A 70986-nucleotide genomic window follows, 5' to 3' on the forward strand; every position below is an offset into this window, starting at 1 on the left:
GTGAGTGGTGTAGCCCTGTGGTACTCGTCCCCAAGAAAAATGATGCAAGACAGAGATTTTGTGTTGACTTCTCAAAACTTAATGCTGTCTCTGCTTTTGATGCATATCCTATGCCAAGAGTGGATGAATTGATTGAGCGCTTGGGTAATGCCAAGTACCTCACAACACTCGACCTTTGTAAAGGTTATTGGCAAGTCCCCCTAACAGAGTCCTCAAGGGATTTAACTACATTCAGGGTTCCCAGCGGACTTTATCGTTTCAGAACTATGCCTTTCGGACTACATGGAGCTCCAGCCACGTTCCAGAGGCTGGTGGACTTGGTTCTGAAAGGAGCATGCCGCTGCTATGCAGCAGCGTATATTGACGACATTGTGGTGTTCAGCGAGACATGGGAGGACCATGTGAAACATCTGGCTGATGTCCTGCAACGCATCAGAACAGCTGGACTAGTCATCAACCCTGGGAAATGCCACATTGCACAGACCGAGGTGGAGTACCTGGGATACGTCATTGGGGGTGGGGTCATCCGCCCTCAGGTGAGTAAGGTCGAGAACCTTGCCTCTTGTCCTCCTCCGACTACAAAGAAAAAGTTGAGATCCTTCCTGGGTTTAGCTGGCTGGTATCGTCGTTTCATCCCTAATTTCTCTACCAGATCAGCTATTCTTAGTGATTTAACTCGTAAATCATGCCCCAACAAAATTAAATGGACTCCAGAGTGTGAGGCTGCATTCATGGATTTGAAAAACTGTTTGTGTAATGAGCCTGTGTTGCAGTGTCCAGACTTTACGTGCCCGTTTATTGTACAGACTGATGCTTCAGGAGTTGGGCTGGGAGCTGTGTTGCTGCAAGGTGATGGAGAGGACCAAAGACCTGTGCAGTACATAAGCCGTAAGCTCTTCCCCAGAGAAATGAAGTATTCCACAATTGAAAAAGAAGCTTTGGCAATAAAATGGGCTTTGGACACTCTGAGATACTATCTACTGGGAGGTGAATTTGTGCTTGAAACCGATCATCGAGCTTTACAGTGGATGAACAGAATGAGAGACACCAACGCAAGGATCACGAGGTGGTATCTTTCATTGCAGCCATATTGTTTTAAGATTCGATATAGGGCAGGGAAAAAGAATGTTGTGGCAGACTTTCTTTCCCGTTCCTATGAAGAGTAACGGACTTAAGGGGGGGGGGGAATGTGACAAAGTGGCTAATCACATCATTAGCACCCGTTTGAAATTTAAGATATGTAATAGCCTTGACTAAAACATGAGGGAGGTGCGTCATACCTGTGACAAAGTGTATTCATTTGCCATTTGTCACTTGCGTATATTGTTATTCTGTGTTCTGTTATTTTACAGTCAGCCATAATGCTTTAATTTAGACAGTGCTGGTGTAACTTCTCTTAACACACAATATCCCGGGTTTTGTTTGTGGTAGCAGTAGTTACATTCTTTACATCCATGCATGTGTTTTAAAGCAAACACTACTAACCATCAGATCATCTGAATTTTCTTCTGTTTACAGGCACATGTCTAGTAAATTATGTTTCTTTATGTTGCTTTGGTTATACTTACCATGGTGTCCATGTTGTGCATTCAGGTCCTGTATGTGAGACGGGTGTATGGGAAGGGCCGCCCACTACTTCCTGTTTATATAGGGTCATGAGGTCAATGATTGGATCACTGGGTGTAACCAAATGGAGGGTTTTCATTTTGTATAGTATTGTTTGTTTTCTTTAAAGTAGCCTTTTGAGTTATATTGTATGCAGTGTTTTACTTTACAAACCATTTAGTTGAGTAAATGAGTTTGTCAGTTTCATGCATGACTTTATTCCTGTTCTTTGTTTAGAATTGTATTATTTGGTTTGACCTATTTTGTTCAATGGTAGGGACTAACGAGGTCAGGTGTGGGCAAAGTCTTGTATAAAGCCAGTGGGATTTTTGCATGCCTGATTGATTGTTTTATGGTAAAAGGGAGATGCTAGCAATAAAGTATGCTTAAAAAGAACTTCAATTGTCTGCTAATGCTATTTACTTATCACCTTCCTTGCTGCTTAAGTTATGCTACATCACAATACCCTTCATCAGTCACGTCTTCTCTTCTGTTTCCTGGTCTACATGAATCAGCTCACTGTCCCGTCCATATATTTTAAACCAAGACTATGCCACCATAAGAAGAAATACCCATAAAACCCTCCCTCTGTGAACGCTTGGGTCAAATGTGTGTAACGCCTAATGTTGCTCAATCATCAGTAATGCTATTACTGTAATCCTGCAATTTCATCTTGTGGCCACAGTGGTTGCTGTTCACCATAAGTTAAACCGACTTTTCTTGCAAAACAGCTCTTCCATACTTCTTTCTTTTTTCCCCTTCCAACTCTAACCTAGACACTCAGATCATTTTGACACATTTCCTGCCACCTCAGAACAGAGATTTGAGTGAAAAGTTATCGGCCATTTTAAAAATAAATGCATATTTGAAAAAAAGCTCAGCAGTCTCCAAGAAGCCATACCACCAGCATAAATTTAGAAAGATAAATCTGATATTTAAAAATACAGATAACTCACAGTGGAAAGCGTTCCGGACTTGAATAGACCTGTTAATATTGCAACTTTATAGTTCTGAGGAAAGGATTGTAATCTAATTTTATCTTTATTATGATAAGTAACAGTAACTACAATGCCCCCCAAATTGCCAAAATCAACAGTGTTTACATTTTTATGTGGCTCTATCTATTATTTACTATGTGACAAATTTGTAGTCATGTGCACAACACTGCATGAAAATTCAATGTGTGGATTTTGCATATTATCCTTGTGACTGCATAGGCTCTCTGTCTGGGTACTTTGACTTCCTCCCACAGTTTAAGGGCTTGCACGTTAGGTTAAGTGGTGATTCTAAATTCACTGTAAGTGTGAAGCCGAGTGTGAGCAGTTGTCTGACTCTCTGTGTCAATCGTCCTGTAGACTGGCAAGCTCTTCATGGTTTACCAGCTTCCTGTCACTCTGAACTGGACAAACCGTCAAAAAAAACATAGATGGCATTGAAATTTGAAATCAACAGTTGTATGTTTTGCAAGTAAAATGTGCAAAAGCCATTCCATTTCCTTCTCATATATTGGATGGAGTAAAAATGCAAAGTACCAGTGGAAGTACTTATATGGATAACAATATCCCAAAATTGTACTTGACTAAATACTGCTCTCCTGCCTTATTGTTAATGAGTGAAGGCTTAAATTACTGATATCACTAGACGGTACTTCCACTGTTTTTAGTCGCACAAAAAGAAATTCGTAAAGATTTAGTTTGAGATGTTACATCTGAATGAGTTTTGATTTTGGGGCGTCTCAGCTGTGAATTTTTTTTTTTTTTAAGTGCCAACATGAGGGTAAAATCACCCCTGGGTGCTGTCAGAGTGTTTGAGGAGATGTTTCATTATTCATTAGGCAGCTCGAGGATTTTCCTTTGATAGACAGTGTGTCTCTCTGCTGTTGAGCTTTGGGACAGATTAAATATGAACTCTGCAGTGTAATTTTGAATTTCACAGATTTATTGATGTGTGTTTGGTTCCTGCAGCGTTTTACTGCCACAAAAGTGGATAAAAAATCCTTATTGAGGCGAAATATCAGTGCGTAGATGACTAGACAAGTAATGTTTCTTTGTTGACAGTCCAGCGGCTTACTTGCTGCTTTTCTGTCTCATGTCTCACATACATTTTCATCAAGTCTCACTCTTTTTTTTATCAGCTTGTGCCAGTTGTCACAACAGCAGCAGCAGCAGCTTTTTGAGTGTGTGTGTGTGTGTGTGTGTGAGTGAGAGAGAGAGAGAGAGAGAGAGAGAGGGTGCGTCAGAGGAAAAAGGAAGTTGCGGGAAAAAAGTTAAAAGCCTTCAACACAGTGCAGCTCTGCAGAACACCCACCACGGAAGAACGACAGAACAAGAGCGCCGAAGTCTGAAAATGAGATAATGAAAGGAAGACAGGGAGGTTAACATCAGAAAGAACACATAGAAGTGCCGGGAGGAACCAGTGAAGGTAAGGACCGATGGTTAAATGGTCCTGCGTTGATTTGGACTCGTACGATCAGGTTTACTGAGACAGCGGCAACTTTTTTTTTTGTTGCATTGAGTTTCAACAAAGGTGTTTCACTGAATGACAGCGTGATAGGCATTGCTGAGTGTCTGCTGTGCGCCTTTCTGATTGAACATTCATTTTGCTCTCCATTTGATTGAACGCCGCATGTCTAAGTTCTGTCTGTGTGTTTGCCCTTTTTTCTATTTTTCATTCAGAAAACCAAGATGGAGCTGTGGCGGCAGTGCGCGATGTGGTTGATCGACTGCCGAGTTCTTCCAGAGAACCACAGGGTCACTCTGGAGGGTGCACAGGTAAATAAGCAGCGACACATTCATATTCACCTGTGTGTGAATACACAAACTTGTTTCAGTTCCTCAAATTAATTCTGTGTGTGCGCTATGACAGGTGTGCGACCTGGCTCAGGCTCTGAGAGATGGCGTGCTGCTCTGCCAGTTGCTCAACAACCTGCTGCCTCAGGCTGTCAACCTGAGAGAGATCAACCTACGCCCACAGATGTCGCAGGTAAGACACAATGCCAGAGACACACACATACGCACACACCCAGACTTTTTCCTGATGCATTTCCATAGGACATTGCTATTGTTACCACCATGGCTTACTGAGGCCCTGATGCTGCATGATAGGAAAATGCTTCAGTCATTATCGGTACATCCGGGAGCATGTAGTGATCAGGATAATGATAATGAAGGAGAACAAAAGGAGACAACTAGAAGACAAAGAGAAATAATAAATAAATGTTTAAAAAAAACTCTAAAATTTTTGTTATTTAATTATCTCTTTATACACAGGGGTTTTGTCAACATTTTCCAATTTAAAAATTTATTCTTCACTTTTATAGGATTTGATGATACCAAATTGCTGCATTGTAATCCAGAATAGTCACAGCTCAGGAAAATTCAGGATTTGTGCTCGAAGCAAGACTCTTTGTGATATGTCAACTATTTTCTTATTTGACAATTAGAAACTTTTGGACTCATATGAACGACTTCGAAGCACCGTAATCGCACTGGCAGCTGGAAAGTGCTTTAATTTGATCATATTTCTACAGAGTATACTCCACAAGGGATATGATAAAAATACTTTCACCTCTTATCGTTTCTCCTCACTTTGAATATGCCTAATATTTTGTGTATACCTTTGTTATAGACAGTCAAATGAGAAAACTGATACCATTCTATGGTTAGCTTAGCTTAGCATAAAGATAAGAAACAGGCTGTTTGTGTGAAATGGGAGCAGAAACAGCTGACTTCAGTTTTTGCAGAGATTTCACAAACTACAAGCAATGTTTTTGAGGTATGGCATGTGGTTAGGTGAACCTTTTTTTTCTGGATTGTAGCAGGCAGAATACTTTCCTATCTTCTTACATTTTCTGCTACACTACGTTAGCCAGGTGTTAGCTCCAGTACATTTACAACACAGACATAAGGGCGTGATTTCTTATATATTGCTAATATATTCATTTTTAATACATACTTAAGCTATGCATTTTTTAAATATAACTCTCAAAAAGTCCTGTTGATTCCTGCCTACATTTCCTCGTCTTTTCAACTTTGTCCAAAAAATTGTTTTTGACAGTGCATGCAAGCTAAAAAACACATTAGCTAAAAAAACAAAACAAAAAACAAAAGGGTTGAACGGCATGAGATAATTAAAAGGGTGGCAAATATGAGTTAAAAACATTTGAAAGACAGGATGGTAGAATATCATAACCTAAAGTAGAGCATGTTGGGCCTTTTTAAGCTGAAATCTTAAGAAGGCCCTCCTTACTGGAGATCTGCAAACAGTGCAGGAGTTAATGGCCTTTGACATATGCATGGGAAACTCTGGGAAATCCTATGAGGTCAAAAGTGGTTAAGAAACATCCGCTGATTAACAGAAGGCCGGACGTGTACACTGTGACGTAGACTCACAGGCGTATACAAATGTGCATACACACACACACACACACACACACACACACACACACACACACACACACACACACACACACACACCTGTTGACACAATTACACAATTAGACAATCTTGTCTGTGCTCTTGCAATAAGGATTATTTTAGTAGTGTAAAAACAAATACTTGATTGCATGTTAATGTGATCTCCTGGCAGGGCGACATGATGTGTGCAGCAGTATCAGTCAGAACTAAACGTTTCCCCTTTTCTCAAATTAGAGTTCCGCATTTCCCACTGCTGAAGAGACACAGAGAGAGAGACACACACACACACACACAGAGAGAGAGAGCAGGAAGTTATGTAAAGCGGCATATGTCTGACCACCATGTCAGTTGCACTGCACACTCTGCTCCGTGTGGTTTCTTCTGCAGTCATATTTTAGATGTCCTTCGAACTGCTTCTTTTTAGTGGCACACATTTTAGCTCATTGTGCTTGATGGTTACGTGGTCCGTGCTGCTGATGAGTATTTACAGTCTGGTCAGGGCTGTAACAAAGCGTATGTGGAATCTAAGTGTTGAAAGAAAGACAGCAGCTTGTTCCTTCTCAAACAGGCTCGTTGGCTTTGAAGATATTTATTATTAATTTGTAATCTTTCAATTTTCTAAACTTGTCAAGTTTTTATTGATTTGTTACAATTGTAGCTAAAAAAGACGTGTTTTCTTTTCGACTGCTTTTGATTTGCTTCTAAATTATTTTTAACTATTGAGAGAAATCTTTTTTTTTTTTAACTTGTTAAAATCGTGGCTCAAGAGTTGGGAGTTTGCCTTGTAATCGGAAGGTTGCCGGTTCGAGCCCCGGCTTGGACAGTCTCGGTCGTTGTGTCCTTGGGCAAGACACTTCACCCGTTGCCTACTGGTGGTGGTCAGAGGGCCCGGTGGCGCCAGTGTCCGGCAGCCTCGCCTCTGTCAGTGCTCCCCAGGGTGGCTGTGGCTACAATGTAGCTTGCCATCACCAGTGTGTGAATGTGTGTGTGAATGTGTGGATGACTGGATATGTAAAGCGCTTTGGGGTCCTTAGGGACTAGTAAAGCGCTATATAAATACAGGCCATTTACCAATATAGTTCCTGTTTTCATGGATCTGTTCATTAACATTTCTGTTAATATTTTGAACTACTAAATATTACACTAAATATATACTAAGTATTTGAGCACAGTCATAAAGGCTGATCACACGTTCCCAGAGCCCATTGTGGCATCATCAGTTGCTCGTTTCATTTGATTGTCACTTCTAAAAAACACGAGACATTTCGTAACTTAAACCATCTGTGTTTAACAAAGATTGGAGGTTTTGATGGCCTTCCAGTGAAAAATCACTATAACAGTGTTTTTGGGGGAAGTTTGGTCAAACATAAAACAGGAAAATATAGATTTCTGATAAGTAAGATAAGAAATACAGTCAACACCGCTGAAGACCAGGAAAAACCCAGTAGACCTGTTTCATGGCTGCCATTCGGACACAAAGTATGGAGCTTTTCAGATCTTACTAATAATATTAATCAAGAGTTCTTCTCAGATTAAGTACAGAGCCTTAATTAATGTGATTACCAACACCTGTGTTTACCTACATATTTAAATCAGTGAGAAATAAGTCTGTTGAATTATACACATTTATTTAACTTGACTGATTGAAAAACAGATTACTCAGGATCCAGAGTAAGGCTAGAATACACTGTATGGACAAATGTACTGGACCACAGGAGCTGCTCGGCCATTTAAACCCATTACATGAAGCTCCCAGCGTACAGTTTTTGTGTTGATGTTAATGCCAGAGGTGGTTTGGAGCGCTGCAGTTATTGAGTCAGCAGAGTGTTGGAAATTTTAGTGCACCATGTATCCGTGTGTCTCTCAGCACTCTGTGACCTCGCTTATGTGCACCGAATCTTTGTAGCCGAGTTGCAGCATGTAGGAGGGAAGAAAACTCACAAATTATTACGATACCAACACATTCAGCGAGCTCTTTAGAACAACCCATGCTTTCATAAATGTTCAAGTCAAAGTCAACTTTATTGTCAGTTGTGCAATATGTGCGGGACATCCACGCGATCGAAATGCAGCTTCATTCTGATCCACACTGCACAAGCAGAATGCATCTAAAACAAAAACAACTAAGTATGAGTTTAAATATTGCACTACTACATATTAAAGCCTAGATACAAGAGGTATGGCCCAATGCCCATATTTGTTATCATGTAAAAATTGCACATGTATATTTATGGTTATTTGGTTTATAGATCAGCTGAACTGAATTGAATAATATAACTTATAAAAAAAGTGATGATTGTGTTTCTGGTTTTTTTTAGTTCCTGTGTTTAAAGAATATCCGGACATTCCTGGGAGTTTGTCAAGACAAGTTTCATCTGAAGAAGAATGAACTATTTGAAGCCTTTGATCTGTTTGATGTTCGGGACTTTGGAAAGGTATGACCATGCAAAAATCTATCTTTCGGACATATTCCCTGAGTTAATTTTAATTACTGATTAACTTTAAACAAAGTTGGGTTTGAATCTGCCCCGAACCATCCAGCACGTGTCTTCTCTCTCCTCACCCTTCCTTTCTTCTCTCCACTGCGCTATCACGATGAACGCTAAAAGCTCCAAAGCTTTTAGCTTTACACTAAATGTAGTAAACAGGAAAAACTACATTCATGTTGTGACCACATTTTACGTTTGCTTTTGAAACAAATTCTCCAGGCACTCTTGCACTTTGGAGAATCGCACTACAGTTCTCCTGTAGATTTAGCTTGCCTCAGTGTCCCATCATGCTGCCTCAGGCTGACTCTGTTTGACTGAGTTTGAGATCAGGTCCAGGCCATCATTTGTGGCACTCCTTGCTTCTCTTGTCCCAGAGGATAAGTGTTTATTACTTTGTGTCATCGTCTTTTTACGGTCGTTTATTTGCTGTATCTTGCACGGATGAAATCTCTTCCTGATGGTTACACGATGAATAAAAATTTAAAGATCTGAAGAACCCAAAATTGTACCTGAAAGGGGAACTCATGATGCACTCGTAGCTCAGTCATTACGGCAGACGTCTAAAGTGAAGCATGAAGTCCTAACGCCTTACTGCAGCTTGCAGACACCCACAAAGCCCTAACAGGAAGTAGCTTGGTGATTTTCTAATGTGAAGTGTCAGAGCAAAGGCATGAATGCAGTACTCAACAGTTCTCTTTCACTTTCTATGCAGTGCAGCGATTTAAAGCAACCAAGAGTGGATTTGAAATGAGCACTTTTTTTTTGTCTGTGCAAGCTAAGATGAAGCCATGTCCTCAAAATGAGTCATCAGGACATTTTATTTTTGGAGGGGGGGGGGGGGTCATTTCATCAACTATACAGTGTGTTACTGTCACTAAGCTTCTCGTTTCACTTTGCAGCTTCCACTCAGTCACCCATAACAATTTAATGTAGAAAACATGGGTGTGGTAGATCCTGTACACAAGTAAATAAAGTCCATCGGCACAAAACCTGCTCCGAGAGATATCTTATTATAATCTATTGCTTTATTAAACTGCTAACGCTTACCCGTCGGTGTGTGAGCTCTACTTTGCTGTTATAGCAGAGCTTGCATCACAAATTGCTTTTGATACAGCTTAGTTCAGTGGTTTCTAGCCATCATCTCAAGATTTAACATAGACATTTCTCTTAAGTGGAACTTCTGATAACCTATGGTGGATATAAGGATGAAAGAAGGGGTTGATGCATTTAAACAGAAAGCAAGCAGACAGCAGACGATGGGCTTAGCTAAGCATAAAACATTTTAGTATGGGAAACATCTGTTCTCTCACACAGCTGTTTGGATCTTTTTTAACCACCACTTCATCAGAAAGCTAATTAGTGTTTTCTATTGAATTCTCTGCTACTAAGATAGCAGTTTGAATTAGTTCACTGATTTCTTTTCCACAGGACTTCTCAGAACCACAGATTTTCACTTCTTGTTGCATCTTTACTCTTTTTTTCTGTCTTGAATGAAAGCAGAAATTAGACCGAAAAATGCTGACTGAGAAATGTATTCCTTAGTCCTTTTTTTTTTTACTTAACCAGAAGTGTTGGAAGACAAGTTTCAGCTGAAACAAGTCAAGTGGCATCACACAGAAAGAAAACATGATGAAAAGTGAAAAAGCGTGTCAAAGAAGCTCAAAATGTGTGACAAAAACAAACTGCCCCTTACTTACTTGGTTAGTAAGTTATAAACCAACATTTAAACTCGCTAATACATGCTTTCCTTTAAACAAAGAGCGTTCACTTTCATTTTAACCACTGTTTTTGTATGTTTCTGATCACATTTCACATGAAATTTCAACACCCACCGTGATTATGCTCTTTTTAATTGAACTGTCAAACAGAGCGAGAGTGAAACTAGGCCATTATTTAGTGTTCACATTTAAAGTGTTAAACAGTTTTACAGTTTCTCTGCCAGTGTGTGTTCCCACACTCTGTACAAGATTGTTAATTGTGTACTATACTTCTTTGTGTGTTTCTGTCTGTGTAAGGTCATAGATACGTTGTCCACCCTGTCTCATTCGTCCATTGCTGTCCAAAGAGGATTTCAGTAAGTACATTCCTGCCTGTAACTAAAATTGAAGTTTAAAGGGACCACTTGTGCTAACTGCTAAGTCCATGCTTGTATTCTTAGACTATCACCTTCCATCCAGCTCTCCTTTTAAGGCGACTTTCTTATGATAAGCCCTCATATTCTAATCATATTCAGGATATCTGATCCAGTGTTGTGCAATACTGGAAATTTTGGTCTTGATCTCATGCCAAATAAATACAGGGCCAGTACTGCCAATACCAGTAGCAATACCCGTAACTTATAAAGGCAGCTCATGTATGGGAGAGCAGTGTGTCATGAATTTTTAGATGAATCATCATCAGTTCGCAAATTCTGAACACATTTTAATGACCACCAAATCACCGTGAGTTTTACTTTCCACAATAATGGGTTAACACAACAAAACACAACTTTCAGCTTTTGGGGTATTTAAATGTGCCAGTCTCCAAAGCACTTTGGGTCATCTTCTGTTGTGTAAATGGGCTATAAGCTATAAATAAAATAGATGTGACAGTCAACACAAAAAGTTTCAGACATTTTTCATGGTGCACGTCTGAGGTATATTCTCTCATTTCCCAAAAAAAGAATTAATTTAAAGCAGTCGATTACATACTGGACTTAGAATCGATACATTGTTTCTATGCTCTATCATGCTACTATCGATTTGATACCAATACTATTGTTGGTGCCGATATTTGGATCGACCTACCTTTAATGCGATCTCACTGACATCATCCAGAGCCAAACGTAGCAACAAATGCCTTTAAATGCAATTGTAAAAAGCTTTATCTGCATTTTTAAATTTGTAGTATTTTATTAATTATCTGATGTGTGTGTTATCTGTTAGTGTGAAGCATTTATTATTTGTCTGTTTGCTTCCTTGAAATATTTGGGGTTTATAGAAATCACACAGACGATTTCGTTGCTGGCAGAAAGAAAACAGATGCGTTGGCAGAGAAGGGAGAAGTAACTTGTTTAAGATGGTCAACTTTTTTTTTTATAATAAATGTCCTAATCATAACTGTTTTCTGTAGAAATGTGGAAATTATGGAGTTTTAAATAACTAGTCTCAAATGGTTTATTGCACAACATGAAATTATACCCTTATCCTACCACGTGGATGTGAAAGTGCTTACTTGGGATTACTTTTTTGTTGGTCTGTGGCCATGCCACCCTAAAAGCGAGAATATAATTTTTATACAACTGAAATTGGTTATATGGACCAGAGACTTGTGGCTGGTTTTTTTCTTAGGCTGAAAGTTGGTGTAGCAGATAACAGCACTTCCTCAGTGCCAGATAAGACTGTTGTTTCTTAACTTGACAGAACGTTCCCGAAAGTTTCAAGTTTTGTAACTCATTAATTTAAGTGGCATTTAATCTTTATATTTTGAGCACAACAGGTTTTTGTTAGATTTCTGGGCACTTAAAAATTTAAATCCTTTCCATTACCATTAAATACGCCGGCTCATCAGGAAGTCAGCACCACAGTAATGGGGTTTTGTCCTTCAGCCTGGAACCTAAATTCATGCTTAATTACTAATATTATATTAACCTTTATTCAGTTGTAATTTTCACTCTCTTTTTTTGTTGCTTGAACACACTCACCTTCCCTTCAACAGGCCTTTTCCTTTAGAGGGATGCACTCTTGATGAGGAGATCTACAGCGGCCTGTCTGACCAGATAGAGTAAGCCTTTTTCTCTATAATGTCTAAATGGAGGGAGAGAGATTGTTTTAAATAGCTGCCAATTTTTCTCTCTCTCTTTTTGTTGTGTGGCTGTATGATTTGAGGATTTTCCTATAAAACTTTAACATCTTCACAAGGAAATGCTTTCATAATGCCACATTTTGACCTGTAGAAAAGTTCAAAATACTCAAACAGAAAACTACCAGCAAAAATTCTGCATTATTTTACTTTTAAGAATTAAATTTAAGAGTCTTGTCAGGACATTTTGAATTTTAATTGAATCAAACTGGGAGATGTGATGGTTTATTGCAAGTGGAGAAATGTTATATTCCACCAGCTATACAGGTGGTGTACAGGTGGTGTACAGGTTAGTGACGCTCCGTATACAGCACAGATATATTTAAGAAAAAAAGCCAAAGGTGATAACAGTAAGTACTTTGCATGTGTTTTGTGTATTAGTGATACAGTGGATGAAGATGATGACTTGTACGACTTTGTGGAGGATGAGGAGAACGAAGGAGATGAGATCTATGAAGACTTGATGAGGACAGATGAACCGCCTGAAACTGTGAGTGGTTCCCATGTGACCTGTAACCTGCAACAAAAAGGAGGGTGTAGCCTTCACTTGCAACCTGCAAACTTTGCAGGTCTTCCAACAAAATACTTCTGCACTAAAATCTGGGTTTCACTGTGTTTCTTATCACCTCATGTGAGGCTATGACTCGGTAGGCAGAGTAGTCCGCATATCAAAGACTCTTAATCAGATTAGAGTTTTACTTGCAGATGTCTAATATATACACCTTCACCCGAAGCATGTTATTTTAGATTTTTTAGAAACCTTTTAGTCAGAATTATTCAGTAAGAAAAGAGCAAGAAGGACAGTTTGAAATATTAAATACAATTTTGTGTAGCAGGAATAATAATTTTTCTTTGTCTTTCCAATCTTATTAATGTTCTTAAAACCTCCTTTGGTTTTTGAAAGTCTTTGTGGGTCAAGGAACCGCAGTGCCTCAGAGCCTATGTGCCAAAGTTTTCTGTTTGACTTTGATAGGGGTTGTTTAAACTTCTCTGTTAATGTTTAAATAACTACTGCTACTTAAACACCATAACCCATTTCTTTTGTATAAGGCAAGTACAAACAAAAGCAAAAAAACCCTCATTTGACTTTTTTTTGTGCCCTTTAGCAGCAGAAAACTGGTGTGGACAAGAGAGAGTGCTGCCTGCAGGAGATCAGACAGACGGAAGAGAAATACTCAGAAACACTGCAATCTATACTACAGGTGTGCACACACCCACAGTCTGATCAAAGAAGATCGGTGCATTCATATGGCAATAAAAAAAACGACTCATAATGACGATGACAGAGCCCATCTTAAAAAACATAAAGGAGCTGGGGGAGAAAAAATGTGAATTTCTGAGATCTTTTAAACTTAACACAAAAATGTTTTAATATTTCTGAAATTCAAAGCTCACACATTTAAAAAAAAAAAAAAGAAATCTGAATTTCTGTGAAATTAAAATCACAAATTTGCAAAAAACATTTTTACGTAAGTAACAACATCACTTTTTATACACCTGTTCCACACCTCTTTCAATCCTTCATCATACATCACAAGCACACAAGTATAGAGAACTCATGCACAAAAAAAATTAAAAATAACACTCATACTCGCTCTTCTGTGCAGCACTTTATGAAGCCTCTTCAAAGGTTTCTCCAGCCACAAGACATTGAAAGTATCTTCATCAACGTACAGGTAAAGAAGGTGTTTACCTCTACACCTGCATGATATACCCACTTCATGGAAAACCTTTGTTTACATAGTGTGTGTGTGTGTGTGTGTGTGTGTGTGTGTGTGTGTGTGTGTGTGTGTGTGTGTGTGTGTGTGTGTGTGTGTGTGTGTGTGTGTGTGTGTGTGTGTGTGTGTGTAGGATTTGAATAAGACCCATTCTGAATTGCTAGAAGAAGTTCAGAACTCTATCCTAAATAATGGAGCCAGGAATCTGTTCCAGGTGTTTGTGAACTACAAGGAGAGGTATATCGCTCGTGCAGAGACACACACACAGATCCACTTGTTTATCTTACAAACAAATGTATGAAAAATATGTTTATGTATCCCATCTCTCGCCAGGCTGTTACTGTACGGTCGTTACTGCAGTCAGGTGGAGGCGGCAACAAAACACCTTGACAAGCTTTCAAATGCGAGGGAGGATATCAGGATGAAACTGGAGGTGAGGAGGAAACACACGCTCCATTTTAGACATATTTAAATAACTTCATGCAAATTTATTTGATCATCATTTCTTGTTGTTTAATACTAGTTCGCTCTGTCTGTCTCTCTCTCAGGAGTGTTCAAAGAGAGCAAACAGTGGACGTTTTTCTCTACGAGATTTACTCATGGTCCCCATGCAGAGAGTCCTCAAATACCACCTGCTATTACAGGCATGTGTTTATACTTCATACATGGTACTTACTGTATCTTCAGTTTCCAGTTGGTTTTATCCAGCAGCTTTAATTTGCCGTGGCTTGCTTGTGTCTGCAGGAGCTGGTAAAACACACCACTGACTCAACAGAGAAGGAGAACCTGCGAACAGCTCTAGATGCCATGAGAGTAAGTGTGTGTATTTGTGTATTTCTACTTGTATGTAACCTGAAAGTATGATACTTAATCCTCGTGCATGCATGTGTGTGTGTTTCCAGGATCTGGCGCAGAGTGTTAATGAGGTGAAACGAGACAATGAGATCATCAAGCAAATCACCACATTTCAGCTTTCCATAGAAAACATGGTGCGGTTACACTATTTCATTTTTAATGAGTCTCTCTTTGGTTGTTGTTTGTATTTCCTTTCTGCTCATCCTCCCTCTCGTCCTCCTTCCTCAGACTCAGTCTCTAGCTCTCTACGGTCGTCCCAAAATCGATGGAGAACTAAAGATTTGCAGCTCAGAGAAAAGATCGAAACAGGACAGGTGCGTGTGTGGCTGACGCACGTCTCATCTGATATGTTACAAGCTGTTTTTTGACGTTGCGTTTGTGTGCGCTCTGCTGTTTGTCAGGTACGCGTTCCTCTTTGATAAAGCTGTGTTTATTTGTAAGAAAAAGAGTGGAGAAACTTTTGAGCTGAAAGAGATCATTGAACTACACAGCTACCAGATACGAGATGAAACCACAGGAGAGAAGGACAATAAAAAGGTCTCCAAATCTGCACTGAGACACCTGTTACACACAAAACAAGATCGGCATAAGGCATCTCAATAGGACTGACTGTGTGTGTGTGTTTTTGTATGTGAACAGTGGTCCTATTTGTTCCTCTTGCTGGATTGCTACGGAAGGTCTGGCTATGATTTATTCTTCAAAACCAGAGAACTGAAGAAAAAATGGCTGGAACAGTTTGAGATGGCTCTGTGAGTATTAAATGTGGACGTACAGCTGAGCACTAAAAACAGCAATCGGAGAACTATGAAGAATATTTAGCAGCTAAAGTTCCAGAAACTATACTCAGACTTATAGACTAAAAAAAAACAGTGAGCTCTTTCAAAACACCTCAATATGTCAGCAAACCAGAGCTGGGATAAGTTACTGCAGGTTTTAGGTTGTTAATTGTTTTTTCCTCCAAAATATTACATTTATGTAATGACGGACTTTTGTGTTGTCGAACATACAAAATAAGAAGCGGATCTGAAAAAGGTTGGACATGGAAACGTTTAGTTTTATGGATTTCTGTTGTTGATTTAACGCATCAACCTGCTATTTGTTACATTATTTGCAGTCTCACTGCACTGGCTTTGACTGCTTTTTCATCGCCAGTCTCTCTAAACGGATACCTTATGATTTGTACTTTTACCAGAGTGAAAGTACCAAAGTATCTGGCACTGAAAAGCAGCTGTTTGAATGCCTACTTCCCCCCAGCTGAGGTCAAAACAGTTTCGCTTTATGCTTACAGGTCAAATATGAGTCCTGAGAACTCCACAGCAAATAACCATGACTTCCAGATGCACTGCTTTGAGGAAACCACCTCCTGTAAAGCTTGCTCAATGTTGTTAAGGTACTTCTGTTATTCTATTATTCCTCCAACTAGTTAACAAGTTAGCTCCTGTGGAACTGTATTAACAAGTTAACAAAAAAAAGAAAAGGAATCTCCTCTAAAGGTAAAATTTCTCAATGTGTCTGCAGGGGGATATTTTTTCAGGGCTATCGCTGCACTCGCTGTAAGATGGCAGCACATAAAGAATGTTTAGGCAGAGTACCCGCCTGTGGACGAAACTCAGGTCTGTATACGTGCACACATGCATATGTATGTGTTTAAACACCGCTACTAATTAGTCTAATGATCAATTCTGCTTTTAAAATTACAGATCATTCTGTTTCTGCAAAAAAGGTATGTCTACATATATTTCATACTGTAAACTTCCAGCTCAGCTGGTGGATAAAGCCTCTTTGGGCTTTTTATTCCCACTATTGTACGTGCCAGTTTTAATGGATGGATGTTCTTTGGGACTTGCGCAAAACTTTGCTTCACCGTTTCTTTCTTTTGCTCCTGCAGAATAAAGCTCAAAGGTCCTCTGGTCATTCCAGCATTGGTAAGCAATTCATGATATATCAGCTTATAAAGCCTACTTCTACCAGCATGTTGAAAGCATACAGCACAAGACTTTCAGGTTCTGAGGTTATGTTTTTGTTCAACACTCAAATATAAAGCTGTAGCGATGTGTCTTCCCTAGTTATAACCTACATACAATTCATATATCTTGTGAGTTGTGTTATCATAAAAGTGCTTTCTTTGTTTGTAAAGTTATAACCAAATCTATATATAGTGACCATTTTTAAAAGCCTCTCTGCCATCAGCTTTAATCTCTCTGTGATCTTCTCTGATAAAGACCCATACCCTATTATGTCGGACAGCTAGAACTTCAGCAGGGCAATTATCATTTTCTCCTCTATTAGCAGCAGAGTTCACCATAAATAATTCAGATAGTTATATATCACATTATCAGCAAGTATTCCCAGTCTGCTTTTCCTGCCTGTATGGTTGTATTTTATTGTGATGTGTTTAACGGTGATCTATTTTCTATAAGACACTAAGTGCAAAGTGACATAGGCGCTTGGCAACCATGCTGACTAAAATAGATCGCAGCGTGTTAACAATCTGTAACTAATCTGTCTGACTGATTGCAGTCAGTATAAGTTTGACTGTGACTTTTTTGAGAGCCATCAGGTGGCTGGTTAATTCAGTTAAGGTTGAGAGTGTTGCACACTTAATCTCTGGTCTCCCCAACTGCTTGCGGCTGTTGACCGAGCAACCTGATTTTTTTCCTCGTCAAAAGAAGGTATTTTTTTTACTGTAGTGTGTCTGTGTGCACGGGGTCTTATTGTTTACATCAGCACTGATTTATATTAGAGGGTATGGCTGTCTCTGTTCTTACATGTGCATAAGAGTAAAGCATAAAGCAGGAAGAACAGCAACAAAAGCTCAGCACAGAACAGAGTAGAGATTGTCAGACAACGAATGAAAAAGAGTGGGGTGGAGGTGGGTTGCAGAGTGGCTTGCTGCAGCTGCAGGATTAAATAACCCCACTTTATGAGGTTTGCCTGCTGAGTCATCTGTTGTTGTGAGCTGGCATAGAGATCAGCTGGTCTTCTGGAAATGCGACGGAACTAAACTTTGCAGCCTGTCTGATTCATTTTCTTTGACGCTGATAATCTTATCGCTAGATGCACGTTTTAATACCTTATCTTTTTGCCTCTTGACCAGAAGAAGATTATTTCCCTTACTAAGAAGGCATAAGCATGGCAGATAGCTCCACCTTTTTGATTCTGAAGATTTTTTCTTTCTGACGCAACCTCAAAGAGATTTATGTTTGTAATGCGATGTCTCAACTTTAGGAATTTACGAAAGCCCACGGAGTGACCAACGGATTTTTAGGTTTCATTTTATGTAATATTTCAAAAGTCATGACTGAACTGTGACTCACTGGTTGTAATGACTGGAATAAAAGCAACACTCTTGTAAATATTTTCATTCTTACTCTTTTTGTTTTGTCAATCAGAGTCCTGAGGTCAATATCTTGGTTTATCTCCCTCCAGTTCTGCCCAGAAACATCACAGCAAGTGATTTAGCTTCACCTGTCAAACATATCAGTGTACTATACCCCCAACCCGATTTATTCAAGTTGCATAACAGGGCTGGTAAATAAATGAGGATGGTTCGCTTACGTCTGAATGAAAGTGCTTTCCCCTCATTCCCTTCGTTTTTTTATTCTTACCGATTGAGCCGTGAGTTCAGTACTTGCAGCGAATGAGATGTTCTCACAGTCTTCTTTTCTGAGCCCTCTTTTAAGGTAGAAAATATCAGAGCGACAACCATTAACTAGTTTGTGGACTATTTTCAACCAATTTATGCATGTTGATGGGAACCCCACTCGTGTGTGGTTAATGGTAGCCCAGTTTAATTTATCTAAACGGAGCATCATGGTAGGCGGGGATAGGGGATGTTTTTGGTAAACTTTGTCTATCTGAAATTAAAAGTTTTTAAAAATATGCAGAGAATAGTTTGATCCAGTTTGATTCGTTTTTCCAGGAGTACTTGCCTTATTGCAGCTCTTCCAAATATCACAACCTCTCCTTTTTCCTCTTTCTGCTGTCAGGATATCCTAAGATGGAGGTAAATCAGGAGTATTATGGCATGCCGCCGCCTCCTGTGGGCTTCGGCCAAGCGCTTCATCTCTCCAGAGGGGACGTCATTGAGCTGACCCGCGCTGACGCAGAGCTGCCCTGGTGGGAGGTAGGCCTAAAAAACATAGCCATATACATGCACTCCATTCTGCATTCAGTAAACTGAAGAAGGGGAGGGGTGAGGGGGGGTCATGCATTATTTTTTAGACTTTTCAAGGCTCGTTTCCTGTGGTTACCGTGTAGGTGTGAGAGGCTTTTGTCTTTTTTCAGTCTCTTTTGACATTTTCCTCTCTGCGTCTCAGTCTTCCACTTCCTCCCTCGTGCCAAACCTGCACTTGTATCTGCATGCAGTCGCGATGCTGTGTGACAGTTTTGATTTGGAAAATAAGCGTAATCTGACGGCAGAAATCCACAGAGCCGCTCAGGTTTCGCGGCCGTGCTTTTTGTTCCCGCTGGCTCACTGTGGCACAGTTTACTGAAAGTTTCATTCATGAGAAAGAAAGCATGCGCTGAGAAGAGTGAAAAACCTTCATGCGTTTGAACCGTCTCACTGTCAGCGCTGCATAAATGGGCTCAACACAGTGTCTGTGATTTTATCCATCAGGACTTTAAAACATGTCGTAGTGAAATAGTTTTTAACATTTTGTTAATAGTTAACCAAAAAAAATTGATTCACAAATCAGGTGTCAGCCAGCTCTTTCATGCTTCACAGTACTTCCTCATTAAACCTCTGCTTACAGATTTTTGATGTGTGACTTACCTCAGATTGCTATCTTTTGTATATGAGTAAATATTTTTACAATTGGGGTCGATTGCTTGATTTACCCTTCAGTGACTGATCGGTTGACTCAGTCTGATCATGTTATTTTCTATTATGTGACATAGGGAAGAAATCTAACCAGTGGTCTAATGGGATGGTTCCCTTGCCAAAAGGTTCAGCCCTACCTCACTGTGAGTACAATCCAGCAGCCAGTAAGCACCCTACCTTTTTCCATTTTGAAAACAAAACAACATTTTCAAATAGATTTAATTTCCCAGAAAGGCATAAGCTCAGAACAGCAAACAAATAACTGACTAAATTTAGCACAGCCAAGTGGTTTTTGTCAGCTTGCATATTCCTGTAAAGAAAACAAACATTAAGCAGAAGGAAATGAAAACTTGTTATCAGCCTTTTTATATGTGACTTTTCTGTGATCTCACTACTTTCCAGAGGCCACCCCAAGACCTATCTGGCTTCAACTGGTGAGTATTGACAGGAACGGGGCAGAATTGCTCGCTCGCCGAGCTTCTGCTTACCTTGGTTAACCATGGTCTGATTTTTTTTTACAGTGCTGCAGTGTTTGCAAAACTCAGTGGGAAACACCACAGAGCCAACACATAGAGTAGTACTAGTTAACAGACGCAAAAGCAGAACCCGATACTGAAAATTACAGGCGTTTTAATGGCAGCGTTTGGAACACTCTGTAACGCTCAAACTGATGGGATGTACCGTACACTGTGGTGATATGTGATTCGCCCCCAGGCTCGTGTTGATGACGATGACGACGGCATTCTGAGCCCTCAAAGTAGTGATTATAAACAGCTTTTTAATCACACCATTGCCCTCCTGAAGGACAGCGTGTTAGAAAATGTGTCAGTTTGGCGACACCTGGTGGTAATGAAAAGTATGACATTGAGGACAGGAAAGTGAACACGACTGATCATGTACAGTCAGACAACATAATTTTTCTTATAAACAGAGCTTTCCATTATCAAAATAATTGATCAGAGTTTGTAGAGAACAACATCGGCTTAAAGCTCGTTTGAAAGTATTTTTCAGAATTATGTACGCTTGTGCAGGGAAATGCAACCGATACATTTAATTTGATAGCTTTTTAAGATGTGGTTAAGGTGTGAACTGATGGGCTTTCAACTAAAGCATTGGACTAAGTGTAGCCTACTATTTTTCTTTAGGGGTTTTTACCAGAAAGACTGTATAAAGGCAAAGCTTCTTCCACTAGCTGTCAGCGAAGAGCGAAGCCAGAGGTGTTTTGTTTTAGGGCTACCCACTTTAATGAAATATCTCACAAATGTCTTCAGGGGATTTCTTCAAATTTGGCTCAAAGCTTGCCATACTGACCATTTTTCACATTTGTCTGGATCCTAAATTTTTAACACTTTGGTGCTGTTTGTGAAATGATTGTTTCTTTGTAATGACACTCATATTTGAATCATTGTCTGCTCTCACGTCTATAACTGTCAAAGAAGGCCAAGTAATGCTGTAGTGACAAAGTGTGTGTTTGATAGCAGTGTAACTTGATTGGTCTTGTGACTGTTGTCAAAAAATAACTGTGTGAATTAATGTTGCAGAGGCTACAGTATTCACTCAAAATAAACTGACGCTCTCGTTCTCTCTGTGTGATTGAAGGTTTGCGGGAAACATGGACCGCACGGCCGCCAAAAACCTATTAATGTCCCGCTCTGATGGTACCTTCCTCGTGCGGCAGAAAGATGGAGGAGAGTATGCTATCAGCATTAAGTAAGACATATATCAGTTAAAGTACTGTTTGATTATCTATCTGTTGATTTGAAGATGGCCAAATTACAAGCAATTTTTTTAAATATTCTATTATTGGTCCGATTGCATTTCAAACCTTAATTGTTAAAGGATAAGCTGCATATCTGCCCTAAAACAATAAGAAAGAGCACTTTTTTTTTGCACACGCTGGAGAGATTATATATCTCGACTGGCCAAGCTAGAGGAGGTGGCTGGGGAGAGGGAGGTCTGGGCTGCTCTGCTTTGGCTGCTGCCCCCGCGACCTGGCCCCCGGATAAGCGGAAGAAAATGGATGGAAGGATGAACATCTTTTTGCATCAAAGGAGCATTTAACTTAATAAAATCATACAAAACGTCATCAGGAAATATACTGCATTGTCATCCTCTTGTAAAATAAACCTCCTCTTTAAAAAGTTCCCCATCCAAAAAACGGTTTGGAAATTTGGAGATGTTTCACCAAACACGTGTAATGCGTAAATGTGCAGTAAACGAAGTATCACTTCCTCTCAAAACCAAGGGAAACAATCCAGACTGACAAAGCATTTAATGCATGATCTGTTTATAATTCATGAGCCAACAAAATCCATTCATCTTTGCAGAAGTGAAAAATTCTCGATTCTGTCGTTGGAGAGCCATCGCTATGTTTGCCGTTCAGCCTCCACGTGGACTGAGTTCCCAGACTATGGCTTTTAATATTCACCTCTCTCCTCCCTCAGGTTCAACATGGACATCAGACACATTAAGATCACCTCTAGTGAAGGCCTCTACCGCATCAACGACAAGAAGGCCTTCAAGGAGCTAGTAGTAAGTCATACACAGTCATAAAGCTGAAGCACTGCCTCAGAGCAAGAGAAACCAAACCTACCGCTGAACATTATCTTTAGTGCTGGATTGCTGCTGACCTCAGCTCCTCCTCTCTAACCACAACTAACATCTCTCTTACGTTTCTCACGCTTCTTTTCTCCTCCCGCCCCCCTCCCATATTAGGAGATGATTCAGTATTACCAGCAGACCTCATTGAAGGAGTACTTTAAGGACCTGGACACCACACTTTGTATACCTTTCAAACAACCGGAGCAAAGCAACCTGTCTGACAACATGCCCAATTTCACACCAGGTACAGAAGATCTCCATCACCTCCTACAGTCCTCACTGTGATCACCAAAGTCGTCCTCTGTGACTTGCAAATGTCTGTGCAAAATGACAGAGCAACCCACCTCCTAGTTTTGGAAGTGCAGATCACTACAGATCATGGAGCTCTCATATTCATTTTTATCACGTTTCTTTATTTTGAACAAAAGCAAGAGTCTAGAAATGACTTTATGATAGCCGCATGAGTTCTTTTTGCCATCTCCAGTCTTTATTGTAAGTTAAAATCTGCTTTAACTCTGTTTAACATGAGTGGTGATGATAACGCTCATGAAAACTCCTCTGCGAGGAATGGGGTAAGACTGTTTCCCCAAAACTATTCCTTTAAGCTGTTCCATGCTGCAATGTGGGCTCTGTCTCACAGGGGGCAGCATGAGGAGCTTTGGCGTCGCAAGGGCCAGGTATGACTTCTCGGCCAGGGACCGCTCCGAGCTCTCGCTGCGGGAAGGAGACACCATCAAGATCCTTTCCAAGAAGGGTCACAGTGGCTGGTGGAAAGGAGAGGTGTACGGCCGGGTGAGAGCACGGAAAAAATGTAAAAAAAAATTTTATTTTTTATTTGCTGTTTTCTTGTCTGACCTGCACTGCTCCTGTGTTTCCAGGTGGGGTTCTTTCCAGCCAACTATGTGGAGGAGGATTACTCTGACTACTGCTGATGTTCCTATGGATGTGATATGTAGACTCGTTCTCGATGTGTAGGGGTCTGTGTGAGGGACTGCATTAACCAACATGCAGGAGTGTGGCTGTGTGTATGAACGAGAATGCCAGTAGCTACTTGTGATTATGTGATGAGTGTCTAGTGATGTGAATAAAATCTCTGTTCAGCCAGCTTGATGATGTCTGGTTCATGTATGGATTTTAACCATATCATTATATCTACTCGAAATTTACAGTTTACAACACCACCTCTGTGTTGTTTTTAAGCTCACGTTTAAGTGTTTGTGTGATCTCATGTGAAATTAAATTAAAAACTGAAAAAAGGGTGTTTAATGTACATCGTGTATGCAGCGGATTTCCGATTACCAAAGCAGCAAATGTGACTTCATGTGGTGCAGTCTTAAAGTTAAAGCTAAACCTAAAGCTAACTGACAATTCAGTTCAGCTCGATTTTATTTATAAAGTTCCAACATTTGCCTCGAGGCGCTGTATAATGCAAAGCAAAGACCCAAAAATAACAGTGAGACAGTGAGAAGGCAAAACTCATTTTTAACAGGAAGAAACCTCCAGCAGAACCAGGCTCAGGGAGCAACAACAACAAATAAAAAGGTTTTAAAAAGAGGCCGTGAACAAGACAGTTTTCTTTATTTGGACTGCAGTCTGCAACCCGTAAGAAACCAGGAGACCAAGAACATCAGTAGACCACCAAACACAGAGAAACATAGTGGGAGGTTGGGGGTTGCAAAGTAGGTGTTTAGTGGTTAAAAGGTTTAGCCAGTGTGGAGGACTGACACTAAAACCACTACAAGAGAAACAAGTACATGATGATTTGTTTCTGCCATTGTAGGGAAAAGGTGAAGAACAGTATGTGTGAACAAGTGCCCTTACTCTTTCTTTACAGTGCATGCATGTAACTAACTGCTGTGTTATTATTAATTATTAGTAGTAGTATTAGTAGTAATAGTATTACAACAGAGTATTTTAGGCTTGGTTTGCTGTATATAGTGTGTATTGTTAGAAAGTAATGCATAAAGATTTAGAATATTGTGTCACGTCTGACCTCTCCCTCAACTTCAATAGATACATGTGAAGGTCAAAGTGATAATAATACTATGAAGAGCTATTGTAAACCTTCTTACTGCTATTGTTTGTATTGACAGCATATGGAGAATGATAAATGGGGATTCTAATTATCACATTACTTTGGACGTTACTTGGATCTCTTCTTCAATGTCAAATAAGGTAAAACTTGCCTTTTATTTTTAAAAATGATTCAAATTCTTGTATTGGCAACAATTTGGAAATGATACTAGTATATAGGGATTCTAATTATCACATTTGACGTCTTCCCTTATTCAGCAGTTGTTGTTTGTCTTTCCACAGCTGTGCACGACTGTCCTCTCATTCTTTTCCTTCTTTGATGCAGTTTTAGTAAAAGGTTTACATCAATTGCCAGAAATGTCAGTTAACCTAGAATGACTGTTGGCTAAAGCTCTGAAGTGTTGGGACAGACAATATTATCCATGTCCAATAAGACTGAGTCTATAAGTAAGTGATTTAGGTCTCCATGGCAGCAGGACTTCGCTCTCACTTTGCCAAAAGTGCTGCTTCCACTTCAAACATGTTGGATGGCTTTGTTCAGTGCAGACATGTTCTTACACACCAAACTAGGAAAATGTTTGATTATGGGCCTGGTTTTGTGCCCACATCTGTGTTGTAATGCTAAATCTAAAATCTAAAACAGAGTTGCAGGCCATGGCACTTCTTTGTAGTAGCAGCATTTATTTAGCTGCAACAAAGGTCAAAGTATCAATGCCACGGGCTTCCTGACATGTAGAACTGCAAAAATAGTTTACACAATAGACCTTTTATGAATTCACGCTGATGCAGTGAATACAAGCAGGTGGTTTTTGTACTATAGCTGTCTTATCTGATCAGTACACTACAGAAAGGTTTCTAAAATAAAAGTACATGTTAGATGCACAAAGGTCTTATAATTTCCTCTGAAATGTGGTCCAGTACCATAGTAATGTGGTAAAGAATGGTTTAACATATCGAGGTTAAACATATAGTGTACAGGGAGTTTTAGCGCTCATACCAATTCCCCCTGGTTGCCAACCCCAGCTCACAGTCTGAGAACTGCTGCCAAAGCTGATTAATCAGTTAGTATCACTTTTTTAAGTCAAAGGACTTTTTTTTTGTTGAAAACAGCATTTGTGTAAATCGAGCTTCTGCAACGCATATATGCGATAAACTCATTAGCTATACTGGTCTTATGTACAGAGGTAAAGCTACGACTAATTAAAAGTTTGTGGAGGAGTTGGAGCAGAAGGCCCTTAGAAAACCTGATGGTCTCTATTTTCCTCCACTGAAATTATTCATATACATCCCCACGTGAATGGTGTTGGATGCACAGCCATAGGCAAATATCATTGTCAAGATCCACTGAAAAGTTTGTAAGTCCCATTGGCACCAATTAATCCCTTCTACTTTCTACCACCAACATCAAAAGCAACTAACTCCATGTTTTTTTACATGCTTTTGCCCAACACTTTACCTTCATCCAGCAAGCTGGAAAGCAAAGAGTAATTTGGAGAAGAGTTAGCGATACATAAGGTTTCCCAGTCTCACCCAGTATGAGAAAATAATTAATGGACAACAAAGACCAGCACTCACTCTCACAGTCAGGTAAATATCAGTTTTATTTCCAAAATATCAAAAAACAAAACAAAAAAAACCTCAACGTCTCTTTCACAAAGTAATTTGAGAGGAAAAATTAAAACTTGTTGCTGTGTGAGAGTCGCTCTCGCTCCATCATGTTGTGTGAGACCTTCAATTCCAGCGGCGCATGTGTGTTTGTGTTTGTAGCAAGAAACATCTTTACATCTGTACATCTGACTCGTAGTTCCCCTCTTGCTTACTGGTAGTACAGCTCAAGGTTCATCCCATCGTGGATTTCATCTGGAGAGTTTTTGGTTAAGTACAACAAAAATAATCTTGATCTTTAAATCAAGAAAAAAAAATATATTTTTTAACCGATTTAAACAATTTATGGATACATTTATGTTATGGATCATTGTGAGTGCAATAAAAAGAACTGCAGTTGTTCTGTGAGGGTGTAATAATGTCATGGTCATTATCATTATTAAATTAAAGGTAATCTAACTAAAACCACATAAGTATAACTACAGGAAAAAAAACCTTTAAAGGATACAGTCACCCAGAGACACGTGGTCCTTGAATATGGTGTACCTGTGGAAAACAAAGGACAACATTTAGGTCCAAATAGATGAGCTTTTGTCATCAAGCACATCAAATCCCATTTGAGCAGCTCACCATTTCTTTAACACGATCTTATCATGCCGTGTTCCTGTCTGGGCAGCTATGAGCTTCTTCAGATCTCCGATGGTATCCTCAGAGCTGAAACACCAAAGTTAAGGAAGGGCAGTGTAACAGCTTGGAAAACATCCAGAGTGTTAACAAATGCGTGGTTAAAAAAATCTGAGCGTTGTCTGCTAATATCATTTTGTTTCTTTTGATCTGCAGATGGACGGCGCAGCAGCTTTGGACGCTCTGCTTTCCTCAATCAAAACACACGCAGGATGGCTAAAGTGTTCTAGCTAAACTGGTCCAACTCTCTCTGTAGCCCCGTGACAGACTGCTCCTGAACCCATTATAGGCAAAACACATCTAACACTTGATCAAACAAGATCCCTTCAAGCTGCGACACCTAGAAGTTACTGAAAATCATCAGACTTTTAGCTGATTGTCAAGTGGCGTTCATTCAAGTGGTATTATATCTGCTGTCAAGAGTTGGCAAGTGGGGGCAAGCACCATTTTTAAGCATCATTTGATGATAATAAACATAAATAGCGTCATATATTAAAAGGTAAAAGAACATGAAAGACCAGAATGTAAGACACTGACGTTTTAAATAAAGTTCACTTACAAGCTGAAATCTCAAATATGACTATTATAATCACCCACAGACTTGCAATTGTGGGATTCTGTATTAACGGAATGAAATAAGTCATAAGAAATGCCAAGATAAACAGTGACACTGAATTTTAGTCTTATAACATACTCTAGAAACTCATATGTTAATAGATTCATTGTAAAACTATTCTCCACACCATTCTATAATATAAATGAGCTTTGCTTGCGTCTTAAAAGTAAGTCCATACTTTCAGAGCAGGGGTGCGTTGAAAGCAGATGCAGATGAATGCTGTACTGTTAAAAATCCTGACTTATGTTAACTCATCTCAAGACATCCCAGATGTCTGCACCTAAAACATTATTTTGACGTGTATGTTGAGAGACAATATTCAGCATCATTTTCAGAGTTTCAGCAAAGGATACTTGCACTTGACCCGGACTTTCTTGCCTAGACGGTCGTTGCAAACCACTTCGATCATCTTTACGTCTGCAGAAAAAAGGAAGAGATGAGACAACGTTAGACAAATGAAGGTATTAGATGATAAAGTAGGTGATAACCATAGTGAGTTTGTTTTATAGAAGACGCGCTGGAAGTCACAGGCACAGAAATCTACTGAAATCATCCAGGTTGTTTTGTTTAGCTAACGTTAGCTGTTGCTCACAACACCACGTTAATGTAACAAACGGGACTTATATTTAAATACACTCATGGGCAGCTTTATGTGTTCAAAATTCGAAACATTATGATACCGTATAAAAACCGCACGTTGAAGCTGTCATCCTTACCTTGAAACGTGCAGCAGAAAAAACAATTATTTCCTTCGCTGATATTTTCTGGAAACCTCTCGGTCCTGCTTACCGTAAAGCTGGTTTAGTTGCGAATTCGCCTTCCTACCAATCAAATGAGGACTACGATGATTGGCGCTCTCACTAGACCTATCAGAGAACAAAAAACCCCACCAATGGCGGACCTAATACTGGAAACAACTTTTACCATAAACGTCAGGCCAACTGTCGTAATCTGCCTAGCTGCAGCTTGGTTCGTCACACGGCTTCTAGATTGAAATCAAATTTGAAAACGCTGCTGCAGAAAGCAACATGGCAGACGAGGAGAACCTACCGCCCGGATGGGAGAAAAGAATGAGCCGCAGTTCAGGTGATAAAACACGAGCCAAAAGAAGCTAAGTGTCCTAAATAGTGAGCTAAACTGCAGTGTATAGTGAACTTAGCTCAGTAGCTAGCAACCTCAGCATCGTGCATTAGTGCTGAAACGAGGTTGGAGTGACGTGTTTAATCATTGCAGTCTAAAAGCAGCGAGGGGTTAGTCGCTGCTGTCATTGTCTTTATTTAATTGTGGCGTTTTCTCAGCTTGTTTTAGGCACTTTAGCTTCATTATCGCGCCAAAGCTGATTCATTCAACCTGGCTGCGGCAGGGCCCTGCATGACGTCAGCCCGCCCCAGCACCTCACCTGCAGACTGAACGAGTCCCAGCAGTAGGACGCTTTTCAGAATGCTAAACTTATGCATCCTCTCTCCTCCCTCCTCACGTGACACAGTTTATCGTCATAGCTCTCGTGCCGTGGTGTTTTGTAAGGACCAGTAAATTCTAATACAGCACAGTTACACGGAGAAACACTGTAATATTTAATATACAGTTAACCTAAATATTTTAGCATCCCTCAAGGAAGCTAATTACTTAAAAAAGAAAGAAAAACAAAACAGTTACTGTGAGGTGAAAATTGCTGGGGTCGTTGCTCAAAGTCTTAAAACACTTTTATTTAATTTGTTTTTGTTTAATTTTGCATTACCTAGTTACTCCTTGGAGAAAGTAATTTCTCGTTATACTTTGCGCTACTCCACCGCAACATGACTGACAGCATGTTGTGATGCATTATAAGCCTTAGGCTACATCCCACACAGTGACACAAACCCCTATCATAACGGAGGCTGTAAGATTTTTTTTTTTTTTTTTGTAGTGATAACACGTGGCAAAGTTGAAAACCAACTCAAGGAGCCTTCAGACACACACTGATTCTACTGTTGAAACATGTACAGGTAGAAATGGAGGCTGAGCCTGATGGCTCATCACTTCCTTTATTACCTGTTGGGCTCTGGCTGCTGACTAAGGGTCAGGATACACCGACTCTGGGTTCTTCACCGTGAAGATGTTTGTAAAAAGATGTTGCATTAACAGTATACTGCAGCAGTTTCTGCTCTGGATGCAGTTTGCGCTTCGTGATCTCATCCTTTCATTCAATGAAATGGCAACATCACCACTTCTCAAATGTTGTAAACTGCTCCACCATTTTCCTCCTCCCTGCAAAAATCTGAACTCAGCTGACAGCAGCACAGGAAGAAAACTGCTGGTTTGATTTTTTTTCCTCTCTTTTCGTTCAATCTGCCCATTGCTGAGATAATTGAAGAACCTTTTCAATGCAAATAGTGAAATGATGTAATGCAGTTGCTGAAATTAGTACAGTGATATGTTACAGTGCTGCCTGTCTTGTTACCTTGTAGCCTGTTATATCAACGACTAATAAAGATAAGTAAGGAAGTAGCAATAACGCAAGTAAATAAATCAAAGGTAAATATTTGGAAGATATAAAATAAAAAATACTAATATTTTGTTTTTGTTTTTTTTAGCATATCTAAAGATGGCTCGAGAGATTTTTTTTTTTTTTTTTTTTTTTAAATTGGCCTGTTAGAGATTTGAATGACTTTCAGACTGTGAAGGAGAAGCTGCTTTAAGCTTTGAAATCGTTCTTAAGTGAGGGCTTGTGTGGGAGTCTGTGAGTTGGACAGGTGGCCCAGCTGTGCACCGTGACTCACTCTACACTGACGATAAAACCACAAAGTTCTCATTTAGCAACAGCAGCTCCTCCATCGACACGTACCTCATTCACATCTCTCTGAGATGGCTAGGAAGAGCCGTCTCCTAGTGACAGTGCTAGCAACTAGTTGCCAACTAGTACTGGACAACAAGCTAATTGCTTTATATGAAGATGGAGCCTGACCAGAGGAAGAAAGGAGGCATGCTTGAGTCATGGAAAGCACCCAAAGCATATAAAAGCTGGGCAGAGCCACTTTAATGTCACCCCGTGGTTTGTGGGCACCAGCTTTGAAACTTGCAGTGTGGCAGTTGGGCTTTCACCATCTTGGTCTTATGAAACCACACATGAAAATGTTAGCACTGCAAAAGAGCCGATCAGTGAACATTAGCGGTAGCAGGGTTGTGTGTCAGAGCGTATACCATTTAGCAGTTTACCTGGAAGTCTTTATTTGCAAAGATAAAAACAGTCGGGTTTCATGATGTTGGACTGCAGCTTTAAGGTCACATTTGGCCTAATAAATGAATCAGTGGTCCGTGAAAACAGTCTTAAAATAAGAATTACTTTTAAAACAAAAGAAACTGTATAGTTGACTCAGTGTTTGTTAAGTACAATCGAATCCTAAACTAGAGAAAGGTGCTTCTTTTAAAAGTGTACAGCCTCAGCAGCATTTTTTTTCCTTTTACACCTTTTTGCTGAAAGGCCGTGAAGGATTCAAAGGTGGTTCTTCTATGAAGACATCCTGCGATATTTATTTTCTCCTGTGCAGATGGCCTTTAATGTCTAATATAAAAGGCTTTGCTCATAGTTGTAAACTCACACAATAAGCTTTTTTTAGTCAGTTTGGTTATTGTGGCTTTTTGATAGCATCTCTGATGCTTTTCTCTCATTACCTTTATTTACAGTCATGGCAGGAAGCAGTTTGGTTGTTTTTTTTTTTTGTTTTTTGTTTTTTTCTTTTTAGCAGCTCACAACAGTGGCTTACACACATCATCAGTGATCAGCTGTCAAAGAAAGGTGGACATTTAGCAGCTTAAATGATGGCTCTAAGGCTACGTTCACACTGCAGGCGAAAGTGCATCAAATCCGATTTTTCTGACCCTGTGCGACCCATATCCGATCATGCTATGACAGTGTGAACGGCGCAAATCCGATCTGGGTCACTTTCGTATGTGGTACTGAATCCGATACATATCTGATGTTTTAGAAAGCGACTGCTGTTTGAACGGTCATGTCGCATTAAATCCGTCTTTTACGTCACCGACACAAGACAGACGCCAATTATCAGCGCCGGAGAAGCGCCCAATAAGACATCGCGAACGCTTCCTGGCCATCCCGTGTAGATGTCAGTGAAACTGTTGGGAAGACAACGTTGGAGAAACGTGATTATTTTATTTGTACTGTATAATCTGCAGATTCTGACAGAAATCTGCAGCTATCCTTTGAAGCACCGCTCCTCTCTAAAACAGCAATAAGGATCATTATTAAGTTATCTACATTATTATGTAAATAACAAAATAAAGTCCGAAGTCTTTATATTAAGGGCCATCAGTCAAACAATACTGTTTGCTCTGGGTCTAAACAGAGCGCGTTGTGTGTGACGTCTTCTTTTGCGCATGCGGGCCGCTTTGAGCGTTCACACTAGAGCGCGTTTGCTGTCGCATTTTATTTGTAGTGTGAACACGCAGACAAAAAAATTGGATTTGATCAAAAAATCGGAATTGAGCATTAAGACCTGCAGTGTGAACGTAGCCTAACTCTCAGGTGTACTCCAGGATAACTTGTTAGGTTCAGCGTCGGCCATCCCTGTGTAAAACTCAAGTCTTAGACATTTTCGTGTGAAGTGAGGCCAGTTGCTGTAGCACAGTATCCTGTACTGGGTGAATGGGTAGCTGCAGAGTCCGTGTTGTGTTTACATGTGTTTAAAAAGATCTTAATAAAGCTTAATGAATTTACTGGTTCTCTGTCATTACTTCAACAGGCAAAGTGTACTACTTCAACCACATCACTAATGCCAGCCAGTGGGAACGTCCAGTGGGAGACGGACGTGGCGAGCCAGATAAGGTTGTGTGTAATGTTTAGTTTAGTTTTTTTTGTTTGTTTTTTTTATGCACGTGATGAGTCAGTGCTACTTTCCCTAAAGAGGTACTGAAACACGTTTTACACGGCATGTTCAGATTCCAGCTAGGGTACTGGTAATGCCTGCAAATTATTTATGATTCGACAACTATTGTGAAAAATCATTTTGGCCGGGGGATAGCGTTCTCCAGGATAACATTTGAAATGTTCCTGTAAGACATCAGGGAGCTGCCTGCAATATGACACGTATGCATTTAAATAGTGATAGGAGGAACGGTGCAGAGAAATGGAATCCAGTCATTAACAGTATTTAATATTTCACATGATTATTAATAAAGACTGATGGACAACTGTGTGCTTTTACTTAGCTAATGGTTATCGTCATTGCTGATCAGTATGTATCTTATCTTATCACAATACTTAGTTATGAAGCAGACAGGGGGGAAAAAACCATCAACAGCACCACCTGGTGGACTGAAACAGTAATTAATTTTATTATTCTATGACTAAGCAATTTAGTTGTTTTTTTTTTTTTTTTTTCTTTTACACTTGCGACTTATGTAATGTTGATTGGTGTTCTTGTATGTTCATGACATCTGGTGGAAGGTCAAAGGAAGAACCAGTCAAATGTAGTTGTAGGGCTGCATGACTTGCTGTAAAGTTGAAATTCTGCCATCCAAATTGTAAAGTGGTTCTGATACTCCAACATCTGGAGTGTTAACACACAAATACTGATATATTTGTATATGTATATATTTTTTAAAATTCAGGTACGCTGCTCTCATCTCTTGGTGAAGCATAATCAGTCGCGTCGTCCATCTTCCTGGAGGGAACAAAACATTATACGATCTAAAGATGAGGCCTTGGATTTGATTCAGAGTAAGTAAGGCAGCATGGAGAGGAGATTTTACGAAGTCTGATGAATGCATTTAATATCTTCTGTCTTCTGTGCAGAGTACATAGAACAGATCAAGTCTGGACAGGAGAAGTTTGAGTCCCTGGCATCTCAGTTTAGCGACTGCAGCTCCGCTAAGAATGGTGGAGATCTGGGACTGTTTGGTAGAGGTATGCACGGCGTGATGTCATTCTCTGTTCAGTGCAGTCTCTCATTCAGCATCTCCTTCATCTGTCTTTCTGAATAAAACGAAATCCTGCACATAGCTCTCCATCAAGTGATCAAACATTCAGTGCATGAATAACTGATAGTAGTGACAAGTTAAACCAGCAGTTTGTGAGCACAGTTTAATTCCATATTTGTCACACGTTTCAAACATCAATCCCTAATTTCCCTCGGGATTAATAAAGTATTCTGATTCTGATTTTCAATATGAGACAAGGATAACCAGAGTAAATACAGAAGTTGCAGTTTTTACCCCTCGGCCGTAAAAAGCCGATGTGGTATTGTCGTCACTCCGCCTGATGCATGGGTGGCATGAATGCACAAGTTTGTGAATGCGATAACTCAAAGCAAAGTTCACACTATAGGTGTATCTCCTAAGAATCTTGGGCAAGTTCAAATTTCATTAACCTCAACCTAAATGTAGGGCTGCTCGATTATGGCAAAAATGATAATCACGATTATTTTCACTGAAATCGAGATCTCGATTATTTGACGATATTTATTTAACAATAACAATGTGTTGAATAATGACTTTAAAAAATAATATAAAATAGTGTGCAAATACTGATAACAGTGCAAATGTTTGCAATATAAAAAATAAATGAAAAATGTAAACATCTATGTTTAGTGAACTTTGCAGTGTTGGCCTGTGGTGCAGCTACCACACTGTAGCAGAGTTTACACACTATGTCTACTTGATCCACATCTGACTCTGCGAACCCATAATGGTTTTTTGTTTTGTTTTGTTTTTAACCTCTCTTTTCAACCAGCGGCAGTCACTCTCCTCTCCAAATAACTTCTGCTTAGCTTTCCGAGCTTCCCTCGGGTCCTCTTAATTGTTGTGACGCGTGTTCGAAATGCAGAGAGGTGCGCTCGATTTGCCACACGGAGCAGCGCGAGAGTAAAGCACGAGGGAGGGGCTAATAATCGGCTCAGTCATTTTTAATGATCGTTGAAAGCCCAGATCGTAATCGTGATTAAAATTCGATTAATTGAGCAGCCCTACCTAAATGTCAATATTAGAGGTGAAGTTTTCTGAAAAATCTTGTGAATGCGATAAAGAAGGAAGTCTCAATTTTCAAATTTATACCATAGGAGCATCAGCCACGAGGCTTTAAGGCTTTAGGGGTAGCACTGGTGACTGCCAGTTATTTTAAGTGATGACCTCATTTATTATGATCATCTGAAACACCAGCAAGTCCACCTCTGAATGTAGCTTTGTGTTGAGCTGATCTGGCCATTGGTTCTTGAAAACCCTCCAATGTGGCTGAATTAAAACATTTTGCAAAGAAGAGTTGGCCCAAATTTGTCCACAGCGAAGTGAAAAAGATTATTGGCAGTTATTACTAGCATTTGTTTGACCTGAAACTGTACGTTAGGCTTGTAGGAGCTGTTTTTGTGTTGTTACCTTTGTGTGCCACTAGGGGTCACTTTTTGAATGTTTATGGTGTCTTACTTAAGGTATGCACAGGTAATTATCAGAGGGTGTTGTTGTTCGGAAGGAGCAAACGGTTTGTGACACGCTGGAAACTAAGAGAACTGTTGAACAACAAATGCAACCAATTGAAAGCATTAAAGGTGTTAAATGGGCAAGATAAGCACAGCTGGATTTATTGGATTTTCTCAAGTTTCATTCATAAGAGTGGCACCGCGTCACCCCCGCCATCGAACACCTAAGTGGCTTCAAGTGTAGGCTTAGCCTGTACAAGCCTGTTATCTAGCTGCACAAACTCTGTAGAACTGAATAAAAGAAATTAATGTAATTAATCATGTAAATTAGCTAATATGTCATTAATATGAAATAGTCATACAAATGAATGATTACCTATAGATGCACGTGCTGATGTGCATCATGTTGTATGAGTTTTTATTTGGATAATGGCTCAGTGTGTGTTTCTGCTTTAGGTCAGATGCAGAAGCCTTTTGAAGACGCCTCCTTTGCTCTCAAAGTGGGAGACATGAGCGGCCCTGTTTTTACTGACTCTGGAGTCCACATCATCTTACGCACTGGTTGACAAGAAGACTCCACACGTTGTACTTTCCTCTTCCATCATCAAGCACACATACAAAGTCTAACCCAGTCAATCCTGCAGATTATTTTAATGGCACATAGCACCCCAGTAAACAAAGCTTAAAGCCTGCATCGCATCATTTGAGGCAGGATCCGTTTGTTCCAAGCACCATTAAACTATTATTCTTTAAGATCTTTTATTAACGATGACAGTGCCTGTTGAAGTGACCGCCCTATGGAAACTTTCATATGAGTGAGGATTATTTAAAGTCTACTTAGTATGTGCATGACTTCTAAAGGACCACTTACTGTATGTTTCCCTATAAGATTTCCCATTTCCACTGTATGTGTGCCAAAGCAGTTCCTTAACTGTTTTGGAAAATAGGTTCAAATACTTTCTAATATTAGCAGCATCCCTGCAGATGGAGAAAGCACTGTTGTTCTGAGTTTACTAGAGTTAATCTTTGTGTTTTCCATTATTCAAAAAATGGAATTATTTCTTTACACAATCCACTCTGAAAACGCATGATTTCTGGCCTTTGGATATGCCTTGATGGCACCGCTGAAAGCTTGCAGGTTTTAACAATAATCTCCACAGCTTTTAAAACCATCAATGTTCAGATGAACTGTTAACACTGTTGTGTCATTGAGGCAAAAATAAAATCTCCTTTTGTAAGTCTGGTTTTTGTTATTTCCATGATTTAACCACCTTCAAGCGTTTCCAGTTTAGAAACTCTTTAGGAAGAGACAGGAAGTGACTAAAGTGTAGATTGTATATCGGTTTTAAACCTCTGATCTGGTGTTATGTGTTGGGTCTTCAAAACAGGTGTGTATAGATCCTTAGTTTTTGTATGCGAGGCTTTTCTTTTTCATAGCCTATAAAAATAAAGACCTTTCAAACATGTGAGCAATGCAGCGCATTAAAGGAAAACTACTTCTTGCTTCTCATCCCAACAAAGGACATCTATAGGGGAAAAAAGGTTCCAAATGAAAAATATTAAAGGACAAATGGAAAAAACAAACCGCATAAAACTGATGTAATTAAAATCTGTAAAAGCTGCTGTCAAATACTCATATTTAGGCTGTCATAAAGCACAATAATAGACATTAATTTCTGGGATGTTAGGTTTGTTTTCAAGTTGATTTATAGAAATGAAAAACTGTTTGGTGTCAACCATTGATTGGTGTAGTGGTTAACACCACACATATGTTTGACCTCGTTCAGTGCCCAAGTCTGTTCTACATAAACCTTAGTGTTGCAATTTAGTCATATCTTTAAATGTATCTTTTTAATGTACCCACAGACATGTACTGGTGGTTCTGTAGTCTCTAGACGTCTTGACTGTAAAGCCCTGGTTCTCCCTTGGCAAATGTTTTCAACATTTCACCACTATCTCCTTTCACTTTTCATACGTAAGTTGTCTTGGATTCCTCCCAATGCTTTTATGTGTTTCCCATTCTCAGAATCAGCTCTGTTTGTAAACACACCTGACCTCTTTCACAAGCTGTTTTCTGCAGTGAAAATAACAAATCACAAGTTTTTATTGGTCAATTATTGCTTAAGCATGCGTGTCAACTTCACTACGAGGCATGTACATAAAATTAACGTCTAAATCTTTAATCTGAATTTTTATAAATAATCATGCTAATCATGATTGGGCCATTTGACACCATCACATCTGGACAAAAAACGTTTCTCCTATAGAAAATGTTATAAAGGCTGTGTGGAAGTTCCTCAAACCATATGCATTATAGTGCTGTGAGATACAGCAAGTTTTGGTATTGATCTGATATCAAATACAGTCCCAGGACTGCTGATGCCAATACACATGTGCACATATACACATACTTTTAACATAAGAAGGGCAGCTTTGTTGGGGAGATTATGGAGTGTGTCATGACTTATTAAATTAATCATAATTATTTTGCAATATCTGAACATATTTTAATGATCCCTAACTCACTGGGATTTTTACATTGCACTTAAATTAGTTAACACGACAAAAAACACCTTTTTGGAGATCTGGCGTGTAAATATGCCTGAAAGTCAAAAATTGACCCATTTCTGTTGTTTAAATGTGCAAAAGACTATTAACATGTGACAGTCAACACAAAAAGGTTCAGACAGTTTTCATAGTGTGTTTTCATTCAGTGGGCTACAGACTGAACTTGGAGGATAGAAATAAAGTATTGATCGTACGTTGCTATTATTGATCTGATACCAATACCTGCATTGGTATTGATACTATCGACTGCCGTGTTCTTTCTAAAGGCCAGCAGAGAAAAACTCCTGTAGATCACGTTATAAAAGAATATATGTAAGTAACCACAGAGAAAACTGTGGGGTCCTTTTATTTTGAGAGAAGATGAGTAAAGTCAAAGTATAAGTTTTCGAAATTTATTAGGCGGGTAAAGGTTCAAATTAAGATGGCTGCTGTGTCTCTTCCTCTGTTTAGTGAGCCAAACGGACAAAGGTCACTGCATCCAAGCAGTAAACACTTTTATCATGAGTCACACAAACAGAATATTAATATGATTGGTTAAAAAGTTGGGGAGTAGCTGTGGTTTATACTTGGCTTTTCCCTTATTTGGGATTTGGTCTGGCTCTCGCTCATCATACATCTCCAGCAGTGGGCATCTCCCTGTGGAGAGATGGAGAGAAAACTCCTCCCTACACACACACACCAGAATTTACAGCCTCCAGTACTTTTCCAGGGCATCCTGACTCCAGTCTGCACACGAGTGTGTATTCTGCTGCACACCCTGCACAATGCACAAATAGAGTAAAAGAAATCAGTTCCAACAAAACACTAATTTGATTCATGCTATGCAGTTTGAAGCATAAGCTTGTGTCGTTTTGGTCATGTTAGTGTTTTGGAGCCAGAAGTTTACATACTTGGACAACATGATGGAGTGCTAATTTAGCAGCTCATTCTAGTTACCTTGATTCACAAGCTGTCTTCATAAACGGTGTCAGTGCAACAGGCACACATAAAAGCTATTTAGTGCTAAAGATTAGACTAATATGACACTAAGATGTATAACAATATAAGTATTTCCCCAAAATAAAGCACAAACCTCTACACCACCCAGAAATTTTGTTAATATAACCACAAATTCAGCTCAGGGTACAATTTAAGAAAAAAAATATTATTGACCATTTTGAAAATAGACTCAAAATTTTGACATAAAAGTCAAAATGTGGAGATTACACTTGTTCTTTCAAGACAAACTGCCACAGTTATTAGTGAAATCGTATTTCAGAATCAGTTTTAATAAGGAAATAATTTCTCTTTCAGCACATAAACACGGTGTGGTGATAAATTAAAAAGATTGTGCACGAAGATTCACCTGGTCAGATGGATAAACCACACAAACTTGGAAGAGTGGATTGTACAAAATGAAATGGATGGTAAAGGACAGATGAAAGGCTTTCAGTGGTCACAGCCTCGTGCTATAAAGAGGATGCTCTAGATTAAATATGAATCCTGACTTTATGGAAATCTATGAGAAAATGACCACTTGAATAAGATAAGATAAGATAAGATAACCTTTGTTAGTCCCACACGTGGGAAATTTGTTTTGTCACAGCAGGAAGTGGACAGTGCAAAAGTTATGAGGCAAAAATTAGAATACAATAAGAATAAATACAGTACACAGCTGTACAGAATAGAATAAAATAAAATACTATATACAGTAGAATAAAATAAAATAAATATACAATAAGATAAAAATAGAATACAAATACAAATACTATATACAACTGAGTAAAAATACAACGATGACAGAAAGGATTATTGCACTTAGTATAGTGACCTAGTGACCTAGTATAGTGACTTAGAATAGTGACCACGGTAAGGAACCTTATTGTTGATGTGTCTCAATTACTAGTTTAAAGTCTCCTTCAGTACAATATAATGTTTGTTTTTTATATTTTGTCTGTCATGTTAGGTCTCATAGTATTCTCTACTCAAACTCCAGAAAGATTTAAATGTTACCTGTGGGTTGACTCTTCAAATGTGTGTGTGTGTGTTTATTTACCCACAAATATTTACTGTTGGTTCTGCAGTTTGTAAATATTTAATCTAAAGTCTGTGTTCTCCAAAGGCAGATGTTTTTACCATTGCTATCTTTGCCCTGTTTGTTTCCCCTTGTTTCACCCCATCTCCTGTCACTTCTCGTACGCAGTGTACTTGGATTCCTCCCAGTTGCCTTTATATGTTTCCCATTCTCAGAATCAGCTGTTTGTGAACAGGCCTGACCTCTTTCACGAGCTGTTTCCTGCAGTGAAAATAACAAAATATAACAGTTTCTTTTACATGTTTAACCCTGGAGAACCCATGGGGTCAGAGCCGACCCCACTGGTTTACTAGGGAAACCATGGGGTCAAATTTGACCCCATGGGTTCTCCAGGGTTAAGTATGCATTACAAAGTGTTATCTTCTTTACTACTTTTAATTAGCATAGCATAAAATCCAAGGTAAGGTCCAAAGATAGTATTTTTCTAACTAATTTGGCCATCAAAAACTATTCTATACAGGCGAAACAGTTTAGAGGCTGATTTGGTTTGTTTTATCAGACTGTATATAAAAGATGGACATGGATTTCAGGTCTGAAACATGAAACCACTGAAAATGTCCTAAATCTGCATTTTTTTGTTTTTGTCCTCTGCATGTAGGTGGAGGGTTTACATTTTTCCTACACGTTTCCTGTAGCTTCTCTCTGACAAGCAGAAGCTGAATTTCTTGCTCATAGGGGGTCATATGATCGTTGGGTTTTTCTCTGTATCTATTATTGTACGATCTACTGCACAATATAAACCGCCTTGAGGTGACTGCTGTTGTGATTTGGCGCTATATAAATAAAATTGAATTGAATTGAATTGTGTTAAATACACTTGAGAAATCAAAGAAAGTGATCCTTAATGTGTAGGTATTGCTATCAAGGGGGAATTAAGGCCTCTAGATTAGATTAGATTAGATTAGATTAGATTAGATTAGATTAGATTCTATAGAACTTTATTAATCCCTCGGATGGGTTCCTCCAGGAAATTCAGTTTCCAGTTGCAGAATATCGAGAGAAGTTCCATGTTACAGAGTTAGAATATAAATATAAATAGAGGGGGATGTAAATGCATGTAAATGGTCCAGTCATCCACTTTCAGATTTGGCATGTCTGTGAATTGCACAGATGTTTCACCTGTGGTCTTCAGCAGGCTGAGACTATTTTCTCCAGTACCATCATCACAGTGATGTTAGGGAAACAGGTCAATAAATAAACCAGTGCTGTGAAACTCATCCTGGTTTTTACACTGAAAAAGTCACAAGCATCTCAGTTTAGCAACTATCAACTGTTACATCACAGCTGATGAAAGTTGAGTCATTTCTCCTTACTTTTGATTCATAGCACTGTAATATAAACTGGATCACACAATGGTTCATGCGTGATAATAAATTGATACAATACGGTCACTCTACCCTAAATATGTTGTCAGAGACTGGGTGGGTATTAAAAGGTAAATAGGATTATAAATTGTATCAATAATGCAAAATATTGTATCAACTATTGTAACGGAATTCCTTGGAAATGTTAAATACAGAGTTAAAAAGTTTTGTATTTACTAATTAGATTGTGTAAAACGTCATTCTGACTTAACTCTGCTTTAAGTCAGTTTAGTTTTAGGTTGTTTCCAAAGTGGATTTTCTTGTTTCAGTTTAGTTTTTATTGTTTGAAATGTTTTTGTTTTACTTTATTAGTTTCTGTGTTTATTTTGTTCTTTATCATTTATTATTTATTATTAGTTTTATTATTGGATGAAGAGTTCAGTACAGCCATTACGTCTTGAAAACAGTTGACTGCAGTCTTTTAGCTAAAGTCTCAATGAACACATTTAAAGCCTCATTAGGCAAGTTGTGATTAAATCCTTACCAAACTAACAGATGGTAAAACTAAGAATATTCCCTATATTTATTTTTTATTTTATTTTGCTTTTTTAGTTCTCCAATCTTACAAAATTGTTTCAGTTAATTACATTTTCAGAAATGTCAAAAGTCTAGTCTAGTTCTTATTTTTATTTTAGTTAATTAATATGTTTTTTCACATTACAAGTTTATTCACATTAAAAAAAATCATTATTATGATTACTGGTGGCCATTTTGAAAAGAAAACTTAAATGAAAGACCAATTAACTAGTGCAAATGAAAGAGCCAGTGTGACACGCGCGCACACACACACACACACACACACACACACACACACACACACACACACACACACACACACACACACACACACTGCAAGGACTTTTTTAGTCTTAAGATGTTCAGTGTTCATTGACCTGCAATTCACTTTTTCTTTAAATTGAAGTATCTGAGAGGAAACAACTTTGAGACAGCAAAAATCACTTTAAAAAAATTCAATGAATGTAAATATCCTGAGTGACGCAAGCGTTAATTTGAATGCTGCTGTTGGACTTTAACACCTGTGGCAGACTTTAAATTCTGCCGCTGCTGCAGTTCACGAACAGAATTTCACTTTGCATTTGGATGCGTTTTTCATAACAGCTTGCCAGTTCATGAGAACGTGAGTACTAATTACATTTATTTAAGTTATCTATTAGCACACATAACCTCATTCTGAGTGGTTCTCTGGCAAGTGGAAGGATATTAACAAAATAAAGGGATTTTGCCTTCCAGTAGAACTGCTAACGAGCTGGATCTGGAATTTGGGTGCGTTTCAGGTTTGGTGGTGGGTTGTTGGATCCACTGCCAGTAGTCCAGTGGATCACTCCTCAGGCAAATCCTTCGCTACACACTCAGCCGAGTCTACTACACTTGATCTGTCGGCCAGCACTGCAAATTGCAAATTTACCTCTCAGCCAATCATATGCCAACTTGGCCTGACCTGGCTCCATGTCTTTGGGCCAAGTGTTTTTGTTCTGGCACGCAATGTTAGGCTCACAACAGATAAAATTTTGTTATCTGTAGCTTTAGCTGAGAACAGTCTGAACCGATTACAACAGCGTGACTCTTAGTGAAAGACTCAGGGTTTCAAATGGACCTGCCAGGAGTCCAGACTTATCACCCAAAGCAATGCAAAAAATGACTGAGGAGATGCCAAACTATCTGGCAGCAGAAACCCTTTCAGAAAATATGACAAAACCAACTAGTGAACAAAAAATATTTGGATTTCAAAACCCAAAAACAAAGAGTGCTATTGAAAGATGAGGTGATGCAACACATGCTGCATGTGCTGTCCATAATTTTTTAACACGTGTTTCTGGCATGAAAGTAAATTTTATATTTTTTTACATAAAACATGTCTCAGTCTTTTAAATATGGTACATTTACTATTTTCAGTTAAGCATAGAGTTTAAATGGTATTCACTCTGCTTTCATTAAATTGTACACAGCTTCCCAGCTGTTTTGGAAATGAATTTGAACTATTGTTACAAATACAGTGAAAAGATTAAAAGATTTTTTCATATACAGGATAATATGTTTAAATTGAGCTTAAGCTTAGTTTGGTTTCAGCACACCCTTTTTCATCTATAACAGCTTCAACTCTTCTAGGAAGACTTTCCACCAGGTTCGGAATGCTTTTATGGTAATTTATATCCAATCTTCCGGAAATGCATTTGTCAGACACTGACTTGCAGTATCTGCTCTAATTCAACCCAAAGATGTTTTATCAGAAAAATAATCCCACAAATTTCAACTTTAGTATATTTCATAGATATGCATTTTTGGGTACAAAACTAAAGTTACGAAATATGTGTTGCTGTCTAAAAGAAAATATGGAGCTAAATGAAAATCCTTCTCTCTCCCACCTTTCAGTCTGTGACTGAAGCCATGCTCTTCTTTTCAACCCCACCTCCTCTCTGCCTGATCCTCCTTCTGTCATACATCTCCCCTGTTCTCTCCTGTCAAACTGGGAACAACAGCGAGTGCGAGTCTGCTCCCTTTGTACCAGGTCACAACCTGGTGGGGGAGGGATTCGACTTGGTCACCCTGAGGCGAACATCAGCCTATGTGGTTGATGTGAGGACCTACATGACTCCAAACGGCCACTGTACTCTCTGTACCAACCCCCTTCAAGGCAACAGGCTGCAGAAAGTAAAATAAATAATTCTGTGCAGTGAGTTAAACATGGCTTACACATAGCTTGTACTTATTAATCATGGTATTCTGTCTTCTATTTTCAGGTGCCAGTCTCTGTAGTGGACTGGCGTGCATTCAGCCAGTGCAGCACTCCGGTTGACAGCAGTGTACACGACAATGTTGGGTATAGTATTATAACATGTTATAATTACTAAAAGACTAACAGCCTTCATGTCTTTTATGTAACACAGACTTGTGCCTCACCATAAAAGCTAGCATCAAATTTGCCATGGACAAATAAAATAATGTAACAATATTCTTCTGGATCCTAATTTGTCTTTAATATCTTTAATAAAGTGTAAAAGCTAAATGTCCCATTAACATCCTCTGTTGATTTATGAACAGAAAATTTGATAAACTGTTTGAAGAAATCAGTAGTGAAATTTAACAGAGATCCCTTCCTTTGCATTGTATCCACAGCTCACTGATGACGGTATGAAACATATTACACCTATTATTGACATACAATTAATACTTTAGTCAATTAAATAATAAAACACTGCTTGCTGATTTTTTTTAATCTCCAGCATGGCACTAAAGAAAACATGAAATCTTAAATATTTCATATCTCAACATATTTAATTTCACCCAATGCTAAAACGTATCTGTTGTTAAATGAAAAATATAATTTTCTTTTAATAATGTGATCAGGAATCCATGACAAATGAGATACAGCATCTGAACAAAGGAACCTAGAAAAAAAAGAAGTGATTATGTTACGTTCCCCTAATTGATGTAACTTATAATGTATGTAATGCAGGCTGTGCTTGATCACGATGGCCTAAATTTGAATATAGTTCTGGGTGATCGCTTGTTTGTGGGAGGAACACGTTCCGAAGCATTTAAATTTGCTGTAGCCAGGGCTGAAGAGGATCGGTACACCTTCAGTGTACATGGCATCACCTGCAAATATTATAGGTAGGCTCTGAAAATAAGTTCCTGTCAGTTAGTTTGTTTCAGTTAAGATAATTACCTAATTAGTCTCTTTGTGTCTAGTTTCCGTGTAGCAAGCAGACCACCTTTAAGCCCAGAGTTCAAGAGGGATGTGGACAATCTGCCAAGTCACTACAATTCCTCCACCAGTGATCAGTATGACAGACTGATAAAAACCTATGGCACGCACTACATCCACAAGGTTAAGACACACACGCACGTGCGCACGCACGCACGCACGCACGCACGCACGCACGCACACACACACACACACACACTTTTTTAAAAAGATAACAATATACCAAATTGCAGGTTTTCCTTGGGGGCCAACTAAGAAGAATCACAGCTGCACGAACCTGTTTGTCCACCCTGAACAAGTTCAACTCACATGAGGTACATGTACATGAAGCAGATGTGCCTGCCCACAGACTGCACACACTTCATTTACACACATTACGTTACCACTGCCATGAAAGACCCGGTGCGCACAGATTTACAGTGATGGCAGTCGTCTGTGTCTAGTCTGTGTCTAGTCGATGATTAAACTAAATTGTTTAAATTACATTCAATCATTGTGGAATTTCACATCCAACAAATCCAACTATGAATAGTGGTGCACATTGAAAACAATGCAAGCTCAATAATGATTTTAGTTCTGTATGTAATTGTTCTTTGCCCTCAGTAACCTTATTAAAAAATCTTATTCTAAATAAAGTATACGCAGATCAGTTAGACCTTCAGTTAGATGATCTTTTCCAGACAAAATCTAATGTATTCTGTCATATAACATGCTGAGTATGATGAAGGAAAAAACATCTTCTGCTATAAAACAAGATAAACTGGATCAGATCAAAACATAAATGTCTTTAATTTTCTGCATTGCTTCCTGACTGAAGAATTGTAAAATTTTATTATGTCTATAGTTAAATATCTACTATTTTACCAAAAATCTTCTTCTAGCTGCCAATGATAAGTGGTGGAGAAAACCATTATTTTAGGAAAAGCAGCAATAAAATACCGAAATATAGCTATTAAATACATGGCATTTGTGTTTCTCTCTTTCAGGTTCACGCCTGTTTATCGAAGGGATTTTCGGTTGGCTTGGGGAAGGAAAAAGTATATAGTGTTGAACAGTCTTGTATGAAGGTCCTACAAAACCAGGATTACACTACTAGGTATGGTGCTGGTCTCCATCAACACCACACTGAGGTGATAGGAGGCAATGATTGGTCAGGGGATTTTGCCCTCAATGTTGATGACTCCGTGGGCTTCAGAAACTGGCTGAACAGCTTGAAGAATCTCCCAGATACTCTTTCGTACTCCCTTCTGGCACTGTATGAGCTGATGCCAACTGAGGCAAAAAAGGAAGGGGTAAAGACTGCCTTGAATGAGTACTTATTTGATAACATCGCGCTTTCCTTAGAAAAAAACCCAACTTGTCAGGACCTTGATAACCTGGATACAAAGTGCTGTCCTATAAAGCATAAGAGGGGAGTACTGGTTGTGAACAAAATTCAAGCCTGGGATCTGTCGGGAGACACTTGGGGTACGTCTGACAGGTGAGTAAGCTGAGGTCAGGACCTGAAAGTTGATAGAATGTTTTTAAATTCTCAGAATACCAGGACATCTTGAGTTGTTTCCTTATCCAAAACCAGGATAATTAAATTCACAGTTTGTGTCCCTGCAGAAGGACTGGCCTGTATCCCACCTCAGTGGGCTCACATCTCATGTGCTACCCACTGCTTTGGCACGATGCTTTGCCCTAATAATATGCCCTAATAAATATAGGAAAGTACAAGGAGCATCATTTTGGTTCAGTTTCAAGAATTCAGCTACTTGAATCATTGTTAAAATCATCTGTAATATATATATGTACTGAGATTGTAGATTACATTTGTGTAACTATAGTCACCAGGGACAATCCTGTACTGTTTGTTAGGAACATTTGGGGCTAAAATAGATAAATGATCTACACAGCTTGAATTGGTAGTTATATCCAGTCTATGTAAGCTTGGTCAGTTTAACAAACATTTTATGAGGAGATGGCAGTTACAGTGAATTTACAGTGGTTAGACAGTGATTAGTAAGCAACAGAGCCACTATGACTGAGCTTGTGAGAGTGAGTGGATTTAAGAAAGTAGGTGACTGTTGCTGTTTGTCATGTACCTGCACAAGGAAAGTCAATGCACACTGTGTGCTACCACTTTCCTCTTCCAGTCTGGAAAGAGATAACTTTCATTTTGTCAGCCGTTCATGTAAAGTCAGGTTGTTGAATGAAGCAATTAAAAATGTTTACATGTACAGTCACTGCAGATTTCTGTGCACAAGTCTTAGCTGTGGATCGCTGTATGTGTTCATGTGTCCTTCAAGTACGCCAGTGTCTTTAAAGTGCAAAGGCATGCAGGTTACCTGAACTATACGTTTTCTGTTGGTGTATCAAAATGGCATTTTACCCAGTGATGTTGAGGTTCCCCATTCAAGGTGATTCAGTCTTAGGTATTGATTTGGTCATCTTACCCACTCATCATTGTCTGCACCAAAGCTTCTATCGCCACATGCAAACCCAAATGGAAAAGATGTATATAAATCTTCTAAAGTTTATATCTGTCTTGTGTGAAACTTGTATGAAAAGCATACAAGAGTGAAAACAGACATAAGATCCCTTAAAAAAATCATATAAATGAAACTTGTATACTTACTAGAACAATATATGAAAGTGGCCACTTTCATGAGTAAATCACATAAGCCTTATATGATGTGATTCTAATTACAGTGTTCTATCGCCCACCTAAAGATAATGACTTTCCTACTTAATACTAGCTGTGTATCAAAAGATTTATTAGAATCGAGAGCATACAGACAAGATGTGAACTTTCATTATACAGAACTTTATTTAATGTGATGGATGTTCTTGAGCACAGGCACACAGCTCTTAAATGTTTGGCTCAATTTGGGAAAGGTCTTAAATTGTTTTCCACAGAAAGTCTTCTTCTGTATTTTGTTTTCATGTTTGTTAAAGCAGAAAACCCACTTTTGCATAAGTATGTGGTGGCCAAAGGCATCAGTCTTGACAGCACGCTTAGCCAACGCAGGGTTTTCAGTGCACAGTACTATCCAGAAATCTGCCAGGGTCTTTTGAGCACATTCAACTTTTAGAAACCTATCTCAGGCGATCTCAATCAGGCTATCCTGGTCAGCCACTGATAATAAAGTAGGCATGGCCTTGAATACGTGACACATCCAGTCATTTGACCCTTCCGTTTCTGGAAAGTATTGGCATAACTGTGCCACCAGCTCCTCAAGGTGCATGTTACAGTTGTGCTTCACACTGTGTGAGTGTGAGATCATTTAAGCACAGAAAATCATGCAGCACGGGAAAGACTTCTGTGTTGTTTGTGTCCATGGAGTTCTTCCAAAGGTTTAACTCCTTTATCAGGGCCTCAACTTTATTCTGAACATTGAATATGGTTGCAGAAACACCTTGTAATCCGAGACAGAGCTTGTTCAGACAAGAAAATGTGTAAGCCACAGATAAGCCAGGCACGTAAGGTACTCTTCATTATGCAAATGTTCAGGCAGCTCAGAGGGATAGTTACAGAAGAAAACTTTAAGTTCATCCCTCAGCTCAAAGAAATGGGTCAGCACTTTCTTGATAGCCAGTGAACCTCTCTGTGCAGTAATAAAGTCTCATGTTCCCTGCTTATTTGTTGCATTGGAGCCTGGCTTTCACAAAGTTAACCATTTTTACAGTGGTGTCCAAAACATGTTTCAGATGGACGGGTATTCAAGGACTGCCTTTTATCACCTAAGAAGCATCGCTAAAATCATACGAGTTTCATAACTTGACACTCCAGAGGTTCTTGTCCGTGCATTTGTGTCTTCACGCATTAATTATTGTAACGCTGTCCTTTCTGGGCTACCAAAGAAAAGTTTTTGACGTTTACAGATGGTACAAAATGCAGCTGCTCACATTTTAACCAAAACTGGGAAATATGAGCACATTACTCCGGTACTGAAATCTCTTACTGGGTGCCTTGTCAGGTTTAAGAAGATTTTAAGGTGCTGTTGCTCACCTACAAGGGTTTAAATGGTTTGGCACCCTCATATCTCTCTGAACTTGGCACCTCTATGTTCCTTCCCATGCTCTCCAATCTCAATACTCTGGCCTTCTAAAGTTTCCTAAAGCCAGGAGAAAAACTGTTGGGACCATGCTTTTTCTTTTTTCAAAGCTAAGTTAAAGACCCACTTGTTCACCCTATTCTACGTGTCATAATGCAGATGAATAATGGCTCAAACCCTACAGCCAAAGCAACCCAGCAGTTTATTAAAGCGAAAAAGTGGAATATTCTTGAACGGCTAAGTCGGTCAAGTAATCTCAACCTAAGTGAGCATTTCACTTCAGACAGACTAAACTTTGGACACAAAGACCCACAAACAAACAGCAACTGAAATCTGCTGCTGTAAAGGCCTGGAAGAGCATTAAAAAGAAGGAAATCCTGTATCTGGTGATGTCAACCAAGTATTAGAAACAAATATTTTATCTTGAGTTATTTAATTTGTCCACTTACTTTTGAGCCCCTGAAATGAAGGGATTGTGTTAACAACATGCTTTAGTTTCTCACATTTTCTGCAATCTTTTTATTCAGATACTGCATCTCAGTTGTTTCATTTAAAGTTTATTGTGGTAACGTGGTAACCAAAAATGGAAAAAAGCTGTCTTTTTCTAAATATTTATGGATCTAACTGTACCTTGTTACCTTGCTGCTTAGCTGCTTCTTGATTGCTTTGGCAGATTTAAATTTTTTTTAACCCAAATGGTTTGTTAGCTTTCTCTTTTCTTTATCGCCTGTTCTACTCTGCCCTCTTCATGCCTGTGAACTTCTTGCACAGGATGCTTCACAATGCTAAAAGCATTTCCTTCAAGCAGTAATATTTAATCAACTTGTCCTCTTTGTTTCTTTACTTCTTCACAGCTATGTTGTATTAAAGATTGATTCCGTCAGAGGCAGGACTGAAATGATCGAGTCAAACTACCCTACTTGGACTGGTGACTATTTGCTCGGCACGGTCAGTAAACTTTTTTAAGGAAGATTAAAGCTGTTTTTCATATTTGTGTCTTTTTATCCTATAATTATTTCTTTCTGTATATTTAATTGTCAAAAATATCTTATTGTCAGATGTCTGGGTCTATGACCCAGATATTTTAGCTTATTTTCTATTTGATTCGTTCTTTGGGTTTTAATGATTTAAGTTTTATACATTTTAGTCTTGAGTTTACTTCTTGTTGTGTCTCCAAGTTTATATTCATATTCTGGTTTATTTTGTTCTTGTCAACTAGGCCCCTTTTGTGTCTTTGTCTCTCATGAGAGTCTGTCATGTCATCTGTCTTTACGTCTTCCTCTGTGTGTGTGTTCAGGTCTCTCACTTTCTCACTCTCAGTTTGGGATTTTCCAATTAAAATCAATTTTTAGCTTAAATAACACAATATTCATTAAATCCTGAATCAATTTTTAAATCTAAATGTATTTTGCCAGAAATGCCAGAATCTCAGGTTAAAACTCACAAAACTATTTCAACAACCACCAAACAGCTAAAACAGTGAGAGCAGGGCCCTATTTCAGGAAGCCGGTTTAGAGCAAAATCTGAGTAAGTATACCCTGAGTTAACGAAAACTCTGGGTTTTCGGTTTCACAAAGCGAGTTTAGATTAATTCTGAGCGAGTTACTATGACAACACACTCCGTGAAGCTAACCTGCCCCCTAGCAGGTTTACTTCAACTAACCCTAACTTTCTCCGCCTCTTTGTCGGAAACCTGACTGTAGGAAGTGTCAGACATGGCATGCCCCTTCCTTGAAGAGCCAGTAGATGTTGAAGCCCAAATTCTCCGCAGAGCTCTCCGCCGGGAGAGAGTGATTAGAGCGCGTTTGGACATTTTATCATTTCCTGATGATTTCCTGTGTGAACGTTACCGTTTTTCAGCACAATCTATAATTTATTTGAATAACATCCTCAGGCCTAATATTGCTCATGTGACACATCGCGGACATTGTCTCAGTTCTGTACATATTATTTGTATTGCACTTCGGTATTTTGCAAACGGGAGCTTTCTGTATAATATTGGTGACGCTGAGCACGTTTCCAAGGCTACCGTCTGTCGGGCAGTCAGGAATGTTACAGTTGCACTGAAACGTCTCCTGTACTCGTTTGTGGTGTTCCCCGGTCATAGACCCACAAGATTTATCAAAGAGGGATGCCACAAAATTGCAGGTATCAGGATGAACAAAACTTAATTCATGATGTGGTGATACTTGAACTACTACTTAAATTTTACATTTATTCTCACGGTTCCCAGGCGTGATTGGCTGTATAGATGGCACTCACATTCCAATCATTGCTCCTTCAGTAAATGAAGGAGACTATGTGAACAGGAAGTCTTTCCACAGCATTAATGTACAGGTACATAGTTCCCTGTAGCATTTCAAACTAACAAATTATTTCATTATAGTAATGGATGCTAATTTGTGTTCTCTGCACTGTGAAGATCATATGTGATGCTGCCAACATTATCACAAATGTGGAAGCCAACTGCTCAGCCTCTGTGAGTGGTGGTGGTGGAGGACCCCCACCTGTTTTTCAGGCCTCCACTTTTTTTCTGTTGGCTATAACGGGTCACATTTGAGCATACAGAGTAAGCAAATATGTACTTGTAATGTGCTCAGATAATTTCAATAAGTGCTTACAGAAAGAAAATTAATGTAGCCTCTAACTGCAATTGATTTACATCGGACAAACAGACCAAGCACTATGGCTCATAATACAATTACACCTTACCTGTTTGGACTATATTTTTATATTTCATTTTTACTTGCTGCCAGGAACGTTTGGGGCCTGTTGGGTTGCACCTGCGCTCACATCACATCACAAAATAAAATGTATGAAATAAAAAATAAAATAAAATATAATAAAATAACGTGTTAAATGGGTGGAAATCCCTAGATCAATGTTTAAATTAACACTCATGCATTGACTCTGTCGGCCATGTTTTGCCATGCATGCTCCCTTTCTTTTGCAGCTGAGGCTGTGTTACTTTTTTTCCGCAAAATTTGCATGTTATCGCCCACCCCCGTGACATCACGCTCCAAAGCCCTATACTGCCATCAGAATTTCGGCCTCAAGCGCTGTAAAATACATTGACCGCGCCTTCTTTCCCTCCGTCTCCATGGTGACTCGCTTAATCTGTGCTCCACTAATCAGGGCTTTATGTATCCTCGTGCGTGCGCTTAACTTGGGGTTAAAGCAACTCCGCGTTGATTGAACTAATTGTTATCAGCCTTTCTGAAACCGAATATTCCGAGTTGGACAGTTCGGGGTTATTCAACCCTGAGTATCGTTTTTCACTCTGTTTTCTAAACCGGCTTCCTGAAATAGGGCCCAGGTAAACGGATTCTGCACAAAGATGTAAACACAAAGCTTGGACGCGACACATCAGAATCTGTGAAATGTCTTTTTCTCAACCAACAGACTCCTGTTTTTTTTTGACAGTCACTCTTCCTGTGTTCAGTGTGAAGTGAGCTTTTGAGTCTTACAGTTTTTTCTGATTGCTTAAGCACATTTTTTGTAACTATTGGCTAATTTTGCAAAACTCTTCACACAAGTAAGAAAACCTGTCACCCAATAATCAAAACATTGTAGTTCTCTTGCAAAAGCAAACACAGCTAGATTAACTCTTCACACCTTCGTAAAAATGGTGTTTCCGTATCAAACAGCCATAATGACTATATGGGTTACTTGGTCTGCAGTGAACATGCTTCCTCTGCCCCCAGCATCTGGTCATCTAGCAATTCTGTAAAGTAACAATTTCAGTATTTTTACATCAATGGTATTGGTGTGTTTCTCATTGGCATATGGCAGTGCTACAAATCTTTGTGCGAAGTGACTGTACTAACCGATTCTCATTTCAAGATGTCCTTATGGTACTTGCTACAGTGTAGCGGCTCGAGTTAGGCTGGACCCGTTGGCCAGCTACCCTCAGGGTCATTCCACGGTTGATTACATGGTCCACTATTGTAGCTCTGATGTCATCAGCAATTCTATTTCTTACTCTTCCTACCCTTCCTCTCCCCCCTCCTCATCTTCCTCTTGCTCCTCCTTGTCCTTGTCGTCCTCTTCATCCTACTTCTTCACCTCCACGTCCTCTTCCTCGGCCTCCTCTACTTCTCACTCTTTCTGCTCCCTCCATTGTACTCCGCACACACAGCTTACCTGTATTATAGTGCTTAGGCTGATTGCAAAGTGAACTAATTATCTAAAAAAGTTTTCACATGTGAAAGTGTGCCAGACAGTTGGCAAATTAGTGTTAATGATAGCCATACATGTGTATACTTTTGCTAGGAGTGTGCTGGAAATTTGGTAATTGAGTGTTGTGCAGTGGATTGTGCCTACAGTTTTGCAAAGTGTGTGTTACAAAATTGCAAACTGAGTGCAAAGCAGTTTTTGTGCTTTTAGTTTTGCAAACTCAGTGAGTGGTTTTGCTATAAGTCTGAATAGTTTTAGAGATTGTGCTACAGGAATCACAGTTAGGGTTTAAGCATTCAGAAAAAACTGTAAACTGTTTTGGGAACATTACAAAAATGGCTTTAAATACAGGAGAGCAGGGTGTGAAATACAGTCTGAAGTTCTTGCACTTCCTGCACCACTGAGGAATCAAGTGTAAAAACAGCAGTATTGTCATCATAGACTAGTTTTTTGGGGATGCCCATACCCAAATAATTTATAAACATAAAGAACAAAATCAGTTTAAAATGATTTGCCATATTTGTTTATTTCCAAGCATGCACTGTGCAATCCCGTGGGAGCTTAAGAAATCAGATAAATGGTCTTTTTTATGACATCGGCACACTGAATTGTATTCATAGGGAAAATTCTGAACCAAATAGCAGCCTTAGAATGAACACAAGCATTAATACGTTTATTCAGCAGCAATTAATGATCCACTGCATCCAGCACCATAGACAGATCCACAGATAATATGGTACAATGCAATTCTGTGCTCAGAGCAGCTTTGTCTCTGTATCTGTATTACCTATTTGTTTGCTGTACTGCACAAGGTTTTACTTTACAATGGGACAGCTATATTTTGGTATCACAATTCATCAAACAGACCTTCTAATTTGGGGTGTGTATGAGAGCATTCATGTGTAATTGTGCAAAGAGTATGCTTTCAAGAATCAGTGTGATTAAATATTTTGCCCTTTAGGTCTGCTCTTCTCACCATTTCTATAACCCCCAAATCTCAGCTGAATATTTAAAGTATGAGTAAATCACATCTTGTTTTAATTTTTTTTTCTTATCAAGGTAAACACAGAGTCACTTTTGGAGGTCCAGATTTGGGACGAGGACCCATCCTATGATGATCTTTTAGTATCATGTCAGAAAGACCTGTGGGCGGGGAGCAACACATTTAGATGCCCATCCAGTGGAGGTCGCTTTGCGCTTCATTATACTCTGATCTGCGACCCTCATCTGACAGGAGAGAAGTGTGAGCGCTATAAACCTTCACCATAGTTACAAATGCTGTAACTAATATCTGTATCAGATCTGTTGAACTTACAACGTAAAGGATCACATGAGTTTATTTACAGATGAGTGTATGTACTTGATCTCTTAGCACTGGGATATGATATGATTCAGGTTTACTTCATGTAATGTATATTTTTATCACTTAGTTATTCATTGATCAAATAAATCATGATTATAGTCATTCACTGACTAGCATTACATATAGTTGAAATAAAAAAAGCACTTTCTAAATTTCAACATGTTAATTTTAAATATAGGTCTGTGAACACACATATCTAGAAAAGAAACCATCCATCATTTATATAATATTTTTTTTCATATAAATGAAGTAATTTACTGAAATGTGCAAACATACATAAAAATATAGTATATAAGACTGAAACAGATTGCATATTTAGGTTTGGGCTGTTTCTGGGGTTTCGGGGTACCTGAGGATATTTTAATTCTCATTCTAAAAAATAAAGCAATGGCTTATCAGACACTTTCCAGATGCTATTCCATGACTCCTGAATCAATGATGATCATTTTATGTGTTCATAATTCCCCAACACCACAGGGTGAATGCAGGCCCAAACTCTAACAAAAGAATTGCATAAATTGCTTTTGGAATTACAGCCACTTTTGTTTATAGTCCATTAGTTCAGAGATACAAATATAATTGGGCTATTGATTGAGAAACAATTTCAAGACCTTCTATTACTACATAAGACCTGGTTCATCATCATCATTCTATGATTAACAGCAATTACAATTAAGAATGTAAACCATTTTTAATTGACTCCAAGTGTTGCATATGTATTCTGCAGTTTTCCACAGGAACTCTCAATATGAGGGCCAAAGATACAGTTAGGTCCATATATATTTGGACACTTAAGTCAGCTTTATTTGTACACCACACTTACAAGACATCAAGTGTCGGCTTAAGTGCTGAACAGAGGGAAAATGCAGTCAAAAAAAGAATTAAAATAAATGGCGTAAAAAGATACACATACATACATACATTATATATATAAAAAAAAAAAACACCCAGCACGCCCCTGCGGGCGGTTTTATCCTTCAAGCTCGGGTCCTCTACCAGAGGCCTGGGAGCTTGAGGGTCCTGCGCAGTATCTTAGCTGTTCCCAGGACTGCGCTCTTCTGGACAGAGATCTCCGATGTTGTTCCCGGGATCTGCTGGAGCCACTCACCTAGCTTGGGAGTCACCGCACCTAGTGCTCCGATTACCACGGGGACCACCGTTACCTTCACCCTCCACATCCTCTCGAGCTCTTCTCTGAGCCCTTGGTATTTCTCCAGCTTCTCGTGTTCCTTCTTCCTGATGTTGCTGTCATTCGGAACCGCTACATCGATCACTACGGCCGTCTTCTTCTGTTTGTCTACCACCACTATGTCCGGTTGGTTAGCCACCACCATTTTGTCCGTCTGTATCTGGAAGTCCCACAGGATCTTAGCTCGGTCATTCTCCACCACCCTTGGGGGCATCTCCCATTTTGACCTCGGGACTTCCAGGTTATACTCGGCACAGATGTTCCTGTACACTATGCCGGCCACTTGGTTATGGCGTTCCATGTATGCCTTGCCTGCTAGCATCTTGCACCCTGCTGTTATGTGCTGGATTGTTTCTGGAGCATCTTTACACAGCCTGCACCTGGGGTCTTGCCTGGTGTGATAGACCCCAGCCTCTATGGATCTTGTACTCAGAGCTTGTTCTTGTGCTGCCATGATTAGTGCCTCTGTGCTGTCTTTCAGTCCAGCTTTGTCCAGCCACTGGTAGGATTTCTGGATATCAGCCACCTCCTCTATCTGCCGGTGGTACATACCGTGCAGGGGCCTGTCCTTCCATGATGGTTCCTCGTCTCCCTCCTCTTTCTTGGGTTTCTGCTGCCTGAGGTATTCACTGAGCACTTGGTCAGTTGGGGCCATCTTCCCAATGTATTCTTGGATGTTCGTTGTCTCATCCTGGACTGTGGTGCTGACACTCACCAGTCCCCGGCCCCCTTCCTTCCGCTTAGCGTACAGCCTCAGGGTGCTGGACTTGGGGTGAAACCCTCCATGCATGGTAAGGAGCTTTCTTGTCTTTATGTCAGTGGCTTCTATCTCCTCCTTTGGCCAGCCTATTACCCCAGCAGGGTACCTGATCACGGGCAGGGCGTACGTGTTGATGGCCCGGATCTTGTTCTTACCATTCAGCTGACTCCTCAGGACTTGCCTGACCCTCTGCAGGTACTTGGTGGTTGCAGCTTTTCTAGCGGCCTCTTCATGGTTCCCATTCGCCTGCGGGATCCCCAGGTACTTGTAACTGTCCTCTATGTCTGCAATGTTGCCTTCTGGTAGTTCAATCCCCTCAGTTCTGACTACCTTCCCTCTCTTTGTTACCATCCGACTACACTTCTCCAGTCCGAACGACATTCCAATGTCATTGCTGTATAGCCTGGTAGTGTGGATCAGTGAATCGATGTCTCGTTCACTCTTGGCATACAGCTTGATGTCATCCATGTACAGGAGGTGGCTGACAACTGCTCCGTTCCGTAGTCGGTATCCGTAGCCAGTCTTGTTAATGATCTCACTGAGGGGGTTCAGGCCTATGCAGAACAGCAGTGGGGACAGAGCATCTCCTTGGTAGATCCCGCCCTTGATGGTGACTTGTGCTATGGGCTTGGAGTTGGCCTCTAGTGTTGTGCGCCACATCCCCATTGAGTTCCTGATGAAGGCTCTTAGGGTCCCATTGATCTTGTACAATTCTAGGCATTCCAGTATCCAGCTGTGGGGCATTGAGTCATAGGCCTTCTTGTAATCAATCCAGGCAGTGCACAGGTTGGTCAGTCTGGTCTTGCAGTCTCGGCTGACTGTTCTGTCTACCAGTAGCTGGTGTTTTGCGCCTCTGGTATTCTTGCCAATTCCTTTCTGTGTCCCGCTCATGTATTGACCCATGTGCCTGTTCATCTTAGCCGATATGATGCCTGACAGGAGCTTCCATGTAGTACTGAGGCAAGTTATTGGTCGGTAGTTGGAGGGGACCGGTACCTTCTTGGGGTCCTTGGGGATCAGGACCGTCCGACCTTCGGTTAGCCATTCCGGGTGTCCCTCGTTAACTAGCAGCTGGTTCATTTGTGCTGCCAGACGCTCGTGGAGTGCAGTCAGCTTCTTTAGCCAGTAGGCGTGAACCATGTCGGGCCCTGGTGCTGTCCAACTCTTCATACTGGAGACCCTTTCTTGGATATCTGCCACTGTGATGGTTACTGGACCCTGTTCAGGGAGGTCGCTGTGGTCTTCCCTCAGATCCACTAGCCACTGAGCATTGCCGTTATGGGTTGCGTCCTTCTCCCATATGCTCTTCCAGTATTGCTCCGTCTCCAGCCTTGGTGGTGCTGTTCTCTTATTATTATTGTTCCCTTGCCACTGAGAGTACACCTTTGCTGGTTCTGTGGAGAACAGCTGGTTTATTCTCCTGCCTTCGATCTCTCTGGTGTACCTCCTCAAGCGGCTGGCCAAGGCTGTGAGTCTTTGCTTGGCAGTTTCCAAGGCCTCAGGTATGGACAGCTTGCTGTATTTCTTAGGCACCTTATTTGTCGCACCTTTCTGCAACTCCGTTAGTTGGCTAACCTCCCTCCGTGCTACTTTGATCTTGCCCTCTAGCCTCCTTCTCCATGGAGGGTACTGCCCCTTGTGGCTGTTCAACTTGTAGCCAAGCATCTCACTGATCACTGTTGCCGTATTGTAGATCAGCTTGTTAGTGTCGGTAATCGTGGCTGTAGGTATTGCCCGTAGTGCTGCATTAACATCATCTAGCAGACCTTCTGAGGGTACTTCACGTAATCTTGGTAACCGGCTACGGGGGATCCAGGTTTCAAGCTTGGCCATCTATATACCATATATACATAATGGGCTTGGATTTACATAATTATGAATGAAATGTGCTCTATTTGGAAGCAGCCACCCACCCCATGTATATATATATGTTAGGGGTGCAACGATATTCGTATCGATATTGAACCGTTCGATACAGTGCTTTCGGTTCGGTACGCATATGTATCGAACAATACAACATTTGTAATTTTTTTTATCAACTTTCCTTCTGACTATGCTGTCTGTGTTGAGCGCTCAGTGAATCTGCGTTCGACTACTCCGCCTAGGCTGCACTGTCGAGCGCAGATCCACTGAGCGCTCAACACAGACAGCATAGTCAGAAGGAAGAGCGCAGGGCAAGCTAGCAAGACAGAAGTTAAGCTCTCCTTGCAACATGGACCCCCCCCTCCCCCCCCCTCATTCAGATCTGGCGTTTGGAATTATTTTGGTTTTCATGTGACGTATGACCCTGAAGGTAAGCGAGTCATGGACTAAAGTAAAACAGTATGTTGGATGTGCCATGCAATGCTCAATTACATAGGTGGGAACTAGTGTGTTAGCGCAGTTAGCTTGTTAACGTGTTGGCCGTCTAGCCCCATGCACAGGGCGATCGGCGGTAGCTCGTTAACGGAGATTTGCCGTGTTGTGGCGTTAAGGTCATTTCAACGAGATTAACCTGAAAGCACTAGTGGGAACACAACGAATATGACTGCACATTTACATCATCCTAGTGCAAAGACAAAAACAACAAGCATGCTACTAACTTTAGCCGAGTCATTTAGACAGCTGTTAGCACATGATTCTCCTTATGCTGCTGAGAATATAGCCCAGAAGAAGCGGATAGTATAGCTTTTATTTTGGAAAGAGGCATTTCTCTGTAATAAACTCTCTTTTCCAAAGATGAGTGATTCCTCAATCAGATACAGGGCTTGCAAAATCGCTAGCCCGACGTCCTGGGGCTAGCGATTTTTTTCAGACGGGCTACCCTGCCCGTCGGGCTATTGTAGGAAGGAAAAATCTATGTCAATGCTTTTGCATTCTTTCGGAAATGTAGCTGGGTAATTATGTCATTGACATCGGTGAGCCACTGCTAATATGTGACATATTGAAATCGCGTTTGAATTTGCGCTTGTTTTTTTGCTTTCACTTTGCAATCGCGCGAACTGTGTATAGAGAGCAACAGCACTGATTGGTGAGTGATGATAATTTGCGCACCAATTCCTCTGACGTTGTCTTATCAATCGTTAGCTTACTATGCAAACATGACAAGTAAAAACTCCCGCAGCAAGCTTAAACATGTGAGGTTGATCGTGCAGAGAATCGCTGAGCATTATGTGAGTGCGTGTGTAAAAGCAGCAGGATATATATTGTAGCGGATCAGGGGCCCGTTCTTCGTACCTCGCTAAGTAGGTTAGCTGGATTTGATTGTTGACGATTTCGCGTGATCTTGGATCGTTCGGTTCCCCGAAGCTCATCCGGGACTTGCTGTCATAGCAACAGAGCCGTAAGCGTAAACCTGCTCGGGAGCAGGTTTACTTTATGTAAACAGGATTAGATCGCGGCCACGCAGGTATGTCCGCTTCATTTATACGAAAGCAACAGCGATATTCCACCACTGTTTCACCATAAACAAATAACATCAATGTAACTAAAGACAATGCAGCACCTGATCCATTTATTGATTTCACACAGATACATACAGGTCATTTCCTAAAAAAGGGAAATCTACTATTAACATTCTATTACATGTATGTGATTATTACTGATGTAATTCATATTTCAGAGTAGCAATTGCAAATTACTTTGTGTAATCAAGATGAGAGACCACGGCTATAAAAGCGAAGGTGGATTTGGGAAGCCTGTCGCAGCCATGTCCTGTCCGTATACGCGAGACACCCATTGCGGAAGGTGCAAGATTGATAAGGAGAGTTTTCAGAATTCAGCGTATATTGCGGGACAGACAGGATCCTTTAGCTCAGCGCGACAGTGTGCTCATAGAGAGATATCGATTTTCCCGTGAGGATATTATTTACTTAACCAACTTGTTGACGAGGGGGTGCAGGACCACCACCTGTCTTTTTTTTGCTCTGCCCTTTTCTTGGTTGCTGTTATAAACAAACAGATTATTTCAGGGTCTCTTTCCAAGAGACGAAAAGCAATATAAGTGATAAATATTACCATTCTGTAGAATATTCTTGTATTTCACTTTTACCTGTTCCCATGTTCTAGTGGGTCCTGTTGTGGCTCTAATGTGAAAGGGGATATAATATAACATATTATAATATAATGTAATATAATATTGGATAATATAGTGTAATATAATAAATCTACCCTACCGCCTACTGGTGTTGGCCAGAGGGGCCGATGGCGCGATATGGCAGCCTGGCTTCTGTCAGTCTGCCCCAGGGCAGCTGTGGCTACAACTGTAGCTGCCTCCACCAGTGTGTGAATGTGAGAGTGACTGAATAGTGGCATTGTAAAGCGCTTTGGGTGCCTTGAAAAGCGCTATATCAATCCAATCCATTATTATTATTATTATTATTATTATTAAATTACTTACGAGTTTAATTTGTCAGCAACTTTCTGCCAGCCCTCTCTCCTTGCTTTTGCAGCCTTTGCAGTGTTCCCTTGCGTTCTGATTAAACTCTGAAACTCCTGAAATCCCTCACTCAAGAGTTCTTGCTCTGCTGCCGAAAAATACCGAGCGCACTCCGTCGACATTTTCGCCGACCAATCAGAGGGTTGCCGATCAATGTTTCCACTATCGATGCGTAGCCCCTTTTACGACACCCAGTGATGTCACATTACTGCGTCCAGCTGTACTAATCGTCAACAGCAGGTGTGTTCGGGGAACCAGATTAGCGAGCTCACGGTTAGCGCGATGGTTTGGTCTTGGATGTGTCATTTGATCTTGGATGTAGTGAGCGACGTACGAAGAACGGGCCCCAGGGCTGTTCGGGGTTCTGTTTGTACAGTTATGTTTTGTTTATGTTGCCATAGTGACGGGTGATGCCCTCTCGCTGCGACGGTGTGTCCTTCCGGGGTCAGAGGGCGCCCTGTGTGGTGGTGTTGTTGTTGCTGTGCTGTTACCGCGCTGAGCAGTTAGCTAGCGGCAGTGTTCTTCTGCAGATGTCAATAAACGGCTGTGCTCTCTGGCTAGCTCACGGGAAGCAAGACCAAAAGATACCTCCGTCTCCTCCTTGTCTGAGCTCGCCACATTGGTGTCAGAAGCGGGATGATGGTGGCACCCCATGTTCTGACCCGAGTGACTTTTACCCCGCCGGTCGTGACCGGCCGGTGCGCCAAAAGAAGGCACCTGGACATTTGCAGGACTTTGTGTGGGGTAATGGGGTCGTCGGGGACGACTGACCCCTTAGGTGGGGGCTATGTAGCGGGTCAGGGCTGTTCAGGGTTCTGTTTGTACAGTTATGTTTTGTTTATGTTGCCATAGTGACGGGTGATGCCCTCTCGCTGCGACGGTGTGTCCTTCCGAGGTCAGAGGGCGCCCTGTGTGGTGGTGTTGTTGTTGTTGTTGTTGTTGTTGTTGCTGTGCTGTTGCCGCGCTGAGCAGTTAGCTAGCGGCAGTGTTCTTCTGCAGATGTCAATAAACGGCTGTGCTCCCTGGCTAGCTCACGGGAAGCAAGACCAAACGATACCTCCGTCTCCTCCTTGTCTGAGCTCGCCACAATATTTTAGTTCTGCTGAGCCAAATAAGACAGGTCAGGGTGAAGAAGTGACAGCCAAAGAAAAACTTACCACAAAACGGAAAAGTTATGACAAATCAGACTATAAGGCAAAAAGAAAGTGCAGCTTTATGGCTTCATGGACAAAAGAATTTCTGTGGCTGCAATATGACAAGCGAAATAACCAGGGCTGCACATAAGTGGTCCGCAGGTGCGCATTCGCTGTCAAAATAAAAAACGGGCACAAGATAAGAAGTTGCAACGCGTGTTTGCATACATAAGATTTTCAGGAGGAGGACAGACATTTGTTTAGAACTCTTAAAGATGTCGAAGAAGCAAGCTCCTTTAAGCAATTACTGTGATGTTCCTCCACCTCCAAAGAAATGTCAGAAGGAGTCCGAACCACAAAAGAAGCACGTATTCTCGGAAAAGTAGTTGCAGGAGGTGAGCTGGCTTCAAACAAATGATGAACGCACAGAGATGTGGTGCGGAATGTGCCGTGAAAATTTAATAAATGACAAATTAAAAAGGCATGAACATTTTTTTTGTATCGAAAAAATATCGAACCGTGACACCAAAGTATCGAACCGAACCGAACCGTGAATTTTGTGTATTGTTGCACCCCTAATATATCTGTATATATATGTATATATATGTGTGTGTGTGTATATATATATATATGTATATACATATATACATATATATATATACATATATATATATAAACTAACACCCAGCACGCCCCTGCGGGCGGTTTATCCTTCAAGCTCGGGTCCTCTACCAGAGGCCTGGGAGCTTGAGGGTCCTGCGCAGTATCTTAGCTGTTCCCAGGACTGCGCTCTTCTGGACAGAGATCTCCGATGTTGTTCCCGGGATCTGCTGGAGCCACTCGCCTAGCTTGGGAGTCACCGCACCTAGTGCTCCGATTACCACGGGGACCACTGTTAACTTCACCCTCCACATCCTCTCGAGCTCTTCTCTGAGCCCTTGGTATTTCTCCAGCTTCTCGTGTTCCTTCTTCCTGATATTGCTGTCATTCGGAACCGCTACATCGATCACTACGGCCGTCTTCTTCTGTTTGTCTACCACCACTATGTCCGGTTGGTTAGACACCACCATTTTGTCCGTCTGTATCTGGAAGTCCCACAGGATCTTAGCTCGGTCATTCTCCACCACCCTTGGGGGCATCTCCCATTTTGACCTCGGGACTTCCAGGTTATACTTGGCACAGATGTTCCTGTACACTATGCCGGCCACTCGGTTATGGTGTTCCATGTATGCCTTGCCTGCTAGCATCTTGCACCCTGCTGTTATGTGCTGGATTGTCTCTGGGGCATCTTTACACAGCCTGCACCTGGGGTCTTGCCTGGTGTGATAGACCCCAGCCTCTATGGATCTTGTGCTCAGAGCTTGTTCTTGTGCTGCCATGATTAGTGCCTCTGTGCTGTCTTTCAGTCCAGCTTTGTCCAGCCACTGGTAGGATTTCTGGATATCAGCCACCTCCTCTATCTGCCGGTGGTACATACCGTGCAGGGGCCTGTCCTTCCATGATGGTTCCTCGTCTCCCTCCTCTTTCTTGGGTTTCTGCTGCCTGAGGTATTCACTGAGCACTCGGTCAGTTGGGGCCATCTTCCCAATGTATTCTTGGATGTTCGTTGTCTCATCCTGGACTGTGGTGCTGACACTCACCAGTCCCCGGCCCCCTTCTTTCCGCTTAGCGTACAGCCTCAGGGTGCTGGATTTGGGGTGAAACCCTCCATGCATGGTAAGGAGCTTTCTTGTCTTTATGTCAGTGGCTTCTATCTCCTCCTTTGGCCAGCCTATTACCCCAGCAGGGTACCTGATCACGGGCAGGGCATACGTGTTGATGGCCCGGATCTTATTCTTACCATTCAGCTGACTCCTCAGGACTTGCCTGACCCTCTGCAGGTACTTGGTGGTTGCAGCTTTTCTAGCGGCCTCTTCATGGTTCCCATTCGCCTGTGGGATCCCCAGGTACTTGTAACTGTCCTCTATGTCTGCAATGTTGCCTTCTGGTAGTTCAATCCCCTCAGTTCTGACTACCTTCCCTCTCTTTGTTACCATCCGACTACACTTCTCCAGTCCGAACGACATTCCAATGTCATTGCTGTATAGCCTGGTAGTGTGGATCAGTGAATCGATGTCTCGTTCACTCTTGGCATACAGCTTGATGTCATCCATGTACAGGAGGTGGCTGACAACTGCTCCGTTCCGTAGTCGGTATCCGTAGCCAGTCTTGTTAATGATCTCACTGAGGGGGTTCAGGCCTATGCAGAACAGCAGTGGGGACAGAGCATCTCCTTGGTAGATCCCGCCCTTGATGGTGACTTGTGCTATGGGCTTGGAGTTGGCCTCTAGTGTTGTACGCCACATCCCCATTGAGTTCCTGATGAAGGCTCTTAGGGTCCCATTGATCTTGTACAATTCTAGGCATTCCAGTATCCAGCTGTGGGGCATTGAGTCATAGGCCTTCTTGTAATCAATCCAGGCAGTGCACAGGTTGGTCAGTCTGGTCTTGCAGTCTCGGCTGACTGTTCTGTCTACCAGTAGCTGGTGTTTTGTGCCTCTGGTATTCTTGCCAATTCCTTTCTGTGTCCCGCTCATGTATTGACCCATGTGCCTGTTCATCTTAGCCGATATGATGCCTGACAGGAGCTTCCATGTAGTACTGAGGCAGGTTATTGGTCGGTAGTTGGAGGGGACCGGTCCCTTCTTGGGGTCCTTGGGGATCAGGACCGTCCGGCCTTCGGTTAGCCATTCCGGGTGTCTCTCGTTAACTAGCAGCTGGTTCATTTGTGCTGCCAGACGCTCGTGGAGTGCAGTCAGCTTCTTCAGCCAGTAGGCGTGAACCATGTCGGGCCCTGGTGCTGTCCAACTCTTCATACTGGAGACTCTTTCTTGGATATCTGCTACTGTGATGGTTACTGGACCCTGTTCAGGGAGGTCGCTGTGGTCAGCCCTCAGATCCTCTAGCCACTGAGAGTACACCTTTGCTGGTTCTGTGGAGAACAGCTGGTTTATTCTCCTGCCTTCGATCTCTCTGGTGTACCTCCTCAAGCGGCTGGCCAAGGCTGTGAGTCTTTGCTTGGCAGTTTCCAAGGCCCCAGGTATGGACAGCTTGCTGTATTTCTTAGGCACCTTATTTGTCGCACCTTTCTGCAACTCCGTTAGTTGGCTAACCTCCCTCCGTGCTACTTTGATCTTGCCCTCTAGCCTCCTTCTCCATGGAGGGTACTGCCCCTTGTGGCTGTTCAACTTGTAGCCAAGCATCTCACTGATCACTGTTGCCGTATTGTAGATCAGCTTGTTAGTGTCGGTAATCGTGGTTGTAGGTATTGCCCGTAGTGCTGCATTAACATCATCTAGCAGACCTTCTGAGGGTACTTCACGTAATCTTGGTAACCGGCTACGGGGGATCCAGGGTTCAAGCTTGGCCATGATCCTATTTTTCAGGTCAGTTCCTCTCGCACTCAACGATCCTTCTCCTATTGCACTTGGGGCTATGTACCCAATCTCGGGTGGGGGTGATGATATCTCCCCCCTGACCTCCTGACTCCTCCTTGCCGTAGCATTTGTGTTGTACCTCGTCAATCTCTAGCTGTGAGAGCAGTCCCTTCTTTCGAATGTTGGAACACTGAGCTACTAGTTGTTTCGCCGTCATTGTGGATGTTGGGTATCGAAGAATCCATAGGTCCCTCATCCTATTCATGTAGCCCCTTCCGCCGGGGTTACTTGCGTAGTAGCATTCCAACAACGCCCTGTTTTTGTCTCTTGCCCACCGATGCCTTCTTGTTCCAGTAGCCCACTTTTCGTCAGGGTGCCCTGGTTCCTCAACACCTGACGCGGACCTTGTTGATCCGGGCGACGTCCGAGCCGGCATGCCTTCATATTTATCTGTCGCGCTCATGTCTGCGGTAGGCTTGCTTAGCATAGGGGGTCTAGCCTTAGGACCCTTACTGGATACAGACGCCCCAGGCAGGAATCGAACTTGCGATCCTCTGTTCCAAAGGCGTGTAGTCTAACCTCTACGCTATCCAGCTGAAAGTGCTATATGTATATATATATATATATACATATATACATATACATATATATATATATATATATATATATACACACACACACATATATATACATATATATACACATATATATATATACATGGGGTGGGTGGCTGCTTCCAAATAGAGCACATTTCATTCATAATTATGTAAATCCAAGCCCATTATGTATTACTGATTTGAAGATTTGAATCCTGGGTTGTGTGAAATCCCAGAAATACACCTTCGACAAAGTGAATCTGTGAAGGTGTAGGTCTATTAGGTTATGTTGTGGTGATCCTCGAGTTGGGCGAGGGGTGTTCATACTGGAGTCCAAAATTAAAACCAATGGAAGATGGACAAGAAAAGTTCAAAGCCATCAGGTGCTCAGTTTACAAAAAAGAGAAAAGAAGAGGAGGAGAAACGAGCAAAAGATACAGGTAAGCAGATGTGTCATTGGACAATGGCAGGTCATCCTGAAACAATCAGAATCAGAATACTTTATTAATCCCTAAGGAAATAATGTGAGTAACAGTTGCTCCAAGAAGAAATGGTAAAAATAGTAACAGTAAACGACTAAACTCCAAACAATACATTATGTTACAGATTTTAATATTAATTAGTCATTGTCAATTGTTGATTTGTCCTGTTCTCATTGTATGACCAATTATGATGGCTGTTTGGTAGCCATTTGCATACAATGCATACTCTCTCTCTCTTCATATGTGTGTGTGTGTCTCTGGCGAAATTCAGTATGGTTCTGACAACTGGATATAAGAAAGTATTTTTTAAAGAAACCTGTAAGTCACATAAAGTCAAGTTCACTCATAAAATGTGTCCGTCATAATAACGTTACAGGCTATGGCTTTGGCCCACATCAATCTAAAATTGTATGTAACCATGAATAACGTGTTTTAGAAACTAACTGCACAACAGGCAGCACTACTAGTTATCTCAGTCTCCCAGAGTAGCATTTCTAATTTTGATTGAAACGGTCAGAGAAAACGGCAGCTTTGAGCAAGCCAGGATATTAGTTTACAGAGGCTGTTAAAATTATATGTTTAATGTTAAAATGTTGGTGACACAATAATTTCATCCTAATGGCACTGACATATTCATAGGGTTAATTTTTGAGACAAAATATCATGAGGTAGTCATGATTTTGCAAATATTCCACCTTGTAGTGCAGTTTGCACAAATTGTTTTAAAAATGCACTCACACAAACATTACTGATGAGTCAAGATCTGCACAAATTGACAGAAACACTGAAGCAGCTACACATTTTATTCTTATTGTCATGTATGTCCTATTTGTCAGGTGACAGAAGAACCAACACAAAGTTCAGAGAAAAATGGAGATACAAGATCACAGGTGAAATTGGATGATGACTTGGTGGTGCACATGTGTGACTACATGTTTTTTGTAATTTAACATTATATAATTCACATATAAAACTATGAATTGTAATTTTAAATGGTTTAAAAACATGTAGAATAGCATATGTAGGCAAGTATATTTCTCCTTTTTTTTTTTTATCAAGAAGCAAAGACAAAAAGGAAAAAAAAAAAGAAACGACAGGGTTCGGTGGTTGAGTAATTCGTCCCCACCAATGCCAAAACCAAATCTATGCCCTTGCTTTCCATGTTAATTTAAGTTTTGCTGTATGTGCCAGGGTGTGCTTTATCTGATGCTGCCATAGCTTCTTCATCACTGGGTACAAAAGCTGCCTCTGCGCCACTCGCTCTGCGGTCATATCTTCATAGAATGACAAGCGGCAGTTCTCCCACATTATGCCTTTCTTCTGCATAGCGCTTATGAGAACTTTTTGTCATGCAGTGTAACACAGAAATCTCACTAGCATGGTTCAAGGTGGTTGACCAGGTCCCGGGCGTGGTCTTGTACCTCTGTGGCATCTTTCCAGCTCATATTCCTCCCCTCGTAGACCCAGGCCATCAGCAAGTATCTTCATCACATAATCATTTGTGTTGCCACCTTCAGACCCTCTTCCAGACCAATAAGCCAAATATTCTTTCTGCGGTTTCTGTTTTCCTGGTCATCTACTCGGGCCCATAGTTGTTCAAGCTTTTTTGATATTTTTGCCATTATCTTCTGTTATGCTCCTCATTTTGTTTTCCACATCTTAATTGTGGCCCTCAGCTTCAGTCATCCGTATTTGGATTCCACTTATAGCGTTTTTAAATTTTACCATGTCAGACTTGATGTGAGATATATCGGCTGCAACACCGGTTAGGATAGCTCCAAGCTTAGTCATTTCGGCAAACAAGCCGCTTATATCCATCTTTGGTCCTTCTTCTTGGCTAGCAGGGCTAAAATTAGTACTGCTAGCATTATTTCCCCCCACCGCCATTGTGGAGATTCGAGTTTGCACGCTCTTCTTCGTTTCTGTGGCCATGTCTCTCAATAAATTCAAGGATGCTGATCTAGCCACCACAGTCTGGAAATGCATTATTTGGGAACATCTAACTTTTTTAAAACTAATGTAAGGTTGACGGGGGTCAGAGACTCTCTATGGCGGAGCCAGTCCCAAACGCTCCATCACGCAACTCCCATCCTGATCGATTTTATAAATATACATGTATTTTGCCAGAAACGCCAGGATCTCAGGTTGAAGCTCACAAAACTATTTCAAAACCACCAAAGAGCCAAAATAGTAAATGAGAGCAGGTAAACGGATTCCACTCCTTAAAGCACTTTATAGATACAAAGAAACCACTGCTCTGCATAATGCTTTATTTTAAGATAAAATAACTTTTTTAAGATAGAGAGGCCCTGTACACATCCTAACTCAGTGGTTCCTAAAGTGGGGAGCATCAGAATCTGCGAGATGTGGGCTTTCTCGCAGGTGCTGAAAGCCGACGGCTCACAGACTCTGAAGCAGCAGGTTTTGTCACTGCGACCAAAATTCACTGAACCAGCAGCTGTTAGGATGCCTGGGTCGTTGACCCAGGGTTTTTGAGTTTATTATATTATTTATACTTTCTAGTCTTTGGTTTCTTTGAGTTCTGTCTTATGGTTTATGTCTCTATCTTCTTTAGTTGCTCTGTCTCCCCTATCACCTGTATCCCCTTGTCTAGTTTGCGTCTCTGTGTATCCTTAGTTCCTATATCCCCGTGTTCAGTCAGTGTTTGTGTCTGCCCTGGTCCCACGTCTCTGTTCCCTCTGTAGTGCCTGCATGTGAGTCTGTGTTATGTGTTTCCTGTTTTACATCGAAGGTCTCTGTCTTATTCAAGTGTGTTCAGGTTACGCTTCTTTGGTCTCGTCAGTTCTGATTTGTCCCAGCTGTGTTTTCCTCCTGTTATTCATTCCCTGATTGCTCCTTCTGTGTATTTAAGCCCTGTGTTTCTCTGTGTTTGTGTCGCGATCTACCGTTTACCAAGCTGTGTGTTCTGTCAGTCCTCTGGTGTTAGTTTATTTTGATTGTTTCCAGTTATGTTATATTTGAGTTTAACATTAAAGCGGTTTTGAGTTCTCTGGAGTCTGCACCTTGGGTCCTATCCCTGTCCGCACACAGCCCTCACCTAACAGAAGATCGCGACCAGAACATGGACCCTGCAGACTCCTTTTCCTCGGAGTTCAACGGCGAGATGAGGCAGATGGTGAGTCTGCTCGACCGCATTGCCCAGTCACGGGATCTACGGACTATGGCAGTCGGGCTGAATGCAGTGGATACCATCATTCGCCATAACCCTCAGCTGTCTCAGTTTGCTAAGGACACTAAGTTGGACGACACCATTACTGCCTGGAGAGAGCAAGTAAAGGCTGGTGAGCTTGCTCTCTCACTCTCTACATCTTCCCCACCGTTACCCCAGGACAACACATACTCTCCTTCTGTCTCAACATTGCCACGGACTTCCTCTCCCTCCCCACACCAGCTGGGTTCTCATTCACCTGCCTTTTTTCTGGCAGCTATGTGGTCAGAGGATGAGGAGGGGGTCTCTTTTTCTCCACCGGTTCCTGTTTCCTCATCCCGAAGGAAACGGCGTTCTGGCCGCCGCCACAACAGAACTGTTGAGCATTCTGACTCTGGACATTCGGACATCATACCCACTTCATCTGTTCTGCAAACTGGTTCTGCTGGAGTGTTCAGCTTCGTCTGCGCCTGGGGTCCCCATGCCGTCTGGGCCTGCACGTCCTGTCCGGCCTGCTCGTCCTGCACGTCCTGTCCGGCCTGCTCGTCCTGCACGTCCGGTCCAGCCGATGACTGGACGTCGTTGCCGTCATGGCCGGCTCCTTGACCGACGCCGCCGTCATGGACGGCCCCCTGAACTACGTCGCCGCCGGTGCCTCCCGCCCGGCCGGCCTCCTGACCTGTTTTCTGGGCTCTTGGACCATCAGCCTCCGGGCCGCCCCCCTGACCTGCCCGGGTTTGGACTGTTGTGCCGTCAGCCTCCGGGCCGGCCCCCTGAACTTTTTCGAGACTGTTGCCGGGGCCTCTGCGCCTTTCGTGAGCTCTTTTGTTTGTTTGCTTTTGGACTATGCCTGGGCCTTGGTGCTGTTGTTTTGGACTTTGTTCCTGTGTTTTGTTCTGTTGCTTTCCGGGCTCCATTGTTTGTTCTTTTTTTTGTTTCTGGCTCCTTGTTTGGTTTTGTTTTGAGTTTAACATTAAAGCGGTTTTGAGTTCACATCTGTCTCTGGAGTCTGCACCTTGGGTCCTATCCCTGTCCGCACACAGCCCTCACCTAACAGCAGCAAAAGAAGATCAAAACTACATCGTCATTAATTCCCTCTTACTTTTGCTGTTTTCCTTCCACCATGATAAAATGTTTTGTGCATTATTTGCTTAATTATTACCCACCCGTCTAAATAGGGTGGGTAATAATTGAATATTATTACACAGTAAAAAAAAAAACAACTACACTTAAAATAATTACACCATAAAGATGCTTTTTTTTTGGTTATTTAAAAGAGTTAGTAGTTTATATTATTGTAACCTGTAATTTATTGCAGTTTACTTTTGTTTATTTGTTTACAAAAGGTTAGAGGTGTGAAATAAACTGCAATTGAGTTTGAAAACAAAATATGGATGTGTGTGGTTGGAGGATGTGTTGGTGCGCCAAGATTTTTGTGTACAACCAAGGGGGGCCTAGTAAAAAAAAGTTTGGGAACCACTGCCTTAGCAGGTTTGTAGTGAAGGAATTTAATGTCAGCTATATTACCCCTTAATCTGTATTCAAGTTGTAATGTGTTTGCTGTTCTTGATCACAGAAACAACACCAGATCACATCCTCCTACACTATGCCATACCTGCTTGTACATCATTCTGAATGTACATGTACACCTCCTCTATTCACCCTGCTCACTCCCCCCCACCCCCAACTGCAGCATCCAATACACACTCAACACAAGGCTCCAGCCTGTCTCTCTCAACCACCCAGGTTAGGAGGGAACTGAGGAGGATTAATGGCAAGAAGGCAGCGGGTCCAGATGGCATCAGCTCGAGGGTCGTCA

General features: G+C 40.8%; 4 protein-coding genes across 6 annotated transcripts; 3 read left to right on the top strand and 1 right to left on the bottom strand.

The window, feature by feature from the left end:
* Nucleotides 1–3888: 3888 nt before the first annotated feature.
* On the top strand, nt 3889–23624 carry vav1 (vav guanine nucleotide exchange factor 1). Of its 3 annotated transcripts, none has more exons than XM_085409395.1 (29): nt 3889–4026; nt 4281–4376; nt 4471–4587; nt 8339–8455; nt 10525–10583; nt 12206–12271; nt 12731–12839; nt 13456–13551; nt 13957–14025; nt 14201–14304; nt 14401–14500; nt 14616–14711; nt 14812–14880; nt 14970–15056; nt 15151–15236; nt 15324–15459; nt 15562–15671; nt 16211–16312; nt 16441–16535; nt 16623–16645; nt 16811–16847; nt 18912–19048; nt 19825–19911; nt 20150–20181; nt 21347–21457; nt 22192–22279; nt 22463–22592; nt 22989–23140; nt 23227–23624. In XM_085409395.1, the coding sequence occupies exons 2-29, from the start codon at nt 4290–4292 to the stop codon at nt 23278–23280; spliced, it is 2556 nt and encodes an 851-aa protein (XP_085265521.1). In that variant the 5' UTR covers nt 3889–4026; nt 4281–4289; the 3' UTR covers nt 23281–23624. The 3 variants fall into 3 exon arrangements, with proteins under 3 accessions (XP_085265521.1, XP_085265523.1, XP_085265522.1); XM_085409397.1 differs by having other exon boundaries at nt 19825–19890; XM_085409396.1 differs by having other exon boundaries at nt 13459–13551.
* Nucleotides 23625–25965: 2341 nt separating this feature from the next.
* ubl5 (ubiquitin like protein 5) lies at nt 25966–28142 on the bottom strand. Its single transcript, XM_085409399.1, has 5 exons — nt 28004–28142; nt 27641–27704; nt 26618–26701; nt 26496–26533; nt 25966–26242 (listed from the first exon to the last, which is right to left on the bottom strand). The coding sequence occupies exons 2-5, from the start codon at nt 27694–27696 to the stop codon at nt 26199–26201; spliced, it is 222 nt and encodes a 73-aa protein (XP_085265525.1). The 5' UTR covers nt 27697–27704; nt 28004–28142; the 3' UTR covers nt 25966–26198.
* A 72-nt stretch (nt 28143–28214) lies between these two features.
* pin1 (peptidylprolyl cis/trans isomerase, NIMA-interacting 1) lies at nt 28215–35931 on the top strand. The gene is made up of 5 exons (XM_085409398.1): nt 28215–28373; nt 32027–32109; nt 32895–33003; nt 33079–33189; nt 35150–35931. The coding sequence occupies exons 1-5, from the start codon at nt 28316–28318 to the stop codon at nt 35257–35259; spliced, it is 471 nt and encodes a 156-aa protein (XP_085265524.1). The 5' UTR covers nt 28215–28315; the 3' UTR covers nt 35260–35931.
* Nucleotides 35932–41778: 5847 nt separating this feature from the next.
* LOC146667725 (perforin-1-like) lies at nt 41779–62130 on the top strand. Its single transcript, XM_085409400.1, has 10 exons — nt 41779–41837; nt 43091–43369; nt 43459–43538; nt 43835–43847; nt 44175–44332; nt 44411–44549; nt 44660–44740; nt 45413–45906; nt 49321–49414; nt 53702–62130. Exons 2-10 carry the CDS (start codon nt 43106–43108, stop codon nt 53909–53911), a joined length of 1533 nt encoding a protein of 510 aa, XP_085265526.1. The 5' UTR covers nt 41779–41837; nt 43091–43105; the 3' UTR covers nt 53912–62130.
* Nucleotides 62131–70986: the final 8856 nt, after the last annotated feature.

Source organism: Rhamphochromis longiceps, linkage group LG6 (assembly GCF_057381845.1).
Source record: "Rhamphochromis longiceps isolate RC_006_pf linkage group LG6, R_longiceps_female_GT1.1, whole genome shotgun sequence".
Classification (NCBI taxonomy): Eukaryota; Metazoa; Chordata; class Actinopteri; order Cichliformes; family Cichlidae; genus Rhamphochromis; species Rhamphochromis longiceps.

Excerpts from the sequence above, each read along its gene's own strand:
- vav1 (XM_085409395.1), top strand. The coding sequence starts at position 4,290 with ATGGAGCTGTGGCGGCAGTGCGCGATGTGGTTGATCGACTGCCGAGTT. Across the intron at positions 14,501-14,615 it reads ATATCAGGATGAAACTGGAG|GAGTGTTCAAAGAGAGCAAA; the intron begins GTGAGGAGGAAA and ends TCTCTCTCTCAG. Across the intron at positions 22,593-22,988 it reads CATGCCCAATTTCACACCAG|GGGGCAGCATGAGGAGCTTT; the intron begins GTACAGAAGATC and ends TCTGTCTCACAG.
- ubl5 (XM_085409399.1), bottom strand. The coding sequence starts at position 27,696 with ATGATCGAAGTGGTTTGCAACGACCGTCTAGGCAAGAAAGTCCGGGTC. Across the intron at positions 26,534-26,617 it reads AAGATCGTGTTAAAGAAATG|GTACACCATATTCAAGGACC; the intron begins GTGAGCTGCTCA and ends TGTTTTCCACAG. Across the intron at positions 26,243-26,495 it reads CCACGTGTCTCTGGGTGACT|ATGAAATCCACGATGGGATG; the intron begins GTATCCTTTAAA and ends AAAACTCTCCAG.
- pin1 (XM_085409398.1), top strand. The coding sequence starts at position 28,316 with ATGGCAGACGAGGAGAACCTACCGCCCGGATGGGAGAAAAGAATGAGC. Across the intron at positions 28,374-32,026 it reads AAGAATGAGCCGCAGTTCAG|GCAAAGTGTACTACTTCAAC; the intron begins GTGATAAAACAC and ends TTACTTCAACAG. Across the intron at positions 33,004-33,078 it reads GGCCTTGGATTTGATTCAGA|AGTACATAGAACAGATCAAG; the intron begins GTAAGTAAGGCA and ends TCTTCTGTGCAG.
- LOC146667725 (XM_085409400.1), top strand. The coding sequence starts at position 43,106 with ATGCTCTTCTTTTCAACCCCACCTCCTCTCTGCCTGATCCTCCTTCTG. Across the intron at positions 44,550-44,659 it reads GCACGCACTACATCCACAAG|GTTTTCCTTGGGGGCCAACT; the intron begins GTTAAGACACAC and ends ACCAAATTGCAG. Across the intron at positions 45,907-49,320 it reads ACTTGGGGTACGTCTGACAG|CTATGTTGTATTAAAGATTG; the intron begins GTGAGTAAGCTG and ends ACTTCTTCACAG.